At 35.0% G+C, this 72,089-nt stretch overlaps 4 protein-coding genes across 6 annotated transcripts; 1 reads left to right on the top strand and 3 right to left on the bottom strand.

The window, feature by feature from the left end:
• Nucleotides 1-7,711: 7,711 nt before the first annotated feature.
• LOC127172838 (guanylin) lies at nucleotides 7,712-13,253 on the bottom strand. Its single transcript, XM_051122278.1, is given in 4 exon segments — nucleotides 7,712-8,594; nucleotides 12,305-12,332; nucleotides 12,334-12,492; nucleotides 13,108-13,253. Coding segments are annotated over 4 exon segments (324 nt in total). The 5' UTR covers nucleotides 13,180-13,253; the 3' UTR covers nucleotides 7,712-8,529.
• Nucleotides 13,254-20,650: 7,397 nt separating this feature from the next.
• On the bottom strand, nucleotides 20,651-21,862 carry si:ch211-220m17.5 (guanylin family protein). Its single transcript, XM_051122279.1, has 3 exons — nucleotides 21,701-21,862; nucleotides 21,159-21,345; nucleotides 20,651-21,036 (listed from the first exon to the last, which is right to left on the bottom strand). Exons 1-3 carry the CDS (start codon nucleotides 21,770-21,772, stop codon nucleotides 20,978-20,980), a joined length of 318 nt encoding a protein of 105 aa, XP_050978236.1. The 5' UTR covers nucleotides 21,773-21,862; the 3' UTR covers nucleotides 20,651-20,977.
• Nucleotides 21,863-38,773: 16,911 nt separating this feature from the next.
• Nucleotides 38,774-46,027, top strand: nmur3 (neuromedin U receptor 3). Its single transcript, XM_051122275.1, has 3 exons — nucleotides 38,774-39,022; nucleotides 41,544-42,488; nucleotides 44,743-46,027. The coding sequence occupies exons 2-3, from the start codon at nucleotides 41,630-41,632 to the stop codon at nucleotides 45,051-45,053; spliced, it is 1,170 nt and encodes a 389-aa protein (XP_050978232.1). The 5' UTR covers nucleotides 38,774-39,022; nucleotides 41,544-41,629; the 3' UTR covers nucleotides 45,054-46,027.
• Nucleotides 46,028-48,924: 2,897 nt separating this feature from the next.
• Nucleotides 48,925-71,182, bottom strand: lactbl1b (lactamase, beta-like 1b). Of its 3 annotated transcripts, none has more exons than XM_051122265.1 (8): nucleotides 71,049-71,182; nucleotides 66,586-66,655; nucleotides 62,841-62,991; nucleotides 58,679-58,785; nucleotides 57,283-57,440; nucleotides 52,500-52,747; nucleotides 50,401-50,506; nucleotides 48,925-50,215 (listed from the first exon to the last, which is right to left on the bottom strand). In XM_051122265.1, the coding sequence occupies exons 2-8, from the start codon at nucleotides 66,646-66,648 to the stop codon at nucleotides 49,237-49,239; spliced, it is 1,812 nt and encodes a 603-aa protein (XP_050978222.1). In that variant the 5' UTR covers nucleotides 66,649-66,655; nucleotides 71,049-71,182; the 3' UTR covers nucleotides 48,925-49,236. The 3 variants fall into 3 exon arrangements, with proteins under 3 accessions (XP_050978222.1, XP_050978224.1, XP_050978225.1); XM_051122267.1 differs by having other exon boundaries at nucleotides 58,679-58,782; XM_051122268.1 differs by lacking the exons at nucleotides 66,586-66,655; nucleotides 71,049-71,182 and adding an exon at nucleotides 64,136-64,298.
• Between the last annotated feature and the right edge of the window lie 907 nt (nucleotides 71,183-72,089).

Raw genomic sequence — 72,089 nt, 5'->3', positions numbered from 1 at the left:
CCATTTGGGCGAAGAAGGACATAAGATTTGAAATATTATCTTCTTATTGAATTACATTTATCTACAGCACAGAATATTATTATGAAGACAGAAGGTTGCATTTTCTTGATAAGTGAAGCCCTGCGGGTGGGACAGATCAATGCCCTGTCTTTGTATGCTCGAATGTTGACATGATTAGCTGGAAAAGATTAGACATTGCTCATTTATGATAAAATGCTCATGTGGAAGGCCGGCACATATAACCAGACCTGTTTGTGGAGCCCAGGTTTGCATCATCTCTGTTAAAACATTCTTCCAACAAAGAATGACGCTTGACGTAAACTCTGTTTTTTATCTGTTGGCTGTTAATCATGTTAGAGAATGCATAACAAACAGCCTCTCTGATTCACATTGACTGTCTTTGTTTCAAATGCATTGCGTAATTCTGTTAACATCCAATTAACCTGGCTGGTGAACCTGAATGATGCCCATTGAATGACTGCCACACAGGATAATGTACCCAATTAAAGAAGACATTAGGCCAGACCTCATTATAGTATCTTTGTCCAAAGCAGCAGGTCACTCTACTTGGTACTGTTCAGTCATGGAAGCTTTATTTTATGAAATTTCAGTGCATGTTAATGCACTCGCATGAATTAATTCAACTCATAAGCTGTGCAGTTAACAATAGCACTGTTATTTAAAGAGACAGTGCACCTGAAATTAAAATTCTAATTCTGTATTAACTTTGAAAAACATGTCGGTTCTTAAAAGTACTGAATGCTCAACGGAACAATGAGAGCTTATAACAAACTAGATAAACCTCTAGCTACCAGAGACCAGCACGTATAGAACTGAAGGTGATGATTCAGAGCCGCTTTATACAACCTCCACCTCCATTTATCGTCAGACAGTAAATTCAGACCAAAAACAATTTTGATGAAATCCTTGAACACCTTGCTCATTCTTGAAATGCCTTTCATCAGATGCCACAGACAATCCAAGGACATTCTCTCTCAGTGGCTCTATAGCCCGGCTACGGCGTACGCCTTCAAACAGTCCCTCGGTAAATCAGACGATAATTAACAGTCTCTAATCCCCTCTCCACTGCCATACTCTTCCATCTGCCCATGAAATGGGATTATAAGTGAAACTCCGGAGAGCTACCCAACCACCGGCAGCTCGCTGCCAGAGACCCCGAGTGGAATTTGTTTACTTTGCACTGATTTCCGAAAGCCCAAGTCTAGATGACTGAAAGATAAATTTTAATGCTTAAAAAGGAAGCACTGTCCTTGCAAACAATGTTACATGTACACAATGTACATCCCAGGTTCCCGTTGGCCTTCCAACACCCAGTCAAACAAAACTTTGGTTTAGGCTAGGATAGCACAATGTGAGCAGCTCCTGTGTGTCGTCTAGCCATTTAGCGTCTGGCAAGAATGTTGTTCTCTCTCAAAATTCTCTCTATTTGTTTAGGTATGTAGACTGTTATATTTTAGAGGACAAACTCTGTAACTTTTTCAAATAGCTGTTTATATGCTGTCCTTTCCTCAGCAGGTACATTAATAGAGTCTCACCACTTGATTTTTTTTTTTTCAATTTGATATTTGCAAAGAATGTGCCTGGTGGAAAATAAGGGTCAATTCAGTTCAGCAAACAAAACACAACACAGACAAAACTCAAAACAACAGACTGTATACTGTGTATATATGGTATAAGTTAAACTATAGTGAACACAGACATTTTATTTAATAATAATAACATAATTAGGTTTTATTTCTTAGTTTAAAAAATTGGATTATCAAATAGATTTTAGAAATCAGAACATTTTCAGTCACAGCCAGTCTGAACAGTTTTCATTTTTGATATACCTCAATGTACTGCCAAAGGCGTTTTAAAGAAGTCCACTTTCAAAACAAAAATTCGCATATAATGTATTCAACCCCTTGTCATCCAAGATGTTCATGTCTGTCTTTCTTCAGTCATAAAGAAATTATGTTTTTTGAGGAAAATGCTTCAGCATTTTTCTTCATATAATGGACTGATATGGTGCCCCGATTTTGAACTTCCAAAATGCAGTTTAAATGCGGCTTCAAATGATACCAAATGTGGTTGTAAACAATCCCAGCCGGGAAAGAAGGGTTTTAATAAAAATAATACAATTTATATACTTTTTAATGTCAAACGCTCATCTGGTCTTACTCTTTCTGAACTCTGTGTATTCTAGCTCAAGACAGTTAGAGTATGTTGAAAAACTCAGACCGTATTTTCTCCCTCTCCCTAACCCTAACTTCAAAAATCATTTTTAAAATCATCCTGCATCGCTGCAGAAGTTCTGACCCAGTCTTTGCAAAGTGAACATGCAAAAAAGATTAAAAACCTTTAACAAAAAAGGTAAAACTGAGATTTTGAAGTTGAGGGAGAAAATACGGTCAGAGTTTTTCAATTATTACTGCATATAATTCATTAAAATGGAAGTTTAATTTCATTAAGTACAAGTTGATTTCAAAATGCACCTACATTTTTTTTTTTTTTGCATTTTGTCTTTTTCAGTTTAATAAAAGACTATTTTTCTGAATATATTTCATCATTGAGGATTTGTTTAAAAAAGTTTAAAAATCTTGTTTTGTTTTGTTCTCGTGAACCCAGTTTTGTGTCTCGTCTCATGGGATAAGTGTCTCGTCACACCCCTACAAAATTCTCTTGACCTTTTGACATATAAGAGGTCATTATACTATAAAAACATCCTGTGAATTTCAGAACTCAAAACTTTCTCCTTAGTCTTTTTTTTTATGTTTTTTTATTGCCAACAAATATATTATTTACAGGTGATAAATCAAATACAAAAGGTCAAGAAAGCATACATGACAGCCAACATGATTTGTGTGAGTGTGTGTGTGTGTAAGTGGGTGTCGAGGTTGGAAGTATATAAACAAAGGAACATGTAGAAAATTACAACAGGTAGAAAACAGTAATAATGATGATGACAATAATAATAATAATAATGATGATGATGATAACAATAGTATTAATAATAACAAAAATTGGAGGATGGAGGGTGTGGATGGTAATCATAATCGAAATAGTAGTAGCAATAATAATAATAATAACTCAGTTCACTATAAATAAGTGGGTAGTTGGAAAGAAAGGTTCTTCAGATGTTAAACGCTCATTATGGAACCATTTAGACAAAAAAGGTTCTTCTATGGCATCGTGAAGCACCTTTATTTTTAAGAGTGTAGATATACATGTATGTCAACTAATGTGTGACGCATTAAAAAAAAGCAAGACATGTAATCTTGGGCAATCCAGGGCAAAGCTGTCACCGGCTGAAGGTACAAGGTCCCCGGCCACACATCACACCCACCCACAGCCAATCCGAACCACACAGGACAGGGACTGAGATGGGGCCCAGAGGCAGGAAAAGAGAAGATAGAGGGGGGAAAAAGAAGAAAAACAAAACTAAATTAAATTAAATTTTAAAAAAAAATTAAATTCATAATAATTTAAATAGTCTTTTATAAATATAAAAGAATTAGGTTTGATATTAGATCAGTGTTGCTACCTCCTCTTAACCCTCTTCACCCCCAGTTTTGTTTAGATATTGATGAAGGTGTACCGTTGAGGGTGGCTTCAGACAGAGAGGGTCAGCGGATTTATGATTGTTGGAAGTTTAGTCTAAAAACAGCTTTTACTGAAGCCAGTCTGCCAAAACAAAAAGTAAAATGTGCTACTTTATTATGTAATGGCATGGCTAAACACCGTCTCCGCAGAAGAAGATCAGCGCCTTCTACATCACTGCCTGTTTGCCCCGCCCACTGAATCACGCACGTAGTGCAAATAACATGAGAGGTAAACGCAGGTCTACGCAGAAATCAAATGATAAAGACTGCTCCGAAAGGTTAAAAATTGTCTTTTTTTTTTTTTTTTTTTTTTTAAAATAACCGATTGTTTCGCTGGATAAGACCCTTCTTCTTCGGGTGGGATCATTTAGAGCCCTTTGAAGCTGCATTTAAGCTGCATTTTGGAAGTTCAAACTCGGGGGCACCATAGAAGTCCATTATATGGAGAGAAATCCTTAAATGTTTTTCTCAAAAAACATAATTTCTTTACTACTGAAGAAAGAAAGACATGTACATCATGGATAACAAGTAGGGATGGGACGATAAATGGCAACGCGAATCGAGAAATGATTCAGCATCGATTCGAGATTTTCCGAACATATCGCAATTCCTTCTCAAATCGATTCTGAGCGGTTGAACCTAAAATAATCATTTATACAATTTGAAAAGGTTGAGGCGAATATATATATATATATATATATATATATAAAATATAATAATATAATATAGTGACGTATAAGCGCAGACCATGGGCGTCGCTAGGCATTTTTAGGGGGGCTGTTTATCAATAGATTTTTATAATATCTAAATCTGTGCTGTTTTTGTCATAAAAGGAGCAAGCGATTCCCCATCTACTGTAGTTTTCGCTGTGTTCAACCCTCATCACACCACAGCTGACTTTATAAAACGATCATGTTTTCATTTTCATTTGAAAATTTAACGTCCAATATAATGCATATTCCAGTGCATGTGCAATAAGGTTTGCATACTTAAGGAAATAGGGTTGTACTAGAAATACAAACCATAATTTTGTGTGTGTGTGTGTGTACTTGTTCTTGCTACATTGTGGGGACCAAATGTCCCCACAAGGATAGTAAAACCTGAAATTTTTGACATTGTGGGGACCGGCATGTGGTCCCCACAATGTTAAAAAATGATTAAAAATAGTAAATGATTTTTATCTGAAAGTGTAATGATGCAAACATGTTTTCTGTGAGGGCTAGGTTTAGGGTTAGGGTTGGGTTAGGGGACAGACAATATTGTTTTGTCAGTATAAAAACTATAGAAGTCTATGGAAAGTCCCCACAATTCACAAAAACAAACATGTGTGTGTGTGTGTGTGTGTGTGTGTGTGTGTGTATATTATTATTAATACCCTCATTGGGGGCTGAGCCCTCCTAAAATGAAAATCCTAGAATCACCCCTGACTATCCCTTTAAAATCTAAGCTCAGAATCGATCCACAAATCGGTGTATTGTCCCATCCCTAATAAGGGTGTGAGTACATTATCTGTTAATCTTTGGTCTGGAAGTGAACTACTTCTTTAAGGCAAACCTCCAAGGTTCGCAAAAAAGTATTAACAGTGCGGTATATGCAGGGAAAGGGACCGCTATGCGAGTGGGATTTTGGACCAATGAAATTTCAGTGTGGGGTGATGAAAACAAAAAAAACAACACTGGCACCGTTTTCGAACACATAATGGCATCACCCATTTCATCTCAAAAATAACAATTCGGTTTTCCAACTCAGGCTCAGTGGGAAAAATACACTGAAGGGTTTGTGTGGGAGGGGATGAATGCATCAATCTACCAAACAGCAGTAAAATAACACCTCGCACAAGAAGTTCAATATAAAGGGCTTCGCAAATACAACGCGGCAAAGAGAGCAAGGCAAAAAAGCAGATGAAAATAAACGGGTAACACCAACAGAAATAACAGCATAAACACAGTCTCCATCTGTCAACACCCCCCGGGGTTTCAGTAATGCCCAGGACATTTTCCCTACTCAGCTGTCACCATCAGCATGCCCATGTCCAGTGTCACTATCAAAAATAACTAACGGGAGCTGTGTGTATGGAACGGGATGAGCAGGAGTATGTGATTTCTTGGAATTCTGTTGTCAGATTTCAGGGACTGAATGTTATCACAGCTAACTGCTGACTTCCTTATTTACCTTTGAAGTAAATTTGCTTGGCTTGTTTGTATGCACATGTTGTTTTGGTTTAGATTATTCCAAGATCACAGCAGGTCAAGCTTAAGCAATGGTTTAAAAGACTCTTTTCAGAATACGCCACACACTGAGATGAACAAAACGAGGTTGGGTTACGGTACATCATCTGAGCGAAAAGAAACTTCTTATCCAGAAGCCCCCAGATCTGTACATTTTTAAGAAGATAACATCTCTATACTGTAAAATTAAAAACATAAAATACCATTTCAGTAAAATGTAATGTTTAATTCAGTGTGTTAATTGCCATTTCTCTATTATTATTTGTGAAATTTACTAACAATTTCTGAGTGGAAATAATTTTAGGTAAATCCTACAGTACATCTTTTTCTTTTCTTTTCTTTTCTTTTCTTTTCTTTTCTTTTCTTTTCTTTTTTTTTCTTTTTTTTTTTTTTTTTTTTTTTCTGGGGTAGTGTAGTGAAGTCCAGAAATCCTTAAAAGAAGCCTCAGTTAATAAAGAAGGATTGCACAGACTCTCCTTTATGATCACCGAGGGAGAGAATCTGTTGAATATGAAAACCAAATCAAAAAATGTTACAATAAAAATACAAACTGGCCTGTCCATGCTCTCTATGCAAATACCACTTTGATATCCTTACATAACCGGCTCTAAAAACAACACTTTAGCTGTTAGTATTCTATGTGGGATTGCCTGATTCACACTCATTTTGTGCTTGTGAAGAAAAAAAGTCTTGATGCTTTTGAACAGGAAACGTGCTTGATCCAATGTGACTTGTAAACCTTACAGATTGATGGATGTCAGTACACTCATAGTCAACACATTTGGTCATACACCATTTTTAGACGCTTTGAAGAAACACATGCTTATTCTTCACAGGTGCAATGTGTTTCTGAGCATGTTTCTTATTAGTGCATTATGAATTGTGTGGTTCAGGCTGTTTATGCAAATATGTTTCAATAAACACTGAGATCATGAGATGTGAAAACAAATATAGAACATCTGTTCTTCTAGTACACACGGATTTAACTCTGTCAAGCTAAGTATTATGTGTTCATAACCTACAGCTTAAGATATTTAGTTGCTATACGCAAAAAGAAGTACTTGCCTGAAGGTAATGTACCTTAAATTCCCATAGTAACACCAAGGAACACCTGCTTCTAATATTGAACAGTGCTGGACATCAATGAAGGAGCAAAATATGATTTGAACTAGTGCTGTCCTCTAGTGTAAGAGAAAGGTAAATGCATTGGTATTATTACAAATATACAGTAAGATTGATCTTTTTTGGAATTTAATGTTCAATATTTTATTATTCAAATCTTTTATTAACAAGCTTTTAAAATGTTTACAAAGCAGATAAAATTATACAAACTTGGTTTTGAAAGATGATTGCCATTTTAAAATATGCTAACTTCAAATGGCCACACAAAACAACGATTCCAACTGTTCTAGAACACTTTTCAGAAATGTATACCTTTGCTTGGCTGTAGCTAGTGGGAATTATTCTAAATTTAATCATTTAATTTAATTTAATTTTCTTTAATTAATCAGCAAATACCAAATGTACAAATATGTAAACAACAATAACAAAGATATGTACAAATATGTATCATTCTTAGACCAAAAAATATTTTCTTATTTTTATTGTCCTGGACAATATATGATCAGGAACCCCAGAATGCTAGCTACAACCCAGATTTTACACTCTCAATACATAGAAATGTATAATTTTCTGAAGTATATGTAATGTACACTATCAGTCAAAAGATTTTTTAAAATGTTTTTTAAAGTATCTTCTGCTCACCAAACCTGCATATTTTTTTTTATCCAAAGTACAGCAAAAACAGTAAAATTTGCAAATATTTTTACTATTTAAAATAGCTGTTTTCATTTTGAATATATTGTAACATGTAATTTATTCCTGTGATTTCAAAGCTGAATTTTTAGCATCATTACTCCAGTCACGTGATCCTTCAGAAATCATTCTAATATTCTGATTTTAATAATTTTTAACATTTATTATTATTATTATTATTATATTGAAAACAGCTGAGTAGATTTTCAGATTTTCAGGTTCAGAAGAACAGCATTTATCTAAAAAAGTCTTTTGTTACATTGTAAATGTCTTTGTCAGCACTTTTGATCAATTTAAAGCATTCTTGCTAAATGAAAGTATTCATTTCTATAATATTTCTTGAACAGTACATCAGCATATTAGAATAATTTCTGAAGGATCATGTGACACTGAAGATTGGAGTAATGAAGCTGAAAATGTAGCTTTGATCACAGGAATAAATGACATTTATCAAATATATTCAAATAGACAACAGTTATTTTAAATCTTAAAAACATTACAAAATTGTACTGTTTTTCCTGTACTTTGGATCAAATAAATACAGGCTTGGTGAGCAGAAGAGACTTTTTTTAAAAAAAACATTAAAAATCTTACTGTTCAAAAACTTTTGACTGGTAGTGTAAGTTGTTTGTAGATTCACTAGGTGGCAGTATCTCCATCTGAAACCAAATTCGGTTTCTGTTTAAAACAATATCTGTACTACATGAGCCAAACAGTTTATGAAACACCCTTAAATACTTATTTTGCTTATTGCTGCGTAAAATGAGCAGTATATGTTTTACCCTGTTATATATTTTACCCAAAACTCGCTGTTCCATAGATAGATGCACGTACGATGGCACTGATGTAGAAATGAACTCTGGGATGCTGGGAGTGCGTCTGCTCTAACAGCCAGTGCAGGCCACGTAGGCACAGATCTCACAGGGGTCTATAGGGTTGATGGTTTCCACTGTTGACAGAGCATTAAAAATGTCAGTCTTATCCGTCTAATGACCCTGATTATGTTTGCAGATAGTAACGTGACTCATCCAGTCTGAAAACTTCTGGAGTGCTCTCACATTCAGCAAATAAACAGTCTAGTGTTTAAGATGGCAATAAAAGATATGGCCTATTACAAAGAGGGCCTATGTTTACAAAGAGACAATTCTGCATGCGACTTCAGGAGATCTCTGTCTGCCTCCCTAAAGTACACTTTTACTGCTTAGAGGTTGTTTCAAAGCTCATGATGCTTAATAGAGTTATATTTCATTCTGTTCCTTAGGAGACTTAAAAATTGACATAACGTGACAATTTGCTGTCATACAGGAGTATAGAGCTAGTGTAATAGCTAGTTATGTTTGAGTTCAAACAGTTTCAACAATGATAAGAAATGTTTCTTGAGCAGCAAATCAACATATTAGAATGATGAAAGATCCGTTCACACTGAAAATTGGAGTAAATGCTGTTACTAATGAAAATTCAGCATGTTTTAAATGTATATTTTTCCAACTAAATAACAGTAAGAATTTAAAAATCAGAGAGCGACGAGGAAGTGTTTGACACATGACTAGAGAAATATTATCAGCCATCAGTTTTTTTGTATCAGGCCCACTGCCAGGGCCGTAATGGCATGGCCGTAATGCAGCATCACAGTAAAGGTGATTACACCCCTCCGCTGCCTGCCACCAGTGGAGAAAGGAAATGAGTGCCTGGGAGACTGACAGGAAAATCAGGCTGCCCGTTAATGCAGCTTTATGACACAGTTGGGAAAAGAATGGAAGTGCAACCCTGTTCCTTTTAAAGATTTCTGCGTGTGCGTCATACATGCCGATGACAAATCATGTTAACTGTTGCACTGAACAGAGAAACACACTTCCATGCTTTTACTTCCACACATTCATGCTGGGCTTTTGAACTTGTGAAAGGCAAAAACAAGCATTCTAGTGTTTGGTTCAAAATTTAATTAATTAATATCTGAGAAAACAAAATTTGCTGATTAATGTAGACTGGTTACCACCTGCAGGTAGATTCTGTAACTGCAGCATTATGTGGGCAAAAACATGTTTTTGTTGTTATTTTTAGCCTGAAGTGCTTAAACCGTATTGTTGTTGTTGTTATTATTACATAAAACTGAGAACGTAAGGCCTAGAAACATGAAACTTGTCTCAATTTGGGGACACACTGATATTGGTTTTAACGCTTACAAGTCCTAAACCATTTGTCAAAGACTTGAGTGTATTATATAAATGGAAAAAAAATAAATTATTACAATTTAAAATAACCATTTTCTACTGTAATATATTTTAAAAATTTAATTTATTTCTGTGATGACAAAGCTGAATTTTCAGCATCATTACTCCAGTCTTCAAAGTCACATGATTCTTCAGGAGTCATTCTAATATGCTAATTTGGTCCTCAAGAAACATTTCTTATTTTTATCCATGTTAAAACAGTTGTGTCTAATTAATATGTATGTGGAAACTGAGATACATCTTTTTTTCAGGATTCTTTGATTAGGGGTCTATGAAATCCATTTTATTTTCCCCCAGATTCCATTTTTTCCCCCATTTTAATTTTTCTGTATTACGTTTTTTTTTTTCAAATTAAATTTTTTACTTTTAAAATAAAAAAAAAAAATGAATCACTAGCTTAAAAGTGATTTTATACAATGGGTCATTAAATAAGCTGATATTGTGTTATATTTTAAACACAATATTATGTGTTTTTCTCAATTTTGCAGAGAACACATTACCTTTAAAGCCACAGCAGAACTGTTGCGCATCTTCGAGCAACATAGCAGTGTTTAGTTTCTGAATGAATCCGCGTTTTGAATGAATCGTGAGAATCAATGATTCAAAGGTCCATTCATAAACAGAGCCGTTTACTGAATTCCTGAATGAATCAGCCGTTTGAACGAATCGAATGAGTGAATGACTCATAAAGACATTTACTGCCACCTGCTGGCAGATTTAGTTTTTTATTTAGAGTATCATTTCATAAAAAAAAACAAAAAAACAATAATAATAATATAAAAACATTAAAGGGACAGTTCACCCCCAAAAATATCATTCTGTCATCCTTTACTCGTTTTAAACCTTTCTTCTGTGGAACATAAAATAAGATATTTTAAAGACTGTTGGTAACAAAACTGTTTTAGTTACCAATGACTTTCATTGTATGAAAAAAAAAATACTGATATGTTTCTCAAATTATCTTCGTTTATGTTCCATAGTTTACATTAGGCTGTTGCAGTGTAATAAATTGTATGTTGAATCAAATAAAATATTTCTTTCTAAAGCTACAGTTTGTAATGTCTACTTGATACTTTGTCATTTAACACAGAAATAGCTTTAAATAAACTTTTGTAGGTATTTTCACTGTCTAATTTATTTTGCTTAAATTTGTAATTACATTAATTAATCGAAACATCATGTAATTAATTAGATGGAAAAAAAATAATAGACTAACAGCCCTTTCAGCCCACAGTATTTCTGAAAAAAAAAAAAAAAAAAAAAAAAAAAAAATATATATATATATATATATATATATATATATATATATATATATATATATATATATATATAAATATATATATGTGTGTGTGTGTGTGTGTATGTGTGTATGTATTCTTTTCAGAAATACTGTGCTGTGTATTAACATTGTTCTGGTGAATGTACATAAAATACAAACAATACAAATATTACATACAAATATATACTATTATTATACAAATAAATACAACTAATTTTATTATTATTAGTAGTAGTACTATTATTACATTAATATATTTCTGTCACAGTTTCTTCAAGGTAAACTGAACTTTTTTGACAGGTGCCTGTGTCAGTTTCTTTTTGTATATGATATGACAATAGTTTTCTCAAAAGAAACTGTAAAATGCTCTTGAAGTTACTTTCAGAACAGTTCTAGAGTTTATGTTTACGTGTTCGTGTACTTATAAATTGCGGCACCATGAGCGTCACGGTCACATATGCTTTAGTATGTGTGTAGTAAACGAAACCGCGCATCTTCGCTATTCATTCACACAGAGACACACAGAACATGCAGGATTCATATTTAAATAGTATTTTTGTGGCTTAATATTCTATTCTAGTGACTATCTAGTGACTATTATACTAGTCAGTAGTTCATTGCGCATTTTGATTGAAGTGCACTGGCCTACTTTTGATTAATTCATTCAAAATTTGTCATTTTGCGTTAAAAATTCCATTTTTATGACTGGCTTCTGCATTTTCCACATTGCGGAAATCAGTTGATGAATAGAAAGTTCAAAAGAGCAGTATTTATATATGAAGAGTTCAGATGCAAAACCAGCTAAAAGCTGTCTCGGTCAAAAATGAGATAATGAAACTGAGTGAATGCTCCTGACACATATTATATGTCCATCAAATACTTTTACTTCAAAGTCACTAAATTCCAGCCTCAGCCCAATCAGAAGTACCAGTACTTACATAGAAACCTACACAAAGTAGCCAGAAAGAAATGCTAATTTTAAAGAAATATGTCAGATGGATTTAGAGGCTTTTGCATCTGAACTCTTAAAATGTATTACTGTATTATTATAGTATTATATTATAGTAGTGTTTTAGTACTATATATTATAGTATTATAATAAAGTTTCAAGACACTTTATCATTTATCATGATTATACAGCACACCAACCCAGACGTTGAAAGACTTCGTCAGCATCATCTTTTTTGGCACAGCGCACTGAACTCTCCTGGCAGGTCAGGGTCGGCACACGGGGACTTTGCATTGCCGTAGGTCTGTTGCGGGTTTGTGCTCGTGTCAGTCTCCATAATCTTTTTCAGGGTCTTCACTGCCTCCAGGGAGAAACTGTACCCACTGTCCTATAAAACAGACATCCAATAAGAAGCCAAGATGTGAATTATTACTCCACACTGTAAAGGAATTGTTTTCCACATGGGTCTGCCATAAACCAGCTATAAAAAGAGAGGCTTTTTTTTACTACACAATTAAACTGACAGACATTTAGATGCAAACCTACTAAGATGATTACCTTGCAGATAGCCAGGGCCTCTTTCAAAAGGGAGGCACTGAGAGTGAAGAGCTACCATTAGCCACCATTTACATCGATTGACATTGAAAGTCTGAATATGAATTATACACTGAACCACATCTAGCTAAGAAAGAGTTGAAAAGAGATCAAAGAGATTGTCAAGTTCCATTGATATCCACAGAGAAATCTTCGAAATGTATTATACTGCGTATAATAACAATCTTGTCATAGACAGCTTAATTATCTAAGGTATGCTCAGATGAATCTAACCTGTCAAGAACATATCTGGGTCACATTTCTATCGCAAAACCAAAAGGCGCCTGTATTTATCAAATCCAGCGGTTCCACAATCAAGCTTGCAATACCTTTTCCCCAAACAAACTCCTAGTTCAATCCGGCCTCACAAAGTAAAAGCGTTTTTGAGAATGAACCAATTCTGACTCACCGTAACCTGCACACAATGTGATATTTGAAAGAAGCTTGCGGTCAGGAGGAGGACGATTATCGGCGCTCTCATTTTCAGTCTCGGATGGTGAGTCTCAGAAGAGTGGAAAGTGAATTGAGTGAATTCAGATGTACATCAGGTCAAGCTATATATGTGATTATTGTTAATAGGTTACTAAGTAACCTATTAAGACGTAGTGGTCGAATACAGCCTGTCGTTTAGATTTTGACCTCCTCTTCGATAACAAAAGGGGATGTACGTGTTTTCTTTAAATGAATCATATGAAGGCCTGTCATTGAGTGACAAACAGTAGACCAGTTAATCTCATAAATCCATCCGTTATGAGCACATACAGGACATAGATGTCAGCTGGCTGGCTTGCAAACTGGGATTTAGGAATTAGATTGTACACAACGCTGTCTCCCTATAAATTGCAGGGTTGTCTGGGTTTGATAGTAGTGCTTGTGCAAATTGATATCAGTTCGGTAGCAAGGCTGAACCAGTGACCTGATTTTTCCATCAAGAAACGAACACAGTGTTGGGAAGCAACTTTAACAATTGTAGCTTGTCAAAACATGCTTCTCGCAATTTAAAATAGTTAAACTACATTTAAGCTAGCAGTTAGGCAAATTTGGGGCTTTAATTGCAATCAAAGCAGTATTTATCTAGCACAAAAATGATCTCATTTAGGGTAACATTTAATTTGAACAGATAAATTTATAGTGGAGACTAATAAAACTGTGAAGTGAGAGTTTAGAAAAATATTATATAGTTTGTAATTGATATTAGGATTATTAATAAATATTGTAAAATTATTGAAACAATTATAAAAAATAATTAACTCGGCTTCCGCAGGAGAAAGAAAAAATTAACTTCTAAAAAATACTACTATTACAAGTACTACCGAACTACTAAAGGGTTTTTTACCATATTGAATATAACAAATGTCTCAAGAAAAGCAGTATTTATCATGTCTTCCACATGACACGCTGTCGTAAAGTGGTGGCGCTTAGGTTAAAATAAAAAATGTTGTTTCGAGACCCTGTGTTTTTTATTTTAATTCATGGCCATTCACACAGAACACGTTTTTGCTTTGAAAAACATGAGACAAAGGCAGCGTCGTAAAAATACGACACTTTTTTTAATAGTCAAAATGTTAAATTCACGTTGTGTTTTTACAATGCGCGAGACACTGAAGACGCAAAACACATGTAAAAGACGAACAAATGGACAAACACATCCGTCTAAGCCCCGGGGCGTTTACCTTCGTTGCGCTCCAAATGACGCACTATGCATTTATACACTATGTACTTTTGTACTATGTACTCAAGCGTGTATGAATTTTATAAGGTTATTTTGTCATTCATTATCGGAGTTTGATAGCCCGTACCCTTCGTAATTAAATCTGCAACAGTTGAGTACGTGAAGTGTCCAACATTCCACACTTTGTTTTTTCGGTTAATTGGACAAGTTCACTATTAGAATAAAGATTTCTTGATCATTTTCTTGCCTTCATATCCTCCATGTTCATGTCTTTCTTTCTACAGGTGCAAAGAAATTAAGTTTTTGAGGAAAACATTCCAGGATTTTTCTCCATAAAGTGGACAATGGGGATTAACGGGTTGAAGGTCCAAATTGCAGTTTCAAAGCAGCTTCAAAGGGCTCTACATGATTCCCAGCCAAGGAATAAGTGTCTTATCTAGTGAAACGTTCTGTCATTTTTCTAAAAAATTACAATTTATACTACTTTTTAACCACTCAATCCAACTTTGGGTCAAATATGGACTAACCCAACTGTTGGGTTAAATTTTTAACCCAAAGGTTGGGTTAGTCCATATTTGACCCAAAGTTGGGTTGAAATAACCCAGCATTTTTTAGAATGCACAAATGCTCATCTCACCTAGCTCTGTAATGCACGTCTACAGTTAGTTCTTTGTTTGTGAACTCCGGTTCAAAAATGTACGGTAGGGCGAAAAACTCTCATAATAATCTCATTTTCCCCTCCAACTGCAAAATTGTCTGTCATTGTTTTACCCTTTTTTGTAAAGAGCGCTTGAGTTTCTTTGCACGTTCGCTTTGTAATCACTGGGTCGGTACTTCCACCTACATCACATGTGACCTTTCCAATGTAATGCATAAGGTTGAGCTTGTGCAAGACGAGCATTTGTGGTTAAAAAGTTTATAAAATGTTATTGTTTTAAGGAAAATATAGACTGTTTTGCTAGACAAGACCCTTATTCCTCAGCTTGAGCCCTTTGATGCAACACTGAAACTGTAATTTGGACTTTCAAACTGTTGAAGTCCACTATGCAGAGAAAAATCATGAAAGGTTTTCCTCAAACAACGAAATTTCTTTGCGACTAAAGAAAGAAATACATTGAATTGAGATGCACCTATAGAAAAACAAATGGAAAAGTAGCACAGTGGACTGTAAAAACATGTTCTGTGTGAACAGGCTTCATTGCTGAATTCATCGGTTAGGCATTACCTAATATTCTTTGTCGTGCACAGCCATGCTGTATATCAGTCCTCTGCTCATTTCAATTACGCAGAGTCTATCTAGTTTATCTATCTAGTGTATCTAGTTTACTCCCCAAAACTGAACATGGTTTAACATAAACTGAGCTGTCAGTAACTGCCGCATGTCACAAACACAGACTTGTTTTTGAGACAAAAATTATTTATTTTAATCATAACATGTTTGTCATAAGTATGTTTGAGAAGTGAGTTTGTGTGATCTAATAATGCATTGCAACAATGCATGATACATTAGAGTAACCCTGATAAAATGAGCGGTGACACAACAGGATACTGTATTTGCATCAATCCATTCAGCTACTGCAACTGTGCAATAAAAACCACTAAATACAAAGAGATCAGAAAAATTGCATTCATATTGTCACTCATAAACGTAGCTTTGCAGACAATATGGCATTTGATGCGTGATGAACTCCAGACAGCCGTTGCTCCAGACACAATAGATTCTGACTCTATATTTCTACATCTAGCAGCCTCTTGACCTCTTTTTTGTTCGAATGCTCTTTTGGGAACCACTTGCACCTGTGATGGCCTTTGAATTCACAATGATGCAAACAAACCATCCAGCTATCACTGTCACCAAATGGAGTGTTGTTGACAAAGAGCCTAGAGCACATTTTCTCATATTTACGAGAATGTACGTAAACACATATAAAGATATTTATAATGTCATAAAACAGTTTCAAATAAATGCTGTCCTTTTAAACTTTTTATTCACAAAAACATTGAGTAACCGAATTTTTCAGTAACACTTTAGATTATGGAACACATAATCACAATTATCTACGACTTTGCTGCTTATTAGGTATTGGGTAGGATTTAAGGATGTAAAATATGGCCATGCAGAATAAGGCATTAATATGTGACCCTGGACCACAAAACCAGTCATAACTTTCATGGGTATATTTGTGGGTCAAAATTATCGATTTTCTTTTATGCCAAAAATCATAAGGGTATTAAGTAAAGATCATGTTCCACAAAGATATTGTGTAAATTTCCTACCGTAAATATATCAAAACTTAATTATTTATTAGTAATATGCATTGCTCAGAACTGGACAACTTTCAAGGCGATTTTCTCAACATTTTGATTCTTTTTCACCTACAGATTCCAGATTTTCAAATAGTTGTATACCAGCCAAATATTGTTCCCTACTAACAAACCATACATCAGTGGAAAGCTTATTTATTTAGCTTTCAGATGATCTATAAAAATTTGATTTAATCAACTTGACCCTCAGAAATCTCAAAAATTGACGCTTATGACTAGTTTTGTGGTCCAGGGTCACATGCTTTATAAGTACTACTAAACAGCCAATATGCTAGTAATATGCATGCTAATAAACTAGTTGTTTATTAGCGTGCATATTACTAGCATATTTTTCAGTATTGGGTAATATTGATAACTGGTCCTTAAAATAAAGTGTTACCCATTTTTTTAACATTTATAATAATAAGAAATATCTCTTGTGCACTAAATCAGCATAATACTATTGTAACGGGACTCGTGTGAAGCGTGATAGATCCAGGTGCAAGCTTTGTACAGATTGTAGTCAAGACAGGCAAGGTCAGTCTCCAACAAACAGTAATATCCAGGGCAAGGCAAAAGCGTAATCCAATAAACAGGCAGAATGTCAAAATACCAGAGAGCAGTCCAAAGTAACAAATAAACAAGGCAATGAAACAAGACAAAACTATGGCAATGAAACAAGGTATAACTACGGTTATAAAACAAAACAACAACCGTGGAAATAACGAAACAAGGTAATGAAACAGGTAAAACGCTTGGTAGAGTCCGCACAGACAAAACAATACTTCGCCAGGCCTGTTTGGCGTGGCCCTCCTTAAATGGCCACCAAACAGGAAGTAACCAAAGAAGCAGCAGAGGGAGCGGTAACAGTCAGTCCATGGGTTAGGGCTCCCTCTGCTGGCGTGACATTACAACTATGATTTCGGATCATGTAACACTGAAGAGGCTGCTAATGTATTCTAAAAAAATGCTGGGTTAAAACAACCCAATTTGGGATATTTACGTAACCCAACGCTGGGTCAAATATGGACAAACCCAGCGTTGAGCTATTTTAACCCATTTTTATTTTAATTATTTTAAATCTTTGACCCAACATGCTGGGTTGTTTTAATTAACTCAAATATTTAATTATCACTATTGCTGGCTTAAAATGAACCAAAAATAGGTTGGAAAATAAAAAGCAGAATTACTCGAGGCAACAGTAATAATCAAAACGTGAAAAATATTAAATTAAATAATGCAGAATAGTTTTTGAACTATTCATACATTTAAACTTGTTTAACAAGCATTTTAGAAATAAAAATATAACACTCTGAAAACTGCTGGGTTAAATACAACCTGGTGTTGGGTAAAATATGGACATTGGGTTGTTTTGAACCAGCTACTGGGTTACTACCCAGAAAGTTGGGTTAAACATTTAACCCAACCGCTGGGTCAAAACAACCCAATTGCTGGGTATGTTCATATTTTACCCAGCGCTAGGTTGTATTTAACCCAGCAGTTTTTAGAGTTAACATTTAAATTATTTTTGAATTATTTTAATTCAAGTGTATTAAACGGTTCTCTGTTATCCTTTTTAACCAAAATAGTGCCGATTCTTGTGCCGGTGTGTCGCTGAAATCTGATCCGGCATTGGGCTGCTATCTCCCTGAGAAACTGCGAACTTCAGACTGGCGCCTCGCGTTTCACTCGCAGCTGAAAGATAATGTGACTGACTTAATAACCTGTTAAAGGGGTCATCGGATGCTAAGTTCACTTTTACATGTTGTTTGAGCATTAATGTGTGTTGGCAGTGTATGTACAAATCTACCCTATAATGATAAAAATCCATGCAGTGGTTTTTAATTAATCTGTAAAAATAATATTCCCTTTTTCAAATCGAGCCATTCTCAGATGCCTGTCATTGTGGCGTCACACCAACAGAGGCCGCTCGCACGATAGTTGATTGACATGAGCATTTTACCTCAGATCAGTGTCTATGTTCGCGCGAATCATTCGTGATCCAGCTTCACTTACAGCAGAAGTGAGTATAAGGGTTTTTTATGAATCTTTGCGATCGCCTTTCCTAATAATGTGCTAGTTAGCAAGTTTATCGGCTAAATGCGGCTAAAATAAACAGGCTCGTCTCTCCACAGAGACAAGAGAGGGGCGGGGCGAGCAGAGCTCATTTGCATTTAAAGCAGCCTCGACCAGAATGGGATGATTTTTGCAGAGCTGATTTTGGCAAAGTAAAAAGGGTGTTGTTTTACAAAACCACTGAGAATTTTTAACCAAAGTACATTATAGACTTTTCATTAAGACCCTAAAGAATCATATCAGCTTGTGGAAAATGGGCATCCGATGACCCCTTTAATAAAGAAACAGTACAGAGTTTTGAGAACATATTTTAAAATCCAAATACATTTAGAAGCAGTATTACGCCAAATAAAATCATTTATGTTATGCATGCCAAGGCATTTCCATCATGCGAAACGACTGTTGCTGTCGCATTTAGCTGACTGACATCTTGTCTGTAAAGTAAAATCATTTACAGCACAATAAAGACTTTATAGATGGAATAAAACGTATACAAACCTTAATTTCACCAAAGAAGTCCACTAAATCGGCAGCGCTGAGGACTTGCTCTCTCCTGAGGAGAATGAAAAGCCCGCGCTCCGACTGTAACCCAACAGCTGGGTTAAAGTGCCCGCGCTGGGTTATTTTGTCAGAGGGAGGCGGAGGGGTGTATATTTTCAGCGGTCAGTGAGATTGACCCAGCCACTAACCCAACAGCTGGGTTACACAAAAAAATACCCAACACTGGAAAAATAACCCGATGGGCATAACCCATCAATTGGGATAAAAAAAAATAACCTAGCGTTTTTTAGAATGTGTAATAGCTGCTGAAAATTCAGGAATAAATGAATTTTAAAATATATTTAAAACTGTTAAAAATAGCTATTTGTAATATTGTAGTACTTCAGAGTTTTTACTGTAGTTTTGATAAAATAAATGCAGGCTTGCAGAGCATAAGAAATTTTTAAAAAACTTTTAAAAATCCTTCCAACCTCAAATGTATTAAATCAGGGCTCAAATAGTAAATTATATATTATATCTCTCCTAAATAGGCACCAAAAACAGTCAATACCACTGGTGGCTCCTTACAAGATAACTGCATGATGCTTCAGAGAGCAGTCATATGTTTTCTTCTTTTGAAGATTTCAATACCGTCACCCAAAAATAACTATTTATTTAGGGCTGGCTGGTCTTGGAGAAAAGTCTTGCCTAATGGCCAAAACCTTCAAAGCGAAAGAAATGGCGTACTCCCCATTCTGCTGTTCACCATTTCACTGAAGCTTTCAAAACAGGTAAATTATAGTTCCATCAGCAGCCTGCTTTTTTTTTCTAGAGCTTACGTGCGAACACAGAACAGTACTCAAAAAGAACATTGTACCTAATCAGTTTTTACTCAGAGCGCAGAGCAGCAAATCAAGGTGGCTGTTTTATGTACAAATGTTGTGTTCCAAAGGTTTGGATTTTCATCTGGACTACAGATGATTAGGAATGTATTATGCTGACGTGCCGCCTACGTGCAATCAGCAGAACTCACACAAAAACACACATTCACACCTGAAAGATTTCACGTCAAGAAGGTAATGAAAAATGGAATATTTAAATGAGCAGTGAAGTAGTTTCCTGAAGACATATATCCGTAAACAGTCTTCACACTTAATGTTCCTGTCACTCAACATTCAATAAATCTTTTATGAGCAAGAGCTCACCAAACCTTATCAAAAACTCGTGGCGTATCTTGCGTCCAAATTGATTGATCCTCTTTTCCTATCAGTCAAAAGGTATGGCATCAAATGGTTTACACTCACACTGAGCTCTTCTTACATCAAAAATCAACTAATTGCCTAGTTTTAGCTGGAAAATCGAATAACGTCAGTCTTAACAGTTTTTCTACAATAAAAACAATACATGCACAGAGAACAGATTCGATTTTCAATGCATTTTATTGAACACTGAGGCATTACCACACACAAAGGAGTATAAAACCCAGCAAAACTGAGAAATAGAAAAATAACAAAAGACACTTCTTTCTTAAATAAATGAAATATGTGCTGTAACAAAACAAAATATGGGAAAGGAAAGAGGGGAAGGAAGTAACAGTTCATTAACAGTGCTGCCATTTGGAGTTTTGCCATTCAGGCAACAAAGTTCATATGGTTAATTGTGAGAACTTATGGCAGTAAATGGAAATATGCAGATTTTATTATTAATTCGAGGTGAGAATGATCAAGCGAAGGAATGATGGGAGGAATTAGCAGCCGGTACAGGCCGCAAAAGCACATATTTCACAGACGTCGACAGGCACGGATGCTGAAACAGACAAAACGTTATCAGGTTAGATTAGAATTTATCAAGCAATAAAATGTCATTTATTGACAGCACATTGTGTACAATTATTGCATGTGAATTTATAAGTAAACCATGACTATTACCTAGTCTAGCGAAGGACATTGTTGCTCCTCTCTGCATGCACAGAGGCACAAACTCCTGTGGCAGGGTTGGATTGGAACATACAGAGAAGTAGCTCGTCTTGGCCAGCCGAAGGTTTTGTGTTTGTGGTTTGTCGATTAATTGCTGGAGAACTTTCACCGAGTCCAGTGAAAAGGAAAAATTGCCTTCCTGCAGAAAATAAACGGATGAGTTCAATTCTCAATGCCATGACCAAACAATGCGTCAGCTCTGACCACCAGAGTTAAATTTGATAACACGTGTATGAATGATCCTTTATAAATAGCTCAAACTACTCTTGCCTTTATTGAACACACCTTTGAGCCAACAATATGCACATTTCAGAATGAGGTCAGATTGATGCAATTCTGAGAAGATTACATCCATAAATCATTGAGTGTTAGGTTCATTTAAACTCTCTCTCTCTCAGGCAATTTGGCACGTTTTATGTTAAGTTAATTTAAACTACTAAGAAGTTTTTAATTACAGAGAAGCTGTAATGTTAGCAATAAAACCTTTGGCTTACCTGGACTTGCACAGCCTCACAGACCAAGCAAAGAGCCACAACGAGGAAAGCGACAGACAAAACAGTCTTCATGCTTGCTGATTCTTCTCAAGAACCGTGTAGTTGTAGTTTGTTTTTCAGTTGTTGTCACAACAATCTCTGCCTTAGTTCTCGTTTTGTCTCCTCTTATATAAGAACTGGTCCTTGGTCCAGCAACCTATCAGAACCTGTCATTGTTTCTTTGCTGTTAATGAATAAAGAGGATAAATTTTACGATGTCGTAAAACAGAATTCATAAATCCAACGTGACCTCATCTGTAAGTTGTGACATGCACTTTTATGGATCTTTTAGTTAGGTTTGCCTAGTGGCCTGTTCTCCATTCTCTAGTTAGGGTTAATTAATAACCACACAATGAGCACACAATAGTGCCTTTGTGTTGGGAGCAGGTTAAAACTAATGAGAATACCAATGCAAGCAAATATCAAAACAAAGCTTCACCTTACTTTTAGTTACTAGGTAATTTTTCCCCCGTCACACACTGTGACTAAATGTTTAGTCACTGTCTGTACTGCACTTTTTGCAAATATTGTACTAATGATCTAATATATCATGTTGTAAGTTTCTTGTATTCCTCTGTGGATGTTTCAAATATGAAAACAGACTTTCTCTGGGCCCTAAGTGAGTGATTATATACATATATATATATATATATATATCAGACATTTAGTCTAGGGCATTAGTTCTAGTGGATCATGACCCAAAAATATTGCGGAAAATGTTGGACAGCAAGTAAAAAATAAAAGTACATCCATCTTAAGCTGCTGTATTTTTGGGGCAAATGTGATAATTGTCAACATGGTTAGGACTTAATGCTCAAAGAAATACAGTATTTAGCTCAGTATTTGTTCTATGTGTTAGGTAAATAAATGACAATTATCTTTTTGTTTGCATTTAAAATTGTCACATTTTTCCATTGAGCTTGTATGATAAATATGACCCTGATCCACAAAACCAGTCATAAGTCACATGGGTATATTTGTAGCAATAGCCAACAATACATTATCTGGGTCAAAATGATCGATTTTTCTTTTACGCCAGAAAATCATTACGATATTAAGTAAAGATCATGTTCCATGAAGATATTTTGTCATTTTCCTACAATAAATATATCAAAACTAGTAATATGCATTGCTAAGAACGTCATTTGGACAACTTTAAAGGCGATTTTCTCAATATTTCGTTTTTTGCACCGTCAGATTCCATATTTTCAAATAGTTGTATCTCTGCCAAATATTGTCCTATCCTAACAAACCATACATCAATGGAAAGCTTATTTATTCATGATGTATAATTCTCAATTTCAAAAAATTGACCCTCATGACTGGTTTTGTGGTCCAGGGTCAAAATGACAATGTTTGCTTTTAAAAACATTTTCTACATTTTTGAAAAATACTTAAATATTAAGAAATTAATACTTTTATTCAGCAAAGATTGATTAAACTGATTTAGTCATAAGCAACAATTAAGATGTTAAAACGTTGTTACAAAACATGTCTATTTAAAGAAGGGGTGCCCCGATACCGATACTGATACCAGGTCCGAAACTGCACTTGTGTACTCACACTCCTACTCATTAAAATGCTCTGATACCAAAAGTCGATACCACTGGGCTGTGTCCAGATAAAGTGGGCTGTGTCTAATAAACAGACCTGTGTCCAGATAAAGAAACACAAACAACAGAGAGCAGAATGGAGTTATTAGAGAATAAGTACATGTCCACTAAGTACTTGAATGTATTTAATATAATGTTAAAGGGGTCATCGGATGCTAAGTTCACTTTTACGTGTTGTTTGAATGTTGTAAATGTATGTACAAATCTACCCTATAATGATAAAAATCCATGCATGAGTTTTTAAATAATTTTTAAAAGTAATATTGCCTTTTTCAAATCAAGCCATTCTCAGATGCCTGTTGTTATGGTGTCACACCCACAGAGGCTGCTCCCACAATAGTTGACTGACATGAGCGTTTTACCTCAGATCAGCTGTGACAGTCCGCCCTCTTTGTTTCGATGTTGGAGCAGGGATGTAAATTAGACAAGAATATCTCAGATTAAGCGATTGAGGTGTTGTGTTGCTGGATGTAATAATGAACATAGTGGTCATCATTTACTCCAGACGAAGTGGCAACCTCCCAGTTTCCCTGTAGAAGCCAACACGGAACTGACTAAAACTGCAATTCATCGACTGGCCGCTAGAGACTGGCTGCAAAAAGGATCCCATAGACTCCCCATGTTAAAATGCCCAACTTAACAGCAGAAAAAAATGTTTACAGCCTGATTCAAAAAGCGGTTTTGGTCTATATAGCTAATTGTGCCCTTCATGTCAACTGTGAGGGGGGTGAATTTTTTTTATAACTCATCTGTTTAATTTATATTAAGCCTTAAAGTTCTGCATAATTTAGGGCGTAGCCACTTGAGTGACAGGTTAATTGCCGCTGCTGTCACCACTGTCGCGCTAAGCGGGCGTGGTTTCAGCAACCAGCTCCACCCACGTCCCACCTATTTTTCGATTATCTGGGAGTGACGTGCAGTGACGCGTTTCCATGATGGTGACAGCTGACTCCCGCCCACTAAGAGCTTCAAAAATGCTTTTCAGAAACCTACGGATGACGTCAGGGACACTACGTCCATATTCTTTACAGTCTATGCTCCAGACATCTGAGCTAATCTGGCTAAATGCAGCTAAAGTAAATAGGCTCGTCTCTCCACAGAGAGAAGAGAGGGGCGGGGCAAGCTCATTAACATTTAAAGCAAACTCAACCAGAACAGGATGATTTTTGCAGAGCTGATTTTGGCAAGGTAAAAAGGGTGTTGTTTTACACAACCATTGAGAATTTTTAACCAAAGTATATTATAGACTTTTCATTAAGACCCTAAAGAATCATATCAACTTGTGGAAAATGGGCATCCGATGACCCCTTTAAACATTCAGTATTCACACCTGATGTACACGCGCTGATAAGGCGGCACATGTGCGCAAGCTTTTCGAGTGAATATCTCTTTCTCACAGACATCACTGGAAAGTTTGTAGTTTGGTCAGATGTGCCAAAAGCAAGTAAAACAGCGGGCACGTTATTACAGTTACTTGGCGGTAAGAAGAGAGAGAGCAAGTGCGCACATTTTGAAAACTTTTTGAATTTGAAGATCGGGTTCAATTTAAACATGTAACTATCTTCTGTAGCTTCTGAAGGGCAGTACTAAATGGAAAAATATGATATTTATGCAAAATAAGAAAAATGTACACATCTCCATTCTGTTCAAAAGTTTTCACCACCCAGCTCTTAATGCATTGTTTTTTTGTTCTGGAGCATCAGTGAGCGTTTGAACCTTCTGTAATAGTTGCATATGAGTCCCTCAGTTGTCATCAATGTGAAAAGATAGATCTCAAAATCATACAGTCATTGTTGGAAAGAGTTCAAATACACAAAAATGCTGGAAAACCCAAGGATTTGTGGGACCTGAAGGATTTTTCTGAAGAACAGCAGAGAACTGTTCAGGACAAACAAGGCACTCATGAACTATTACTAAAGAAAAAAACAGAGCTGTGAATGATTCAGATAACAACACAGTATTAAAAATCAAGGGGATGTAAACTTTTGAAGTACCAAAAATAAAAGTATCGGTATCAGACTCATTCTGGAAAAAGTGGTATCGGTACATCCCTAATTTGAAATAAATCCTGTTCTTTTGAAATCAAAGAATGTATCAATTTGCACAAAATTATCAACTGTGTTTTAAATTAGTATTTAGAAAGTGAGCATATTAGAATGATTTCTAAAGGATCATGTGACACTCTGATACGCAATATTTTACTGATGTTTTACTGTATTTTGATCAAATAAATGCAGCTCTGGTGAGCATAAGAGACTTCTTTCAAAAGCATTTTAAAAATCTGTAACACTTTACAATATTTATGTGACTAACATGAAAAAACAAATGAACAATACATTTATTACACTATTTATTAATCTTTGTTAATGCTAGTTAATAAAAATACAGCCATTCAATGTTCGTTCATATTAGCTCAGAGCATTAACTAATGTTAACAAACACAACTTGTGAGTTTAATAATGCATTACTAAAAATGTTGAAATGAACATTAACTAAGATTAATAAATGCTGTAGAAGTATTGTTCATTCTTACTTGATGTTAAATAATGCAGTTAACTAATGAACCTTATTGTAAAGTGTTACCAAAAAATCTTACTGACTCTAAACTGTAGTCTCATGCTAGCGTAATTTGTGCTGCTTTGGGCCACCACATGTTCAATATCAGGTTTGAGCCTTGCCGCAAATCCAGCTGAGAACCACCGATATTGTACAAAAAAGTGGATCTGGTTGTCGAACATTACTACGGTAGCATATTCATGTCTCATGTCCCCTGGATAGTGATAACTACAATGAAAACTAAAAAAAGATAACTTCATTGCTCCGTTATCACAAACAACTATTACGTAATCAAAATCAATATAAGGAAAGACCAAAAGAGCAGTTTAGACCATTATTAAAAAATATCATAATTAACATACTTGTTTTGTTTAGATATGTACAGGTATAAAGATACTTTGTTCAGCTAACTGTGCCAACAAAATGAACATGTCTGGTCCTGATAAACCCATTAATCATTAATCAGAAAGTTTTTTTCCATTAAAGTTTCCATTATCACAGTATTATCTGTTTAATCCTCTCAAATAATTTATGAACAACAACCTTCAGTCCAATTACATGAAATGTTCAGACAGACCTTTAAACTATCAATACCTGCAAAATCAGTTTTATACAATAGGTGTATGATTATAAAAATCACCAGGTTCATAGAAAAGTTCTTATTAGTTTGAGACTGCTGGCACCCACCCCAGATGATGTAATTTAATTTCAACATGGCCCCTGTTTATCGACCAAGCCTCTTCCTTCCTTTGTCAATATACGTGATTCTTTGCACCGCAGACTCTCATATACACGTGTGTTAAGCTTCTAACCCAACAAACGTATTTCATCCTTATCAGACACTTATGGACGTCAGGCATGAAGAAGCAGAACCCAGTGCTTGTGTTTGTACATAGGAGGCTTCCCATGCTTCAATTTGCTTATCAGCGCTCAAAGACAATGATCATTATGTATTGTGTTTACTTAATATTGTCAATATTCTCCTCCCTGTGAAGGCGCGTTCTGTTTTAAAGGCGCTTTATGATTTAATGGCCCTAATTACACTGTAACTGCTTTGACCTTTGCATCAGATGCTTCGAGAGCTGTGAGAAAGAAATCAGGACAGTGGAAAATGTAATGCCCAAAATACATTGAAGTCCCTTTGCATAAATATAAAAAAAAGTAGACAGAAAATTACAGACCAATAAAAAATGGTTTAGATGTTCAATATAAAATGATTGCAAATGATAAAATAAACGTATTATAAATGTTCTTAATTCATTGAGCATTTTTCTTTTTATCCATTTGATCAACAGAAAGGAGGGAAGTAAATGGGTTTGAGAAATGACAAGCCAGATCTGAACTTGAATCATTGGTCAGTGAAAGCCTGCTTTCAGTGCACCACATAATTTGTACCTAAATCAAATATAATAATTTATAAAGCACCACTTAGGAAGAGCACATCTTTCATTTTCTTATTTCCATGTACTCGTGCTCCAGCATATTACGTATTTCTGGATTTACAAGGGTCGGTTATTGCAATACTGAACGTTTTGACGCAGACTAATGTTAAACAAGCTGCAGATGGTCTGTATTTATATGAGATGACGCATGAAAAGAAAAGAGCATGTCAGAAGAGAGGATTTTTACAATGATTTTTCAGTGAAGTTCATTTTTGATCTTATTTTGTCAAACAAATACAATGCCTCTCAAGGAACAGAAGTCTAAATAAGGACCTGTCCCTATAAATATATATAGCTAAACCTGTCTGTTGTCATGATGACAGGACTTGAAGCCAATCATATCATGCAGATATTGTGCCAAATGTGCCAAAAGACCTTTGTTTGGGAGATGTGAATGACCGCTCACATGAACATCAGGTAAATCAACAGCCTGGGAACAAATTCCACCCCTTAAAACAACACAAACAAAGAACAGGATGGAATATCTTTATCAGGGTTGTACAAAAAATACAAACATTTATCTTAAGGTATATATAGCATAATATAATATACGTAAATGTATAGCCAAAACATTTCAATAGTATATTTAAAGTATTATGTATTAAGTATTAATAGTATGTTTTAAATTCCCCAGTGCAATTATGTATTAAGTATAAATGAACCCTTTAACTGTCACCCCCTATCTTGAACATAAATATGAAAATGCATCCAAAGTTACATTTTTATAATTGTCTGATTTTAAAATGGTTTTCAAAGGATGAATTTTCAGATTTTAAGTTTTCAGTTGACATATCATTTCTTAAGAAAAAGGAAACAAAGAAAATATTTTTGTGACAAAGGTCAGAACTCCTGTTATTGTGTAGATTTTTAAGCACTCTTGTCATAAATTAATCTATTACTTTTCCTACATAATTTGTAACACAAAAGAGTGGTGAAATATCTATTTAGGAGTCTTAGATCTTCCCAACAATATATAGAATGTCATGATTAGATTAGGATTTATTTGTAATATGGTGAATTAAATGTAGGCGTCCCACAGAGGGGACGGTGGCAGTTAAAGGGTTAAGCATTTTAAAGAAGAAGAGTTAACCAAGAACATTACCCCTGATTTTTGTCACAATAACTAAGGGGTCCAGTAGATAATGGGACGCTATAATTGAGCTTGTAAAAGAAGGAAAACACAAACATCAAAATAAAAAAAGAAAGAAATTACTTTTGAGTCACAGATATAAATGTACATTGTTTGGAATCTACATAAAAATCCATATCAGACCAAAAAATATTGTCCCAACTAGCCTATTTATCTGCATAAGCAATTTCATAGTAGAAATTGTTGTTGTTTTTGAGCTTTCAGCATGAATGTATTTTGTAGTCAGTTTTATTTCATTTTTTTCTGCCTTTATGCTATTTACCACCTAACTACTTGCTGTGTACTAATGTTAGGAGTACATTTTACTTGTTGTTGCTTTGTACTAATGTTAGGAGTACATGTTTGTTGACCATCACCTGAAAAAATCTTTAGCTGTTCTGACAAAAATTGGTTTTGATATTGATTTTTGATATTTGTTGAGAGAACTCAAAAATGTATCATGTTGCCTTTTTCTCAAAAGGTTCTTTTTTTCTACTGACTGATAATCAGATCAACACAGTCACAGAGGTTGTGAAATCTTTCACCTACGGTATCAGTGACACGGAGCTGTGACAACATGCACAGGATGGTGACTCACATCGTGATCCATTAATTGAGCTCTTGTCTTCTTGATCTTTGCACCTGAAAAGGAAACACGGAACTTCAATTAATGCATAAGCCTGATTGATAAGGAAGTCAATGCTGCCTGGAAAACGAAGTGGAACGTGTAAGGAAATGAAGGAAGATGTGTACAGTTTTATATTTACATTTCACTTTAGCTTTCGATTTGTTATGTAGTAATTGCACTGGGATTCATCACTGTAAAAAATAAAAACCACAATTTGTTGAGTCAGCTTAAAATAATTTGTTACCCTGCTGCTATAAAATTTTAAGTTCAGTCAACTAAAAAAAGTTTATTCAACTTGAAATGTTAAGTTGTACTAAGTAACAACTTGGTTTGTTAAACAACAGATGGGTAAGTAACCCAGCTGCCTTAAAATTTTAAGTTGATTCAATTCAAATATCTAAGTTGTTATTTCAAGTTGAATAAACTTTTTTTGGAGTTGACTGAACTTAAAATTTTAAGGCAGCCAGGTTACAAATTATTTTAAGTTGACTCAACAAATTGTTTTTTAAAGTGTAGTCTAAGTAAAAAAAAAAACATACCAAACTCTCATAGACCCAAAGTATTTTTAATGTAAGAATATGTTAGTGGATCATTCCATATTAACTCAGAGGTCCCTGGTGCAAGTTTTTGATTTTTGTCAATATTTTTTCTGAAGAGAGAGATAAACATGTATGTTGACGAAAGCCAAAATGTTAAATGTCATGAATGTATATTTACTGAGTAATCCACTATTTTTGTAGTGGGTCGTCAGATTCAGAGCCAAATTACAGGGGCGTAAAAATGACTCTAAAAAACATTGCAACAGCATTAGGTCATTTTTACAAAGAAATTGGTATGTCTATTAGTAAAATCTGTTGACTTCAGCAATCTTTGTTGCAGTATAAGCCAATGGTGACCACTGAAAAATGGGAAAAAGCACTTTTCAAGTTTTTTTTTTCAAAGTTGGCATGTTTGTATCTCAAAAAGTATTAAAGATATCTTAATACTCTTATAGATTTTGGGCCTTCACAAACTTGCCTTTTGGCATCTTTATTTTTAAGGCCTTATATGGTTTGGTTCCGGAGATATTGGGATCTAAATATGGCTCCAGGAGTAAATTGTACACATTACCAGTGGCCAAAAACCAACTGTGAGTTACTTTGTATTTAGCTGATACTTTTTTCCTTTTAATAAGGAAGGTCTGATGAACAAATAATGTTAAAACTAGAACTTCTAGCCAAACAATTACATAAAACATAAAACATACATGTCATACATATTAGTTTTCCAAAGTTTGCATGCTTGTAACTCAAGAAGTATTAAAGATATTTTAATATGATTTAAAATTCTGGTTCTTAAAGGGGTCATTGGATGCAAACTTCACTTTTTCCATGTGTATGTACAAATCTACCCTATAATGATAAAAATCCATGCAGTGGTTTTTAATTAATCTGTAAAAATAATATCCCCTTTTTCAAATCGAGCCGTTCTCAGATGCCTGTCAGTGTGCCATCACACCAACAGAGGCTGCTCCCACAATAGTTGATTGACATGAGCGTCTTACCTCAGACCAGCTGTCACAGTCCAGTAACTTTCCTTGTTTCGATGCCGAAGCAGGGATGCAAGTTAGACAAGAATATCTCCGATTGAGCGATTGAGGTGTTGTGTTGCTGGATGTAATAATGAACATAGTGGTCGTCATTTACTCCCGACATCTGAGCCGCTGAAGATGCAGTGGATTACATTTGTTTGTGAACGGAATGCGCCTCCCGATCTACATATATCATCTATGTTCGCGCAAATCATTTGTGATTCAACTTCACTTGCAGCTGAAGAGTGTATAAGTGTTTTTTTATGAATCTTTGCGATCGCCTTTCCTTATAGCGTGGTAGTTAGGAAGTTTAGCGGCTAAATGCAGCTAAAGTAAACAAGCTCGTCATTCCACAGAGAGAAGAGAGGGGCAGGGCGAGCAGAGCTCATTAACATTTAAAGCAACCTCGACTAGAACAGGATGATTTTTGCAGAGCTGATTTTGGCAAGGTAAAAAGGGTGTTGTTTTGCAAAACCATTGAGAATTTTTAATCAAAGTATATTAGAGACTTTTCATTAGGACCCTAAAGAATCATATCAACTTGTGGAAAATGGGCATCCGATGACCCCTTTAAGAAACGTTTCATTTGTAATCTTCATTTTTAAGGCCCTGTATTGTTCAATCCTTGAGATGTGGGGAGCCCTATGTGACTCAATGTCTAATATGTTGAATTTTACCCATTTTCAATGGTTGAAAACCAAATGTAGTCACTTTGCATTCAGCTGATCCTTTTTGTATGTAAAAAAACAATGTCTGAAGAACAAATAATATTGAAAGTAGAAATGCACCTTGGTTTTCTCTATCAAGACAGTTGCATAGAACACACTTGTCTTAGTGCCAAAAATGTCCTTTTTTCCAAATTCTGGTTCTTAATAAACTTTTATTTTGAAATCGTTTTTTAAAGCCCTGTATGGTTCAGTGCTAGAGATATGAGGAGCCCAATACGCCTCACTTTCCAAATGGTTGAATCCTACTCATTTTCAGTGGATGAAAACCAAATGTGAATTTATGTTTGCCTAATCTTGAATTTCGACTGCTAGTATGCAAATAATAACAGTAACCCAAGTTTTAGGAATATATAGTGGGACATGGCAGATTATGAATAACCAGGATTAATTGTTAACTAAAATAAGATCACCCATGATCCCATTTGCCCAGGTTTCGGTGTTAATTATTTCAAATGTGATTTGAAATGTTTCACAGTTTGATTCACTATCAGTGATTCCTCCAAATATGACCCCTTAGCATTTGATACTACTTGATCTAAAACTATGCTTTACATGTTATAACAATAAAAAAGAAAATAAAGTATAGTACTTATTCAGGTGAAGCATATCTTGGTTTATTGATGTAAGTACACTGTGTGGGGAAAACAACCACACTTCCCTGAGGCAAGAAATTTGTTTCAAACATAGATAAAGTGCTGCTGTCTAAACTCTCTATAGCTTCAGAAATTGTTAAATTGAACAAAATCCCTTCTTTCAAATATCCCTGAAACGGATTCAAATATAGAATCTTATGAATAGACCACTGAGAGCAAGGTAATGTGCCTCAACTTGACAATTTCAATGCATTTTTAGCACTCAGACATTTGTGTTCATGCAACTGTTATACAGTTCTACCTTTTGGACCACAAAACCAGTCTTAAGTCGCTGGGGTATATTTGTAGCAATAGCCATAAATACATTGTATGGGTCAAAATTATTGATTTTAATTTTATGCCAAAAATCATTAGGAAATTATGTAAAGATCATGTTCTATGAAGATATTTTTTTAAAATTCCTACTGCAAATATATGAAAACCTAGTAATATGCATTAGAAAGAGCTTCATTTGGACAACTTTAAAGGAGATTTTCTCAATATTTTGATTTTTGCACCCTCAGATTTCAGGTTTTCAAATAGTTGTATCTCGACCAAATATTGTTCTATCCTAACAAATCATACATCAATGGAAACCTTACTTATTCAGCTTTCAGATGATGTATAAAGCTCAATTTCGAAAAATGGACCCTTATGACTGGTTTTGTGGTCCACGGTCAGATTTATCCTTCAGACATTGCCCTTTTAAATGTAATAAATATCAGCTGTATACAAAGTGACCAACATTTAGTTTTCAAACACTGAAAATTAGTCAAATTCAACAAATTTGACACTGAATCACATTGGGCTTCCTATTTCTATGGGATTGAACCACATAGGGCCTTCAAAATAAAGATTAAAAAAGAAAAGTTTATTAGGAACCAGAATTTAAAATAATACTGAGATATTGCACGCATACAAACCTTGAAAAAAGAATATTTATGGCAGATCAATGCAATTGCTTTGATAGAGGGATACATTTCTAGTTTCAACATTATGAATGCAAAGAGACCCATATTTGGTTTTTGACCACTGAAAATGTGTACAGTTTATCGATGTACTCATGGAGCCATATTGAGATTGCGATATATTTGGAACGGAATCATATAGGGCCTTAAAAATGAAGAAGCCAAAAGGAAAGTTGGGTATGACCCCAAATCTAAAAAGGCATTAAAATATCTTTAATGCTTCTTGAGTTACAGGGATGCAAACTTTGGAGAAAAAAACTTGAAAAATGCTTTTTTCCCCCCATTTTTCAATGGACACCACTAGCATATACTGAAAAAAATGGCTGTCATCTACATACATGTTTATCTTTCTTCAGAAAAATTGACAAAATCAAAAATTTGAACCAAATTCTGAAATTTGGTTGATTTGCTTGGTTCGTTTCAATTGTTTAATGACCCACATGGTTTATCTTCAACTTTATATTTATGTGTAACTCCGATATGGCACGTAAACTTCTTGTCAGTTGTTAGGATCTTCATCTTTTTCCTGGTTCAGATACCTTGTGTATAATCATCCCTAAACAACATAAAACAATAAGCAATTTTCTACTACTTTATGGCTGAGGTAAAAATGTATTAACACAGTAATCTGAAAAGTGAAAGATAATATATCAGGTAAATCAATGTCACTGTGCAATTGCAATGTTTTCTTTTAGCTCAAAAAGGAACCACCCCTTTTATATGCTAATTACGCAGCTGTTTTCATAAATGAAGGCGTATTTTTTGTATTTTCAGGACTAATATTGCAGCCACGTCACTATGTAATTCAAAGCTGTAATTATGCCCATGTTGGCTGTGATTGCAAAGCTAATTAATTTTGTAGAGACGGGTCTAATAAACCTGTCCAAAATAGGTGTTTGGTTTTTTATTGGATAAATGCCAAGATTCTAAATATTTGAAATGCATCTATAAAATAATTTAGGAAACAGACTGATACTACTGTATAAACATAGACTGTCAGTCATGACTGATTGGTGTGAAATGTTTTTCTCTCACGGCATGTCCGTGGAAAAACACACAGTTTTACAAGCGCAGATGTACGTCATGACATTTAAAAGTAATCTAGATGAAGTTAGATACTAATGTTGCAGGATCTTTGAAGACTGTCTAGTTGATGAATTGCTAATTCTGTAAATGAGGGAAATCTTTTCTTATCTTTAACATCCTTACTGTGCTGTCAAACTGGAGTTGTAAAGGAAACACTCATCTGTGAGTGAGGTTACAGTAGATCACACATGAATCATATACACATCCCAAATTTTGATTAAGTGGGAACTTCCAAAACAGATGTGTCTTGCCATTACCTATTCATTTTAAATGTACCCTATGTTTTCCTTATTATCAAATATCACAAACCTTCACACACAATAACAAAACGGCTTGTTCATATGGCCCTCCTTTTGTTCTTTTATAAACCTGTATAATCTTTATCCGTGAGACATTAACTCTTACAGGCCAGAGGTTTACAATAGTTTAACATTTCTGTGAGAATGCATACATTATCTCTCACTATATTGAGTGCCTCATGAAGCAGAGACATTGATTTTGCATTATAAAGGGTTTGATTTGTCTTTGTCTTCCACTTATGGGAGTCCAAAAGTCTGAGACTATTAGTGAAAATGCTATTATGTATTTTTCAAATTTAATGCAATTTTTATTTCATTATAAATGATATAATCAGCATAGTTTGAGTGAAAGGTTAATTGAAAAAATAGACTAAATGAATATGAGTTTTGCTTTAAAAGAACAGTTCACTCAAAAATGTAAACTTGCTAAAAAAATCACTCACCCTAAAGCTATTCAAGATGTGGATGAGTTTGTTTCTTCATCAGAAACAGATTTGGAGAAATGAAGCATTACATCACTTGCTCACCAATGGATTCTCCACACTAAATGGGGCATCTTAGTAATGGATGTTTCTCAAAAACACACAGCTTTTCATTTCACAAGCTGTTATTTGATGGACGGATGTCGTGTGGATCACTTGTGGATTATTGTGATTTATTTATCAGCTGTTTGGACTGTCATACTGATGGCACCCATTCAATGCAGATGCTCCTTTGAAAAACAAATGATGTAATGCTAAATTTTTCCAAATCTGTTCCGATGAATAAACAAGCTTGTTTGCATCTTCAATAGCCTGAGGGTGAGTAAACTCTCAGCAAATTGTCATTTTTAGGTGAACAATTCCTTTAATGACTGCAGTAAACTTAATAAGCACCTGATGATTATAGTGCCCAAAGTGACCTTTAGAATTCTTTAATTTCAGATGTTTATATTGTTCAGTTCTTTAAATTTAAATACTTCACCGTGGTCTTAGAATTTTGGATCCTTCTCTAGTCCTGCTGATAGATTCATTAGAAGCGTAATGAACAGCGGATTCATTCTAACTGCCTCATTGAACATGTGCCTCAAAACAGGCCAAACCATAAATGATTTAACATGTTTGCAAACATGTTTTGGATTTGTGACCGATCTCTGCTATGGCAACAGTGCAAGAGTCAATATAAAAAAAAACACAGAACTTACCCATGGATGACTTTTGTTCCAACGACTGAAGCGTTTAACGCAGGCCATGGTAGACGTGCACTTAAAGGCCAGGCGTGACTAGGCAAGATTTTACGGGATATAAATAACAAGCGCATCCCGGTGTCACAGTTGGTTTGTAGTTGTCAGGTGATATACGTGCTGTGAATATCTTTGTGGGACAGAATGAAAACACTTGTGACTATTCATATGATACTATATTGTTAACATGGGCAATATAATTTACTCAAACTTTTTATATGCAAAGCAACAAGTCAAAACAATGTGTACGCTACAGAGATTCCACCATAGTGAATGAGTGTTGTTGTTGTGCTATGTAACTTTTGACCCTCTAGCGGTTAAAAATAAAACTGCATCTTGCGGAAGAACATTGTTTTGGTTGTGCTTCTGCTTTGCTTCTCTGCTTCTCTGATGTTTTTTGGCTTATGATAGCCTTAAGGTTATCTATAAGCTAGTGTGTTTCACAAATTTACATTTGCAAGATATAAGCATTCAAAACTTACAGTCTACAACTTCTGCCAATATGGATCAACAATTTTGATGACATCACCCTGCACTTCAGCTTCTCATCAAACATTCTGTCCAATCAAATGCTCTCTAGAATCCAAAGCGTCCCGCCCCCTGCATTATAAATAGACACTGAAGCTGCAGCAGAAATTGGTTATTTGTTCCCATTGATGCCCATTTTCCACAAGTTGATATGATTCTTTAGGGTCTATAATATACTGTGGTTAAAAATTCTCAATGGTAGTGTAAAACAGCACCCTTTTTACCTTGCCAAAATCAGCTCTGCAAAATTCATCCTATTCTGGTCGAGACTTCTTTAAATGCAGGTGAGCTCTGCTCGCCCCGCCCCTCTCTTCTCGCTGTGGAGAGACGAGCCTGTTTACTTTAGCCGCATTAAGCCGTTAAACTTGCTAACTAGTACATTAATAGGAAAGGTGATCACAAAGATTCATTAAAAAAACCTTATACTCACTTCTGCTGTAAGTGATGCTGGATCACGAATGATTTGTGCGAACATAGATGCATTTATGTGGATCGGGAGGCGCATTCCCTTCACAAACAAGTGTAATCCACTGCATCTTCATTTAAAAAAGGGGGCGGGACTGCTTGATATGTCCTGATATGCTTGATATGTCTTCCTGTTTCAGTTGAAATTACGTCAACACATAGAATAATGCTACGTGTTTCAAAGCACTTCGAGCTTTTGTTGTGACTTATTTGGAAACACTGTTTTTAAAAAAATTACATTATATGTCGTTAACAATAGATGTAAGGATTAATAGTATGACAAGGTTATACATAACATTACAGTGAACTTACACTGTTATTACTGTTCTTAAGTAAGAAAAAGCCTTCTACTGTCTACTGTGGTTTGTTGGACGAAATGGCAGATTCAGCATTATGATTGGTCAGATCGCCTGTCAGTTAAACCCTGCAAAGAGTCAATTCATCATTATAGGTAAGTGTGCCTGGTTAATGTAAAGACATGGTTTGGAAGTTCTCTCATTAATAACATTCTTCATCATATCTTGAAGAGAAAGCAATAAAAGCATTTTTAAAAGCTGGACTTGACACTTTGGTTTAAACTAATATATTATTGTAATATTTTTCTAGGCTGATTGTTTTGTATGTTGTAATTGACTTTTTTTTCTTAGTGAAAGCTTTAAGATATTATACAATTAAAATTAGACTTGTAATCAGATTGACTCATGATCATAAAGTCATTTTTGTAAAAAAATAAATATGTAAGTCTTAGACATAAGGATGTCAGCAAATCTGACAAAATAAATCAGTTTATCGCAGCACTGTCAGACCACTCATCCATGCAGTATGGATTCTGCTAAGGCATACGGCATTCTGAATAGTTCTCATTTATGATTTTGTTGTGCATTGTGTGTTATGTTTGGTTGTCCTAGAAACATTTACAATAGAGAATTGTGCCCCTCAAGAAGGTTATAACCAGGTATTGCCCTTGTGACATCAAATTCAATAACCTTTTTGAACAAGATTATCTGTTAGACGATAACTTTGTCTTAAAGATGCAAGTCATTTAAGTGAGTGTTATTAAATGTATCGGTGAAATGGCTGTAAATTCATATCGTTGTACCATGCTGTTCATGGGTTCCCCTTGAATCAATAAAGCGTTATCTTATCTAATCTTATCTTATGCAACCATATGCGCTATAAGGGTTGAATACAGCTTTGAATAGAGAAAAAAAAATCTAATGGTATTCAGTTTTCATTATAAAATTTGTATTTAGTGCTGATGATCCAATAAGGTTCCTCAGAGTGCCTCTGTAATCAAATAATTTAATCTATCAAAAAAATTCATCTTGACAGAAACATTTTGTGTGCATAGTAAAGCACTGATAAACACATTAACATGCATATGAACGTGAAATTCTATCTCCTTCTCTCAGCGCTCATTGCATTCACTCACATTGAGTAAAAATATTAATGTAAACTATGATTACAATTTAAAATAACCATTTAAATATGTTTTAAAATGTATTTTTTTACTCCATTCTTCAAGGTCACACGACTCTTTGGAAATCATTCTAATATGCTGATATGCTCAGTTATTATTGGTGCTTGTTTATTCATATGGTTTTTATGGAAACCACAATACATTTTTAAAGGTTCTTTGATGAATGTAAAGTCCAAAGGAACAGATTTTATTTTAAAGATAAATCTTTTGTAACAATATAAATGTCTTTAAAGTCACTTTTTATTGATGTAATGCATTCTTGCTGAATAAAGTCATTATTATTATTTAAAAATGTACTTATTCCAAACATGAATGATCCACGAAAATTTAAAGCAGCACAGCTGCTTTGATAATAATAAGAAATATACTGGCTGCAATAAACGCACTTTTTGTACTTAACATTAATTTAAACATTAATTTTAGATAATCATTTTGTTAACGACTTTAATTTGAAGAATACAAATATGGAATGTTATATTAACATAAGAAAACGTTACAGACGCTGCATTTGAAACACTGAATTGATTGGAGACGCGCAGAGGCGAGCGCGTACCTATCCAACATCAGTTTCCTCCCTCCATCCTGGTCCACTGAATCCACTTTAAAACGAGTGATGCATAAACAATCAAAGGCAAAATCTGTTTGATTTGCAGATGAAACCTCTGAGAAACGAACACTGAGAAGGATGAAAGACCGGCGGTCTCTCATCTCATTGGATGTTTGGGTGCGTCCTCACCGCAAAGATCCATCATCCGAGCAACTCAGTCAAGGCACAGACACTGTAATGGCTGTGAATGACACCTGTTATGTCTGCACGGTCTTACAGCTTTACAAACAGTGATTGTTTACCACGATTGTTTTAACATTTGCGTGACCAGGGATCAAGTTGAAAGAACAAGTCTGGATGCGGTGCGCTTGCCTTGAGGATATTGGAAAGGTGCGTGTCTTTATGTATTTCTTAACTTTACAACACTGAAGGATTAAATAATGTATTTGTTGAAGCAACATTTATATAAAGTACATTTTTAATATCAGATTCAGTCAGCTGTGTAGTACTGACGAAACACGCATTCATAAATAATCTATATGTAAATAAATAGGCTGAATATATATTTACAAATACGCTTTGATGTCTCATAAGCTGCTGCTATGAAATAATGCAGTCAATGTTTTAAAGATTTTTGCATGCATAAAAAACAAATCTTAGATTGCAATTTTTGGTCAAAGCAACAGTCATGTGATCTCAATATTGTAATCTTACAGTACCTAGTTTTAATTATATGTTGCTTCATTTGCGCGTCGAGATTAATTTAAGGATACAGTATGAGGACCGATGTTTTTTTTTTTTTTTTTAAGAAATTTAATCAGTACTGACATTTGAGACGTATCTCACATGAACGAATGAAATAGCTGTAAGAGTATATTCGTAGTCCCTGGGTATCCACATATTGCGCGTTTCCATGGGTTTACAGTTCAGCAAAAGTGGGACATCAGGTAAAGAGGGACAAACAAGTGCCATGATTTATACGGTTAGATACCAGGAAGATGGTCATTTATGGTCAGTAGCTAGTCTAAGCTGGTCTAGCAGATCTAGATTATGGATATGACCTGGTAGACCTTAACAAAACTGGTTACAACTAGAAAAGAATCTTGGACAGAGCTGAAACAGCTGTGTTTCACAAACCAGTTCAAGCAAGTTGAGATGAGATGGTATTAATCAGTAATGTTTTAGCAGGGGAAAGGGGGTAACATGCACACATATGGGGGTCATTCTACAGAAATGTCCACTTTTGGTATGTAAAGATGTCTTAAAATGTACTTCTTGTTCTAACATTTAAACTCCTTTTGACTTTATGAATACATATGAATACAATCTTTTTTGTGCCATTATTTAAAGACCACATCAAACCACATGTTGTCAATCATGGACTACTCACTAAATTAAGCAGTTTAATCCATTTGTATTCAACTAAAAACTGACGTTGTGACTTCAACTAAACGCTTCATATGAAAAAATCCTGAGATAAATGAGAAAATTTCTGACAACTGAAAAGAGACAGTGGACTTAACATGGGCCTTTTTCATAGATCTTTAGGAAGTAGAAAGAAGGAAGTCAAGTGATGTCATCAGTGTGATTTTTATTTTAAAATAAAAGATTTTTGTTAAACAATATAACACCAGTGACACAACTCCAGGGGACCACTACTTTTATTATATACTTTATAATATTTATTCATCATTTAGTTTGTTTTATGCCATTTATATAATATATTTAATAGTTATGAATACATTATTATTTGTATTGAAATGGTAAACAAAAAAAATGTTTTTGACCTCAAAATAAAGCACTTTCTACATGGCTGTGGGGACGAATTCTGGTGCTTGGAATTCTATATAATTAATCTAATAACAAATATTGCTACATTAATGGCTTAAGAAGGTGTAATTGTTCAAATAACATTTCTTTATGTTTCATTAGGGACAGAAAAATTGACATTTAGAATTTGTATGTCTATCTATCTATCTATCTATCTATCTATCTATCTATCTATCTATTTATATAGATAGATAGATATAGATGTAGATATAGATATAGGAGGTTACTTCTGGTATAAAACAAAGTGTCAGCTTTAAAATTTTGTCATTTTTTAAAATAAATTTGAATAATAAATACCGTTTTGTGGCTCTTAAATGTGTCGTGACAGATCACTGTATACCACTTCAGTTCAAGCAGCACATAAACCATACTTTTTTTTTTTCATATTTACTAATTAAAGCATGAAATTAACATGAATAAACATCAGACAGTATTTTATTTTAACCATGAAAAGATGTCAATACACACAGTTTCTCATGTTTAAATCCACTGAAGTTAATCTGCTTTCTTGTCTGATTTGTTTTTTGGACAAAATAGCGGATTCAGCATTCTAATTGGTCAGATCGCCTGTCAATCAAGTTCCCTGCAAAGGGTCAATTGTCAATTAAAAAAAAAAAAAAAAAAATCTATAGTTTATCCACCTTATTTTTGCTGTAAGAACAAAAATAGAGCCATTTGTAAATTTAATGTGTCTGATTTCCAGTCTCATCCACTTCCAGCTGTTTTTAACTGTACAAAACAGCTCTTTTTTGCTTGATTTTGCAAATTGGTGTGTCTTACCATATTACCTTAATTATGTATTATCTTAATTATGAACACAATGGTTTGTAGTTCAAAGTTTTACCCTTTACCGCACTTCTCGTTATTTCCCTACGGCAGTTATGAAAAATAAGGTGAATAGCCTCAATAGGTACAGTTATTTGTAAAGCAAAAAAATGATTAAAATCAGTTTTGAATTGAGAAAATAACAGTAATCAAGAAAAAAAGCACAGTATTCCTGTAAACATACTGCTTACCTTCACTGCATCAGCATTTATATCACCTATATTGCACTTAAAATGTGTAAATATGTTTGACACAGGTCTCCATCATGCCGAAGGTTCAGTCTGAGAGGTAGCAGTTTAAACACTTACTTCAAGACAGGCTTTTCACCCTTCGATTCCCATCATGGCTCTAACCTGCCTTTGTGAGTCTGTGAACGGATCAAACCAGGATTATGTGTTCTGCAACAGCACTACATTCAACTTCACCAGCAATGAAAGTGGACGCTGTCACCTTCAGACCATGGATGAAGTTCTGTTTAGGCTTCTGGGCCCTAGACGATCTCCTTTCTTCTTCCCCGTAACCTTTATGTACATCCTCATCTTCATCACAGGGGTCTTGGGAAACCTCCTCACTTGCACCGTAATCACTAAAGACAGGAAAATGCAGACACCTACTAATTTATACCTTTTTAGCTTGGCCATCTCAGACCTGCTGGTACTACTCTTTGGGATGCCGCTAGAAATCTACGAGCTTTGGCAGAACTACCCTTTCCCCTTCGGCGAAAGGATGTGCTGCTTCAAGATCATCTTATTTGAGACAGTTTGTTTTGCTTCTGTGCTTAACGTCACAGTGCTAAGCGTGGAACGCTACATAGCTGTCATCCACCCACTCAAAACCCGCTACGCTATAACCAACAAGCATGCTCAAAAGGTCATCACTAGCGTTTGGATTCTGTCCCTGATCTGCGCCATCCCGAACACCTCGCTTCACGGCCTGCAGTACCAGTACCTGCCAGAGAGGGTTCTGGAATCAGCTACCTGCAACCTGCTCAAGCCCAAATGGATATATAACTTGGTGATCCAGGTCACCACTGTGCTCTTTTACTTTGTCCCCATGATGATGATCAGCGTGCTGTATCTGATGATTGGTCTGACACTGGCCAGGGGACAGAAGCAGAGGAAGGACAAACTGGACAAGAACCACGACAGCTGGAAAATCCATCTGGACAGCAGACGGAGGAGGCAGGTCACCAAGATGCATTGTAAGTGATGGTCAGATATTTATAGTAAAGACTTAAAACACTGTACAATGCACAGTTATTTATATAGTATTATAGTTTTTATTGATATTTGGAATACAAATGTGTGTGTATTATATGCTGCAATTTTTATTACTTTATATATATATATATATATAATTTCAGTTTTAGTTTTTTATTTTACAGATAATATTTTTTGTGCTTCAAATTTTTCATTTACTATTTATATTTTATTTCAGTTTTATTTTAGCTAACCAAATTTTCTTTAGTAAATTTATTTTTAGTAACCCTTGTACATAAATATATATATATATATACATATATATATATATATATATATATATTTCTCTTCTGCTCACCAAGCCTGTATTTATTTGATTTCGAAGTACAGTAAAAACAGTTAAATTCTGAAATTTTTTACTATTTAAAAACTGTTTTCTATTTGAATTATTTTTTAAAATGTAATTTATTCCTGTGATCAAAGCTAAATTTTCAGTATCATTACACCAGTCTTCAGTGTCACATGATCCTTCAGAAATCATTCTTACATGCTGGTTTGCTGTTCAAGAAACATTAATTAATTAATTAATATTATTATTATTAATAATATTAAAAATAGTTTTTTTTCCAGGATTCTTTGATGAATTGAATGATCCAAAGATCAGCATTTATCTGAAATAAAAAACTTTTGTAACATTATACACTATAACATTCCAAAGGTTGGAGTCAGTATAATTTCTTTTTTCTTTTTTGGGGAAAGAAATGATAAAAATTAATACTTTTATTTGCAAGGAGGCTTTATTTTGATCAAAAGTGATGATAAAGACATTTATAATGTTATAAAAGATTCCTATTTCAGATAAATGTTGTTCTTCTGAACTTTCTATTAATCAAAGAAACCTTAAACATTCTACTCAGCTGTTTTCAACATAATAATAATTACATAATTAAAAATCACATGAATAAATTACATTTAAAAATATTAATTAATTATTATATTAATTTTATAATAATATAATATAATATAATATAATATAATATAATATTTTAAAACAACACTTCCTTATTTCCTTTTGGACATTATTATGAGGGAATCCAAATTAGTAGCATTTCTAATCCACTGGCATAGCAAATCTAAATCCGACTGTTAAAAGCACCACTTAGATGTCTGAAAACATCCATTTGGACAGATGAAATCTCTAGCCAAACAAGTGTTTTAAAACCAGCCAACCAACTAAATTAATTAATTAATTAAAAAATGCATTGCTCTCAGTGTTTCACATCTTCTGTGTGCCTTCCCTTAATGGCGATGATGCTATTTCCAGAGCGTCTTTCAGTTTTTAGCAGGTGTTATGATCATGTCTCTCTGCTCTGGTGAGACTCGCAAAGTGAAGTGAAGCAACATAATGAATGGGACCTAAAAGCAAAACACGTTCATCTGCGTATATAGCATGTGTCTATACAGTTACAAACTGTAATAGCACAAATTACTCACCATTTAGCTATTCAATTATAGACTTATACTATAGGCTCATCACACTGCTATTTTAGGGTTTATTTATATTAGTTTAAGTGTATGAGAGAAGCTTTAGCAGTGCGTTTTCACCCTGAAAAAGTCTCGCAATTTCAGAGCTTGCGTTTTGATTTGACTAAATTTTCTTTTTATAAAAGTGAAAAACTAATAAAATAAACTAAATAAAAGGTGTTTTTAATTCTCTGAATCATGCCTTGCATGACTCACCACTTTACACTCTTAAAAATAAAGGTGCTTTAAAAGGTTCTTCATAGCGATGCTATAGAAGAAACATTTTTGGTTCCACAAAGAACCATTCAGTCAAAAGTTCTTTAAAGAACCATCTCTTTCTTACCTTTTTAGGATATGAAGAACCTTCTTTCACCACAAAGAACCTTTGTGAAACAGAAAAGTTCTTCAGATGTTGAAGGTTTTTTATGGAACCATTTAGACAAAAAAGGTTCTTCTATGGCATCGTGAAGCACCTTTATTTTTAAGAGTGTAGTTTTAGTGTATATTACTATTAGAAGCTAATAAACAAATACAAGCACTTGTGTAAAATACGTGGCCTAAACAAGCATCTGATACAACTGACCAATCAAAATCAAACATTCTAGCGAGAGACTGAGATGCCAGTGGAGCTCTGGGCATCATGCCTGAAGATTATGTGGATCTATAGGCTCGCTTTCACAGTTGATTGTAACATTGATTTACTTGATTTCTTCTCTCTCTCCTTTCTTATAGTTGTGGTGGTATTAGTGTTTGCCATCTGCTGGGCTCCATTCCACATTGACCGACTCTTTTGGAGCTACATCACAAGTTGGACGGACCACATGTATAACATATTCGAATACGTGCACATAATCTCAGGCGTGCTCTTTTACCTCAGCTCTGCCGTCAACCCTGTCATCTACAACCTTCTCTCCAGTCGTTTCCGGGAGCGCTTCAAAGCGCTGGTGTGCAGCCGCCAGCCATCGAGATCTTCTCGTAATGACTCAGCGCCTTTCTACATCATCCCCAAAGACACCCCCACTGATCTCCAACGTCCAGGCTAAGAGCAGAAACATGGACGGCCCACTTCCTTTTGTCATTATCAGCAGCAGGTGGGAAGGGGAGAATGAATGCTTCCATGTGAGACAACATGCTCTGTGATCTCATATGGGAAGCCTTGGATAGCCTCTCGCTAAAGACAGAAAAAGACTAAAGGTGAAACGTGTCAATTACAGTACTGTGTAAATAATAGGCCATTCCTTACAAACCACATGTGAATGGACACATACTGGGATTGGACTAATATGGCCAATCAGGCTTTTTGAAGCTAAAGACCAGCTTAATAATAATGCTAACTAGTGTAGCCATGTTGTAAATAAATAAATAAATTAGAATGAAAATAAAACGCTGTACAATTTTGCAGAAGTGCCACTTGTTATCACGCCATTCACGGTCAACATTACAGTTCCTGTGAACATTAGTGAAAGAATAGGAGACAACAAGGTCATTGGGTAATAAATGACAAAATTGCTGCTATGTATCTGTTTAAAAATGAAGCGGGACATCTGTATTATACACATGAAATCTGTATCAAATGTTCTGTATAATTTGGGGTTACACTTTAGACATTCTACAACTACAGTGCCCTCCAATAATATTGGCACCCTGGTAAATGTAAGCGAATGCAGCTGTGAAAATAATTTTTTTATCTTTTTAATCTTTCATTTAAAAAAATTCACAAAATACTAACCTTTCATTTAAGTAAAACATTACAAGTGGGGAGAAACTCACATTATGAAATACATATTTTTTTCCAATGCATGTTGACCATAATTATTGGCACCCCTAGTTTTCAGACGCGACTGGAACTTCAAACGGGACTGGCTTCTCTGGTCAGATGAAACTAAAAATTCCCTGTCCTGAACCCTATAGAAAATGACTGGGGTGAACTGAAAGAAGTAGTTCAACTCTAAAACAAACATTTTAATTATGTACTCACCCCACTGTCATCCAAGATGTTAATGTCTTTTCTTTCTTCAGTCGAAAAGAAATTATGTTTTTTGAGGAAAACATTTTAGGAATGTCCAAAATGAATGTCCAAAATGCAGTTTCAGTGCAGCTTCAAAGGGCTCTAAACAATCCCAGCCGAGGAAGAAGGGTCTTATCTAGCGAAACCTTTCCTTTTTTTTAAAAAAATAAACAATTATATACTTCTTATCCTCAAATGATCGTCTTGTCTAGCTCTGGCATGCACATGCATACTCTGTGTAATCCAGATCAATACAGTTAGGGTATGTCAAAAAAACTCCCATCTCATTTTCTCCTTTAACTTCAAAATCGTATTACATCGCAGAAGCACCGACCCAGTGTTTACAAAGTGAATGTGCAAAGAAGGTCAAACAATCTGTACACAAAAAAAGGTAAAACAGCGATGTAAGACGATTTGGAAGTTGGAGGAGAAAATGAGATGGGAGTTTAACTGAATCGACCCGGATTATGCAGAGCATGCATGCGAATAGCAGAGCTAGACAAGACACACATTTGAGGTTAAAAAGTATGTAATTTTCTTTTTTATTTTAGAAAATTACCAATTGTTTCTTTCTCGGCTAGGATCATTTAGAGCTCTCTGAATCTGCATTTAAACTGCGTTTTGGAAGTTCATACTTGTGGGCACCATTGAAGTCCTGAAATGTTTTCCTCAAAAAACATAATTTCTTTACGACTGAAGAAAAAAGACATGAACAGCTTGGATGACAATGGGGTAGGTACATTATCTGTAAACATTTGTTCTGGAAGTGAACTACTCCTTGAAGAGAAGAAGCACCCACATGGAGCTGGGAATCTGAAGGATCTGGAGAGATTCTGCATGAAGGAACGGTCTCTGATCTCTTGTCAGGTGTTCTCCAATTTCAGGCATTATAGGAGAAAACTCAGAGCTGGGGAGTTCTTGGGAAAAGGACATTGCAATAAATGGCTGCCAGTAATTGTGGCCAACATGAACTAGAGAAAAACATTTATTTCATAATGCGAGTTTTCCCCCACTTTCCATTATTTTATGTCAATGATAGGTTAGAATTGAGTGAATTTTTAAAATGAAAGATCAAAAGGATAAACAATGCAGATTTATTTTCACAGCCAACTTTGCTCATATTTACCAAAGGTGCCAATATTAATGGAAGGCACTATACATGTCAACTATCATTCATTAATTTGCAACTACATGTCAATTTAATGTAATTAGAGTATTAGTAGACAGTTAGAGTTAGTAGAATAACATATTGTGATGGCATAACTACCCCTGTGTCTTTACTCAGAAGCTTTTTCATTCAAATTAGGATGTTTGCATTTAGATGATTTATGTAGATTGTATAGATACTATGCGCTGTGCTAAATAAGCTTCATCTTACTTTAAAAATCTATCTATCTATCTATCTATCTATCTATCTATCTATCTATCTAAATTGAAACTGTATTACTCTGTTCTACGGAATGTCATATTATGGACAATATTCATTTCAAACGAGCGCTGTCAGTCTTGTTGGAAATGAGTTGTTCTTTTTGTCAGTTGTGTCATGAGGACATGAAAAGAATGAAAGAAGCACATCGTTCCCTGAATCTATTTTCCTCCAGTACGGGAGACGAGAGGAAGTAGCATACTTGCGCCAGAAGGGAGTCAGTGAAAAAATACATTGTGAAAATAGAACAATACGAGCTGCATGGCACATTAATCTTTATGGACTATTATGGAAAAGTGTGTATTTTATGTTTCAATTAACTGCAGGGGCTTGTCAGGTACAAGAATGCTGTGTGCAGGGATTTTGGTTTAAATGTTGCAATTATAAAGTTTTATTGTTGGTTTAGAAATGTTTGTGCCAAAAGTGCTTGACTAGAATTCAACATTATGAGAATTAGATTATTTCTTGTAACTGTGGATTGCAACTACTAAATACATTGGAGAACTGTGGCTTTATTTTCAAATATTGGTCATTATTTGCTTCTTTCCCATGTCAGTGACCTTGCCTGTTGACAGTTTAATCTAGCAGTGTCATCCAGCTGTGACATAAATGTGAGACATATGAGTTGCTGTCTGTGGGAGATTTTGATATTGGTAATTTATAGAACATGAGAGAGAGAGAAGAAAAAACATTAAAGGGATAGTTCACCCAAAAATTAAAATATTCTCGTTCCAAACCTGTAAGACCTTCATTCATCTTCTGAACACAAATTACGATATTTTTTAATGAAATCCCAGAGCTTTCTGACCCTGCAGCAATGCAACTAACACGTTCAAGGCCCAGAAAGGTAGTAAGAACATCGTTAAAATAGTCCATGTGACATAAGTGGTTGAACCTTAATTTTATGAAGCTTTTATGACTTTATTCAACAATTTCTTCTCTTCTGTGTCAGTCTTCAATGCCCGTTTACAAGAGTACCTCAACATACTCTCATGAACGCACATAGAAGATGGACATGGAAATAAATTGATGAATAAAGTCGTTATTTTTAACGATGTCCTTACTACTTTTCTGGGCCTTGAACATGGTAGTTGCGTTGCTGTCTATTGAGGGTCAGAAAGCGCTTGAATTTCATTAAAATGATCTTAATTTGTGTTCTGAAGAGTATTTAATGACATAATTTTCATTTTTGGTGAAATAATCAGTTTTGAATTATGATTTTACCTGTTTAAAATTTACAATCAAAACTCAAATCTTTTTCAGAAAAATCATGCAGTTTCATTAAACGTTTGGTGATAACATATTTAAGACATTAATATTCCTACATAGAACGGGACCTAAAAAAGGCATATTTTGCATAAAAGACAATTAGAGCACTTGAAACTGGGTTTATTTCTTCATATTCAGTTGCAGTAGCATAGAAAATGAAAACGTGACAGTGATTTAGAGAGACCAATAAACTCAACGAGGTCTCCATATTCCAAAAGTATTATATTGCTTGAAAAACCACAGATCCAGAAAGTAGCGTTAATAATTTATGTATGATGCTTACTGTACAAAATGATTTTTATATACAATGGCAAGTGGATATGAAAATATAAGGACCTCTATATATACAAGGATATGAACGTATGTGCAAAAACAGGATATGCTGAAATTTTTTCACAGGGTAAACAAGCTATTACAAGAAAAACAATGACAGTGTTAGCCATCCTCTGTGATCAATTCATTCAATCGCTCATGTATAAACACCTAGTGTCTCTGAGCAGTTATTCCAGTAACCATTTCATCCTCAGTTAGAGAACGTAGGTCTGCGGGATATTCTAATCACATTATATGTATTGAGCCCTGGAGCATCGAATCCAGGAGACACACCTTTCTTGTCAAATACATAAAAGTTGAACAGCTGTCCGTCTTGGGCTTCGAGGGACACGGACGCAGTGTTGACACGGAGCACGCAAGGATATTCTTTCTCGAAGACGACTCTAAAGACTCGGTCCACTAGGTAATTTAATTTTATGGTCCGGTACCGCTCGGGGATTAGATCCTCTATTTGAGGTCCAAACTGCTGCATGATCAAGACACCATCTGGCCCCGCTTTAATCTCGTAAAACGTAATGTTGCTGTAAGTGTAAAAGCCCACGTAGGGTGCAGGATTGGGGGGAGGAATAAGCATCCGCTTGGCCTCCCTGAAGGCCCTCTCCATTGCGGGAATGATATACGAGTAGGCTTTTGACACCATATCCTGGTTCTGGGGCCGTGTACCTGCCATTAGCACCACCAATCCTAGCTTAAGCCGAGGCACCAGAGAGAATGTAGCGGAGTAGCCATCGAGATCACCATCTTTGCGTAGCACCTCATATCCCATCTGTTCATTCACCTCCCACGGCGTTCCGGTGCGGTTGGCGAAGTAGTCTTTGTTGCAGCGGAACAGAGGGGTTAGCATAATTTTTAAAGTGTCGGGCTCCAATAGCTTGCGGTGATAGGCTCCCAGTAACATCATAGATAATTTAGCCATATCAGCAGCTGTTGAATACATCTGGCCCGAGGGGCGGTACCAACCCAAGTCATAAAGAGGCGCCGCTTGGCCGCTGGTGTACACACCTACAGCCATTTGACCTTGAATACCAGGGTTGATGTCAAACCCAGTGTCCTCCATTCCCAACCTGCCCAGAATGTTATCCGTGATCCATCGCTGGTAATTGATACCCACAACTCTCTCAGATAGGACATGGGCGAGCAAAGAGAACGCCAAATTGCTATAGTGACATCTAACAGAGAAAATCGAAGAGAACAGTAAGTTATGTCCTCTTTCTACCTCCAAGGAGTGTTATTAGGAGACAACAGAAAAGTTATTATCATCATTGTCATGGTCCATAACCTTTTTACAAAGAAGGAATTCAGATGACACAAAATGAGTTCATAAATTAGGTGAATTAATGTGGCAGAAACTTACTTGGTCCCTGGATCAGCGACGAGCACATCATCTTGCAGGAGGTTGATTGCAGCCTTGGTCTTTCCTTTCCACAGCAAGTTAGTTCCACGAAGTCTTCGGGGTAGACCTGCAAAAAATACAATGTTGTGAATAATGCATAATTGTGACACTTTAATAAGCAATTTGCTTCAATTTTATGAACATTTGGAGCTTAGGGATTTTTTTTTTAAACATGAACAAAACTTTCAGAACTCAAACTTTTCTTCACAGGAAGAGTATGTATTGAAACTAAAAAGCAATTTCTACATTTGAAACTTGGCCTGCCAAGTTATGGTGAGGAAATATGGATAATGTATAATAAATGTAGCGGCGACTCTGCAAAGAGGCTGTTATTGAAGGATTTAGGACAGTCCAATATTGGACTCAAAAAGCAACAGCTTGTGAGCAAGTGGACATTTATGCTCTAGTTTTTAAAGGGTTAGTTCACCCAAAAATGAAAAATCAGTAATTTTGTAATTACTCACGCTCATGTCGTTTATCCTTGGAACACAAATTAATATATTTTTGATGAAATCCGAGAGCCTTCTGACTAGGGGTGGAACGGTTCTCGGTTAAAAATTGAACCGTACGGTTCAATTTTTTGCCAGTTTAAACATTTAAGAGCCAGAAGACGCGAGCTTGCGCGTAGTGAGAAGATTTGTGTGTGCGCTCATCCAAAGCGCGCAAACCCGCTACAGTGAAAGGTGCAATGCTATTTGAAATTTCATTACTTTATTCAGTTTCTGCACCTAAAAACCACTATTTCTGACCCTGCATAGGCAGCATTGCAACTTCCATGTTCAAGGCCCAATGAGGGTGAGTATTTGTTGACCGAATTTTCCTTTTTGGGTGAACTATCCCTTTAAGGCACATTATCAAAAGGCACTTTCGCATCGCACACATCTAAGAACTCAGCATTAGGAACTAGCCAGCATGGCAGTTCCTACAGAACCAATTTCCCCCTTGGGCTGTTTTCCTTCCGGCAGCAGGAACTCTGAAGCGACCGACAGCGGCGTCTTTAGTCGCAGCATTTACAAATGTCAACAACCGGTGAATGGACACAGTGATCTAAGCTGTTTTTGTTGTGTGTCATGGATTTGGTGATAACAGAGATAAAACACAATTTACGTGATTAAAAAAGTATGAAAATCTGACTTGATCTCTTTGTAACAACTTGCAGTGTTACATATCATGGTCGTGAGCTGGTTTAAGGAACTAGCTGCTTAGGACCATCTTAGGACCAGCTTAAACCAGCTCAAACCAGCAGCCATGCTTCAAAACATACCAAACCAGCATATGCTGTTTTTTTCAACAGGGTGGTAGTTCCTTGAACTGTTTTAGGCCCTACTCTGAAGTAGGAGATAATTTAGTTCCTAAAACTAAATAAATTTCTAGTTTCTGCGGTGCGAACATACCGATCGGGCTGTCACTAACGATTATTTTTGTAATCGAGTAATCTGTCGAATATTCTGACGATTAATCGAGTACTCGGATAATTATAATTAATTTTTTTGTGGTAATAAAAATAGACCTAAGTGAACAATAGCCTTTAAAATGACACCAATCAAGTCTATGAAGAAAAATCCTGAAATGCTTCCCTCAAAAACCATAATTTCTTTACGACTAAAGAAAGAAAGACATGAACATCTTGGATGACAAGGGGGTGAGTACATTATATGTCAATCTTTGTTTTGGAAGTGGACTTCTCCTTTAAAGAGAAGTGTTTAATTTATATTTCTACCAGCTTGTCATTTTAATCAGCTGGCATACCGGCCACAAACAGTAATCACACACAATTACGTGAGGCGTACTTCATCGGTCACTACAGGTACATTACTTTCATTACTGTTAAATTGCAGTAGACGAGTTTCTTGTTTTTAACGCTGAGCTCTTGAGTTTGTTCCACTAAATTGTTCACCACTAGCATCTGAGGTCAAACAGCTGGACCACCGCTGAGTTCAAAGAAACATTAATTTTGACCTGCTGCTATGGTTATTACATGCTGTGAACAAACATAGTGTTCGGTGATTGTGCAATCATGGAACTGCTTCTTGACAAAAGACTGGATGCTGAAAACTTACCAGAAAGCTGGCTGGCCATTCTTCTTAATGTCACAGAGGACGATCGGATTTGAACCTCACCGCTGTCAAGGAAGATCAGCCCATCAGTGACGTATTTCAGCTCAGAGTCTCTGCTTTTGCCCAGTGGGTTTTTAATGGTGAAGTTGTCCACATACTTCTCCAGTGGGTCATCCAGAGAGCCCACCTTGCCATCTTCCCACAGTCGATACAGCATCAGGGTGGGAAAGATCTTGGATACACTGGCAATCCTACAGAAGGGGTAACCATGGAGCAGATTCAGAACTTTTTTATATTCAAACGTGCTCAAAGTAAGATTTTATTATTTATGAAAATAATCAGGCTGTGGAAAAACCACAACAGCTTTTGCATTCTGCACTCTAAGTCCTGGAAAGAAATTGAATTATTAATCATGAAAATGCAATGGAATTGCTAGACATTGTGAGAAGTATAATGCTACTTTACATTTCGAAGAATGTCATCATAAAATCTGTATTAACTGTATTTCCAGCCATCAATCAAGTAAAGCAACGATAAACATGTTCTGACTCACTGGAGGTTTTATTTTTGTGTATTTCAATATGAAAAATGTCATTATTCGTATTAAGTCCTATTAAGCTTCACACATTCATGAAAAGGCATTTAACAACTCCTGACTTGTTTAGTCGTTTGCATTACGCCACGATGATTGACTTGCCAACCGAGTGTGTGCGTCAGAACTTGACAGTGAGACTGGCCTTGAGTAGTTTATGAGCTCAATATCAGCCTTTTGAACTACAAAAATGACATCTCTTAACAGCAAGCCCTCACAAATCCTATATACTTCTCATCCATGTAAACATAACACTTCAAAACACTGTGCAACTCAAAGATGGATTATATTTGTGAACACCCTTGACTTTGAAAACGTCATAAAACCATTCCATAATCCATTACAATAGCTTGACTCTTGAAAACAATAGCTCGGTTGTGTACAAGATGATCTTTAAAGCTACAACCAGAGAAAAGCAGCTCAGTAGCATTAACAGGACTTAGAAAAGATTACTTCGCAAGAAGCGGAGAAAGTGGCTATAAATTCTCAAGATCTGATATAGCCAGCAGCTTCATCATCTGTATTCAAGACCATACCATGCAGCTGCCAGCCCTCAGGACCTTTAGAAATAATCTTTGGCCTTAAACACAGCATAGCGCTACAGTCCATGGAGAGGTTTTATAAACTAAAAGGGAAATGTGTGTGATGTGAAACCAAATTATGGAATATTTGTACAAAGCTTTAGCCTTTGAACATTTAAAGTGTGCAAATGTGACCTTGGCCATGTTAGGCTATAGTTCAGATAGAAATAAGATCTTCCCTCTAATTTCCAGGTCTATAGACACTTAAAGGAGAACTCCACTTTTAGAACAACAATTCACAAATAATTTACTCACCCCTTTGTCATCCAAGTCGTCTTCAGTTGTGAAGAAATTATGTTTTTTGAGGAAAGCATTTCAGGATTTTTCTCCATATAATGGACTTTATTGGTGCCCCTAATTTTGAACTTCCAAAATGTAGTTTAAATGCAGCTTCAACGGGCTCTAAACAATCCCAGCCGAGGAAGAAGGGTCTAGCGAAACGATCTGTCATTTTTTTCAGAAAATAAAATTTTTTATACTTTTTAAGCACAAAAGCTTGTGTAGCACAGGCTCTGGGATGCGCGTTCATGACGCTTCGTACTATTGAATCAGGTCAAAAGGTCACGCGGAACGTAGGTGGAACTACAGACCCAGTGTTTACAAAACAAAAGCGCAAAGACTAAGAAAGTGCAAGTAAGTTTGTAAACATTGTTTATAAACAAAAAGGTACAACGATGTCCTTCTTTCAAGTTGTAGGAGAAAATAAGATGGAGTTTTTCGCCATACTCAGTACACAGACGTTGAACTTACACATGATTCGTAGTAGTGATGGAAAGTTCGGATCATTTTACCAACTCAGACCTTTGAGTCTCGTTCAGCAAAATGAACAAATCTTTTTTCGAGTCATTTCGTTCATTTTAGCAAAATATAATTAAAATGTTACGTGTTACTTCTCTAACACATCCACTGCTTACACAAACGTTGATCACACTACAAACAAGACAAAACTATAATGCTATAAGAAACAGAAAAGATTCATTCATTCATTGTTTACCTGGGTCTTTAGTCTATGATTAGCTCACCTCACCTCTTATCTGAGAAGTTTTCGGGTTTGAGTCATTCGTTCAATCACGTGACAGCCCCATAAGATGAACGAACGACTCGAAAAACCCGAAGACTTGAAACAGGTGAACTAATTCCAGTACAGAACCTAATAGGATGTTGTGCATGCCCGACTGAACGAATCACTCCCTGAGACGACTTGCTCTTCCCGAGTCACATTAAAGATTCGTTCAAAATGAAAGAATCGTTCAAGAACCACCCATTGCTAATTCGCAGCATCATGGACGTGCATCCTGGAGCCTGTGCTACACAAGCTTTTGTGCTTAAAAAAGTATACACATTTTTATTTTTTGAAAAAAAAAATGACCCTAGATAAGACCCTTCTTCCTTGGCTGGGATTGTTTAGAGCCATTTGAAGCTGCATTTAAACTACATTTTGGAAGTTCAAAATCAGGGCACCAATGAAGTCCATTATATAGAGAAAAATCCTGCAATGCTTTCCTCAAAAAGCATAATTTCTTTACAACTGAAGACAGAAAGACATGAACATCTTGGATGACAAGGGGGTGAGTAAATTATTTGAAAATTGTTGTTCTGGAAGTGGACTTCTCCTTTAAAGGATATTTAAAAAAAAAATGCTTTCAGCAGTAATTCAAGGGTCTGAAATATTCACATCAACAAAAAGATGCAAAAATGTACATTCCTTGCTTCAAAATAGTGCTGGTATTCATGTCCATTTGGTTCAGATTTTTGAAAGTGGACATGTACCTAAATATGTACAGTATAAAACGTCCATAGCTTTCAATAGAGCAAACAAGCTTGCTTTTGTCCACTTTAAAATTGCAACAACATTAAACTGTGGTGCTTGAAATGACAGCTCCACTCTATAATGTAAAATGAGCAAATTAGAAGTGGATTTGGACTGATTAAATCAGGCTAGGCATATAATTGGGCTCTAACTGTGGAGCTTTGCACATCTTCAGTGAAAAAGAGCAGCGTAGCTCTTAGGCGATGATGCTTGAATGATTGCTGCTATATGGGTCCGAATCAAGGACCCTCGAGAAGGGGGAAAAAACAGACATGCAGATACTTAATTGACAATTAGGATAACATGCTCTCTTCATGCCAGACTTTATTGTATGAGGGTGATTTGTGTGCTATGCAGAAGCAAGTTTATCTCCTATTAACCAGTGTAAGCAAGTATTTGGAATGTAACTCAATGCAAACAAAGAGGATGCTAGCTGCAAACTGAATTAGATACAGACCTGAGAAGGTCTGGCAAAAACATATTTATTTATTTAAAACTACAAAAACTACAACTTGATTTTCACTCAGCGCAACAATCTCTTCTAGTGAATGTAATGTTCAAAAAAATACAAAATATATAGTACAGTGTTGGGAGTAATTAGTTACATATATTGGCATTACTTAATTTAATTACAAAATGAATACAACTTTAATCTGTTAGAGTTACTGAGGAAAAATGTGTAATTAAATTAGTTACTGAAAATGTTAACGATTACAAAGGGGGTAACAGTTGAATACTTCTTGTACTTACTATTTCTTGGTATGATTTTAAATCTTAAAGTAAAAAGAGGTGCAAAATTCTAATTTTGTGGTGGCTGTGCTTTAAAATGAAATTATTATAATCTTAATTCAAGAGATGAAGGATTTAGAAAATTGGTTTAATTGCTTCTGTTGTCTTCATTTGTAAGTCGCTTTGGATAAAAGTGTCTACTAAATGACTAAATGTAAATTTAGAAACGTAATCAAATGTAATCAGTAATTGAAACAGTTACACTACTTATTACATTTTAAATATGGTGTAATGTGTAACCTGTTACATTTCCAAAATAACCTCTCAAACACTGGTAATACATACATACACTACCAGTCAAACGTTTTTGAACAGTAAGATTTTTAATGTTCTTTTTTAAAGAAGTCTCTTCTGCTCACCAAGCCTGCATTTATTTGATCCAAAATACAGCAAAAGCAGTAACATTGTGAAATATTTTTACTATTTAAAATAACTGCTTTCTATTTGAATATATTTTAAAACGTAATTTATTCCTGTGATCAAAACTAAATTTTCAGCATCATTACTCCAGTCTTTAGTCACACGATCCTATAAAAATCATTCTAAAATGCTGATTTGCTGTTCAAGAAACATTTATTATTATTATCAATATTTAAAACAGTTGAGTAAATTTTTTCAGGATTCTTTGATGAATAGAAAAATTCTATTATGTTTTCAACATAATAATAAATAATCAGAATAACAGAATAATAAAATTATTTCTGAAGGATCATGTCACTGAAGTGACGATGCTAAAAATTCAGCTTTAAAATCACAGGAATAAATGTCATTTTAAAATATATTTAAATACAAAACAGTTATTTTAAATAAAAATATTTCATAATTGTACTGTTTTTGCTGTACTTTGGATCAAATAAACGCAGACTTAGTGAGCAGAAGAGACTTCTTTAAAAAACATTAAAAATCATACTGTTCAAAAACTTTTGACTGGTAGCGTATGGATTTATCCATTAACATAATACATAAATATATATTTTATAAAATACATTGCAAAATGCCATATATATGGCTTACCTGTAAATGGTGTATTCATTTGGTGGTGCAGAATTAGGATCACTGCCATTTCTCTTGCCGAAGTTTCCTGTCCACAGTACTGAGTCATTGTAAGTAACAATAGCTGACAATGAAGGCAGGCTGATGGGGTTGATGCTATTGCGCAACAGTGCATCAACCTAGACAAATAACAACACATTATTACATTTTTAATATGACAGCAGTAATTCCAATGAACATGAAATGTGATTTGTATAATGTGCTCCATGTTAAAATAAACCTCCGTTCAACAACTGTTTTTGTAAGAAGTCTCTTATGCTCATCAAGGCTGCATTTATTTGACTAAAATATACTAAAAAAAGCATTAAATTTGAATATTATTTCCGTGATGCAAAGATGGATTTCCAGTAGCCATCACTACAGTTTTCAGTGTCACATGATCCTTCAGAAATCATTTTAATATGCTGATTTGGTGCTCAAGAAACATCTTATTATCAATGTTTAAAAATCTTTTGCAACATTATAAATGCCTTTACTGTCACTTTTGATCAATTTAATGCATCCTTGCTGAATAAAAAAAAAAAACCCATTTTAGTCTTAAAAAATATTAAAAATTATACTAATTCCAAACTTTTTAATGGTAGTATATATTTCCATTACAAACAAGTATAAGTAAGCCAGACATGTGTCCATTTCCCTGAAATATGACAGTGGCAATCAAAACATTGCTCTGTTTAGCATGCCGACTGGCAGAATTAGCTTAACCAATGGCATGTGTTTGGGGTGGAACATTCTGTTGGACTGACCAATGGCTGAAGAGCGAAGTGTTCAGAAAACCTGTCTGAAAACACTATTTTTGCGATCCCGTTTGACGATGCTAATGGCACAGAAATTACGCATTTCAACATAACAATGAAGTCCTTAATGATTGAGAGCATAATTTTTTACATTTTCTATGAGCCAACATTCTTAATAATGCCAAATGAATTTTATTTTTTTCATCATGTTTTTGTCTAAATATTGTGTTAAACTACTCAAGGATCATGGTGTGGTTCTCTCATATTCATAACACATTTTTAAGGTGCTGTCACAAATGCCTCCAGCAGTAGTAAATTCTTTTTACCGCCGCTTTCAAGAGCAATGAAGGCGTTTTATGCTTTTAATGGCCACAGGTACAGGTGGAGGAACTGCATTTATAAGTTGTGCACTTTCCGCCAAGGGTTTGCTCTAATGGTGTCTAAGTGCGAGGGGACATTCTAAAATTATGATCTAGATATAACTGAGTTGAGTTTTTGAATAAGGTGAAAGCAAATGAACAGATAAAAGTGTTGTAATCCTACAAAGAGCAAAATCATTAAATAAAAATACTGGTTAAATATGATTTTGGGCAGCGTAGAGTTTAGTTCTCAGTGCTTACCTTCTCAAGTGCCTCCTTCAAAGATGGGATGGGGTGTTCAAGAGGTGTGGGCTCTGGGAAGCGAGGGCACATTCTCATAGATTTGGATCTTTCCCCAGTATTTTCTTCTTAACAATAGGCACACAGTCATACGGATACAAAAAAGAGAAAACAATGGGTGCAAAAGAAATTTTGCACAAACATTGAAATTTAGTGAACAGAGCACATTTAGTTTCCACTTAAAGGGGTCATCGGATGCAAACTTCACTTTTATATGTTGTTTGAACATTAATGTGTGTTGGCAGTGTATGTACAAATCTACCCTATAATGATAAAAATCCATGCAGTGGTTTTCAATTAATCTCTAAAAATAATATACCCTTTTTCAAATCGAGCCATTTTCAGATGCCTGCCGGTGTGTTACAGTCTATGGGCTAAAGTAAACAATCTTGCAGAGCAGCAGAAAGAAGAGAGGGGCGGGGCTAGCAGAGCTCATTAACATTTAAAGCAGCCAGGATGATTTTTGCAGAGCTGATTTTGACAAGGTAAAAAGGGTGTTGTTTTACACAACCATTGAGAATTTTTAACCAAAGTATAATATAGACTTTTCATTAAGACCCTAAATAATCATATCAACTTGTGAAAAATGGGCATCCGATGACCCCTTTAAACAAAATTACAACAGAAAATAACTGTGAATGAAAACCGTGATGGATTCATTTTAAATACACATACAAATAATAAGCCCCACTTTAATTTCCATAACAGAACAAACATTATAGAGACAAATGTTTGACCATGCATTGATACATTTTGTCACTGTTTCAATAGTTTAAAAAGATTTTTATAGAAGACTGTATCATGCATAATGTAAATAAACTCAACTGACCATTTCTAAGATGTGGAAAAAATGAGATTTGAGAACAAAATTGAAGCTATCGTGTGGGTTGAAGAAATTTATAAAGGGAGTGAACTTACTAGAGTTGGATTCACTGAGAACTACACACACACACACCAAATGACTAAAGGAATTATGCAAATCAGGTGATGGACACAAAATTGGTGCTCAGTGCAAATAGCATGCTGCAATTATCCATCTCAGTTCTGAGTGTCAGTTTGTTGAGAATGAGGCACACTGGCATACCTAATGAGATCTGGCTTATTATAGACGTGTTTGCAGCTAAAAGAATGACAATGACCAGTGTTATTTTAGAATTATTTGTATAGTATTACAGTTTTCATTAATATTTTGAATTAGCTTTTAATTTTATATTTTCAAATTCACTTTATTTTTAGTTATTTTGTTTTGTGCTTTTGTCTTTTCTCTTTTTTAATATTAATATTAATATTTAAGATTAATTTATCGTATTTTATTTCAGTTTTCACTTTAGTTTACCAATTGTCACCCTGGACCACAAAACCAGTCATAAGGGTACATTTTTTGAAAATGAGATCTGAATAAATAAGCTTTCCATTGATGTGTGGTTTAAGATATATATTTGTTCGAGATACAACTATTTCAAAATCTGGAATCTGAGGGTGCAAAAAATCTGAATATTGAGAAAATCATCCTTAAAGTTATCCAAATGAAGTTCTTAGCAATGCAAATTACTAATCAAACATTAAGCTGTGATATATTTACGGTAGGTCATTTACAAGATATCTTCATGGAACATGATCTTTACTTAATCCTAATGATTTTTGGCATAAAAATTGATCATTTTGACCCATACAGTGTATTTTTGGCTATTGCTACAAATATACCCGTGCTACTTAAGACTGGTTTTGTGGTCCAATATCACAATTAGTATTTTTAATGCTTAAACTTTTACATTTTAGCTTCTAATTTTAATTACATTTTTTTTTAAAGGTGACATATCATGAAAATCTGACTTTCTTCATGTTTAAGTCCTGTAATCAGGTCCCCAGTGTACCTCCCAACCCAGAAAAAGTGAAAAAGAACACAGAACACTATTTAGAGTCCCAGCTTCAGAGGAGACAAGAAAGCAGTGGATTTATTGATTTTTTTTTTTCTGTATATTATGCTGCTGCCACACAGATCTAATATAAACGTGATTTCTTTCCCAGCTGTTTACCTTCTCACACACAACCGACTGTTTTCGTACCTCCAGCGTGTTTTTAACATAGACTTGTGTGTATTTGACAGTTTAAGCGCAATAAGACATGAAGGAGAACTTAGTTTAGTACTCACATATGTGCACTCATCAGAAGTTTAAACTAATATTTTAGTTTAAAATGCATGATTTCAGCACGTTACACATGATCATCAAAACCAAACAGATGTTTTTGTTTTAGTATCTGAGGCAGGAGCTATAAAGGCACAGCTCTATTCTGGAAAAAGGGGCGGGGAGCAGCAGCTTGTTTGCATTTAAAGAGACATGCACAAAAACAGTGTGTTTCTGCTATCGCTCAAAACAAGCTTTTTCAAAATTATATAATAAATGATCTATGGGGTATTTTGAGGTGAAACTTCACAGACACATTCTGGGACACCAGAGACTTAAATCTTGCAAAAAGAGGCATAATAGACCTTTAACCTAATATTAACCAGTTTTATTTTAATTAAAGGAGAAGTCCACTTCCAGAACAACAGTTCACACATAATTTACTCACCCCCTTGTCATCCAAGATGTTCATGTCTTTCTGTCTTCAGTCGTAAAGAAATTATGGTTTTTGAGGAAAGCATTGCAGGATTTTTCTCTATTTAATGGACTTCATTGGTGCCCCGATTTTGAACTTCCAAAATGTAGTTTAAATAAAGCTTCAAAGGGCTCTAAATGATCCCAGCTGAGGAAGAAGGGTCTTATCTAGCGAAATGATCGGCCATTTTTTTCAGAAAATAAATAGCCGGAGTACACAGAGGATGAACTTAGACGTGATTTGTAGTAGTGATGGGAAGTTCGTATCATTTTACCGACTCTGACCTTTGAGTCTCGTTCAGCAAAATGAACAAATCTTCTTCGAGTCATTTTGGTCATTTTAGCAAAATATAATTAAAATGTTGTTACTTCCCTAACACATCTACTGCTTACACAAACATTGATTACACTACAAACAAGACAAAACTATAATGCTATAAGAAACAGAAAAGACTAATTCATTGTTTACCTGGGTCTTTAGTCTATGATTAGCTCACCTCACCTCTTATCTGACAAATTTTCGGGTTTGAGTCGTTCGTTCATCACGTGACAGCCCCATAAGATGAACGAATGACTCGAAGAACCCGAAGCTTTGAAACAGGTGAACTAATTCCAGTACAGAACCTACTAGGATGTTGCGCATACGCGATTAAACAAATCACTCCCCGAGATGACTCGTTTTTCCCGAGTCACATTAAAGATTCGTTCAAAAAAGAATGACCCATCATCACTAATTCGTAGCATCATGAACACACATTCCAGAACCTGTGCTACATGAGATTTTGTGCTTAAAAAGTATACAAATAGTTATTTTTCGAAAAAAATCTTCCTCGACTGGGATCATTTAAACTACATTTTGGAAGTTCAAAATCGGGGCACCAATCAAGTCCATTATATGAAGAAAAATCCTGAAATGCTTTCCTCAAAAACCATAATTTCTTTATGACTGAAGACAGAAAGACATGAACATCTTGGATGACATGGGGTGAGTAAATTATTTGTAAATTGTTGTTCTGGAAGTGGAGTTCTCCTTTAACAAAATGTTTTAGTAGTGTTATAACAACGATACACACCAAACCAGTGTTTTTCTGGGACACATAATGCCTAGTTAAACTTGATTTTGGTTTAGTGAATTCACCTTATTACATAATGGCCTGTGGTCTACGGATTAAGCAGCACAAAACTGGTTTACATATGTAGCTCCACTGCACATTCACTTAGAAAATAATACAGTCTTCCGTCTTTAGCATTCTAAGTCAATCCCCAATCAGAGACAGCAGATAATAGGATCTATTAATATCACCTGGTGTAACGTCTCAGACATGCACGTCTGACACCAAAACGGACAGATTTTTGTTATAGTTATAAATATGGAGTAGGAAGCATTTCTAAAACTGAAAGAGATTTGCATATTTCCATCTTCTTTACACTCAGTGTGACTTAAGGCTTTCGCAAGGAAGGAGTCTTGTTGTCTGAGCAGGGTAAAGGTTAGTTAACACATGACCTGTGGACAACTCACTTACCTAGCACTAACTTGGGCAGCTGGTATTGCCAAATGAAGCAAGAAGTCATGATGATGGACAGCAGCAAGAAAAACACCAGGCCCAGTTGGGTCCATTTCACCTTCATCTTGCTGGTTTTGGTTAACCCGTCTATGGCAAGTGCTGGCGTCGGCTATTAAAAACATAAACAACATGGATAAAAATATAAATGATTTAAAGGAGAAGTTCACCTTCAGAATGAAATTTTAATGATAGTTTACTCACCCCCATGTCTTCCAAGATGTTCATGTCTTTTTTTCTTCAGCTGAAAAGAAATTAAGGTTTTTGAGGAAAACATTCCAGGATTTTTCTCCATATAGTGGACTTCAATGGGGATCAACGGGTTGAAGGTCCAAATTGCAGATTCAATGCAGCTTCAAAGGGCTCTACATGATCCCAGCCGAGGAATAAGGGTCTTATGTAGTGAAACGATCGGTCATTTTCTAAGAAAAACACAAATTTATATATATTTTTATCCACAAATGCTCATCTTGCACTAGTTTAAACTCATGCGTTATGTAATCACACATGCGTGACGTATAGGTGGAAGTGTTTACAAAGCAAATGTGCAAAGAAAGACAAACAGTGTTTACAAAAAAAGATAAAATAATGTCGGACGATTTTAAAGTTGGAGAAGAAAATGGAGTTTTTCACCTACCCTACTTTTTTTAACTGAAGTACACAGATAAAGAAGTAGATGAGCACTTGTGGTAAAAAAGTACATAAATGTCAATTGTTTTAAGAAAAAGACCAATCGTTTCGCGTGTAAAGCCCTTTGAAGCTGCATTGAAGCTGCAGTTTGGACCTTCAACCCACTGGCTACCATTGAAGTCCACTATTTGGAGAAAATTTCTGGAACGTTTTCCTCAAAAAATGTAATTTCCTTGTGACTGAAGAAAGAAAGACATGAACATCTTAGATGACATGGGGTGAGTAAATTATCAGAAAACGTCCACCCTGAAAATGAACTTCTCCTTTAAGGGTAAGAAAACGAATAATAATTTTCAACAGCCATTACACCGTCTTCAGTGTCACATGATCCTTCAGAAATCATTCTAAAATGCTGATTTGCATTCCAATGCAGTCAATCAAAATTCCACACTGAAAAACACAAATAAATGAGAAACTGAAGCACATCTCTTCATGCTGTGAGCCATTCAAAATATTATAATTAATGACTGCAAGAAAAACCCAAAGAAAACTGATAGTTAGCAAGGAGAACAAATTATGATGTAAAACCTTCAAGCAGCTGTCATATATAATATAGGAACACTCACCAGATGCAAAGCTCCATTTGTAATATCATGCCTATATGTGGCTCTAATTCAACTAGCTTTCCCAATCCAAATTGTGCAGATTCCACATGGAATTCTTCCTCTTTTAAACCCCATTCCATCATAGTCACACTCAAGGTTCCACTGGGCAGACACAGATCTAACTCTTGTCATGGCCACACTGATTGTGGCATAATCCTGGCAGCCAGATTCCCTTTGACAATTCAATTTCCTCTCCCACCACAGCGCCTGACCTGACATCATAATCCCAAGATTTACCCCTCTAAACCTCATCAGACCAGGGCGGTTCTTTATCTTAATCCCTGCAAATCGATTCACTTTTAGCGTGTGCACCGTTCCCCGCTCCAAACTACCAGACTTCCCGCATAGGCAAATCAAACTTCAAATCTTATGAGAATTTCTGTCGCAAGATGACAAGGCACGGCAGACTTCATCTTGGAAGAGCATTTAATCACATAAAGTGAATGTAGACATTGGACATGCCTGAGGGGAAAAGGTTACACAAGGTACACAAGGATATATGTACTGTTTTTTGAATTTGGGTCACATTGTGTCTGCGTTTAACACTAATCAAGTTACTCATTTGGCAGATATTCTCTAACACAAATCTTTTCAGGCCATTTGCAGGTGCTAAATCTACACTAATGCACTACACTCATCCAAGGACCCTGACATGTGACTCTTCCATCAGCCTGTGATTGGACCAACTGACTTGGAGGTATATTGGGATTAACAGGAGCAGCAGGGCTTGACAGCAGGCTAAAAGAAACCACCATCACTTATAAATACCCAACTGTGAGATTAGTGGAGTGTGAATATAGCACTGATATGCCCTTCAAAGTGTAAAAATAAAATAAAATAAAATCCAAAGTTACAATAAACAAATAAATAAATAATATAAAAAATATAATAATAAAAACTACATATGGCCTATAAGAAATATCAGAAAAAAAAACAGAAAATTTCAGAAATATATATATTTTTACTATTTTAAATAACTGTTTTCTATTTAAATATTTTTTAAATGTAATTTATTCCTCTGATCAAAGCTACATTTTCAGCATCATTACTCCAGTCTTCAGCGTCACATGATTCTTCAAAAATCATTCTGATATGCTGATTGCTGTTTAAGAAACATTTATTATCATTATTATTATTATTATTATTATTATTATCAATATTAAAAACAGTTGAGTACATTTTCAGGATTCTTTAATTAATAGAAAGATCCAAAGATCAGCATTTATCCGAAAAATAAAGCTTTTCTAACATTATACACTATACACTATATATTTAAAAGCTTGCCGTCAGTATATATTTTTTAGAAATTATATAAATTAATACTTTTATTTAGCAGAGATGCTTTCATTTGCTCAAAAGTAAGATAATAAAGATAATAAAAGACATTTATAATGTTGCAAAAGATTTATATTCCAGATAAATGCTGTTCTTCTGAACTTTCTATTCATTAAAGAAACCTGAAAAAATTCTACTCAGCTGTTTTCAACATAATAATAATAATAAATGTTTTTTTGAGCAGCAAATCACAATATTAGAATGATTTCTGAAGGATCATGTGACTGAAGTAATGATTCCTTTAAAATCAAAAGAATAAATTACAAATAGAAAACAGTCATTTTAAATAGTAAAATTATTTCAAAATTTAGATGCTTTTGCTGTACTTTGGATCAAATTAATGCAGGCTTGGTGAGCAGAAGATACTTCTTTAAAAAAAAATATAAAAAATCTTACTGTTCAAAAACTTTTGACTGGTAGTGTATAAATGATAAAATAAAGTGTTTTCATGTTTTCATTTTTAATAAAAATACATAAATAAATACATAGTTACATCCAAGAAAATACTACATTTGTCTTAGAAAAAATAAAATAAAAATAATTTGTTTTAAAACACTATTTTCTTAGTAAAATCGGGGAAAAAAAAACTAATCAAAATGAAAAAATGCAATAAAGTAAAAAGAGGATAGTCCCATTCGGTTTACTATGTGTAAACCACTCAGTGTCAGATAATCCAAGATAAAGCTAAAAAAATATATAAATTCTGGCACTTTCATGGAATACTGTAAAGCATGAAAACACTTATTCTGAGGAATAATGATAGAGGCTGAATCACAGCTAGAGAGTTTGAGTGAATCAACAGAGATTGCTAATGGGATGTCAACGGTGAAACACACTGTGAGCCTCACACGCACACTCACATGAAAATATAAGCACAGATGGTCATGAACTAAACAATGATGCATCACCACAGATTAGTACATTGCTTTTGACTCAACAAGAGAAACCATCATCTAATTGTTTAGTCTTTGCTGTTTACATTAGAGAAGGATTTGTGTTTATATTTGGCCATGCACAATTTCTCTGCGAAGTACAATGTGTTTTGCTTGTGAAGCTGAAATCTACAGGGAGATTACCTGGGGCTGGACTCCATCCACAGATGACTCCCTTAGGACCACCTTGCTTCCTGTCTCTCCCATGTTTACCCTAGCAAAGAGGAAAATACAAGTCAATTTACTGGTTCTGTCAAAGTACATGAGGCATAGATCTTATTTTAGCTCAGGGTGGGAAAACAAACAGAATGTTTGTGAAAAGCCATTTTTGTCCTATATATTTATTTAAAAATACAGTTTATTCAATAGAATATCTTTCATACAATGACTTTAATTAACTTTGAAAATAAAAATGTTGTTGCATGGGGTTGCACAAAGTAAAAAATGTTAAGTAAACCATTCATTTTTAAAATCTTTTGCCAGGCAAATCAAAGTCACATGGTTCAGGCGTCAAAACAATTAGCCACCTGTGAATAAATTCTTCTCTGCAGGCTCTTGTACTGTTTTCTACTCTGTTATCTCAACATAAGAAAAACATGCAGCATATTGTCTCATTTGTATGTGACACACACCTTTTTAAACCCAGGCAGTCAAACATGAATTTTAACCCTCAAGGATACGGCACATCACTCTTTCGGGCTGTCTACCCAGTCTCGGGTAACCATAGCACATATCTGATGAGCCTTCACATCCTGTGAGTTATATGTGAATGTCAGCTATTAAAACTCAGAAAATGTGTCACACGCAAGGTCCTGAGGGCTCAACATGCCCACCAAAGACCTGGTCTTTTCTCACATTCATATAAATGCAGGGTGAAAACTGAACAAAATCTGTTGTGTAGATGAGTCATTGTCCTGAGAGGGTACCGTTTGGTCTAGCAAACAAAAAAGTGCATTTTTCAGTAAAGCACCGCTGTTTACAAACTGAATCATGCTGAAAAGATGCATTTAAGTATTACTTAACATTTAACGATAAAGGTTCTATTTTTAAAAAGAACACCGGATGTGCTTCACCAGTACATTTACAAGTGAAATGTCCTTTTCCAACTGAAACCCAGTGCTAGTGGCATTAGAATTATATGATTTCACGAATGAATATTGCATATTAAATGAACTCGTGTTATTTTAGTCCCTAAGAGTCCTAATTATCTGGCTGTATAGCTCACAAAATGCTTCGTCACTGATGCATGGAAAATTCTGTCAGTTTTAAAGAGGATGAATTCATTATGACACAAGGCTGGACAACGGCCTTTAATACTAATATGATCACAACAGGAGAGGTCTAAATTTAGGATCATTATACAAACTTGTTTTAAAAAACAGACAAGCCTGGAAGTGTTTGATGACATGCTAATAAATAAAGTGTCTTCCTAATGGATGCTGGCCATATGTAAGTCTGCACTGGGCAATGGGAATGCATTTGCATCCTTAGTTTGAATATGCAATTGTTTAAAAGTATTAAACGTTACATTAATGACTATATGTTTGGAATATACACACTGACATATGTTTCTACCTACTAAAATACACACTAATAAATACATATCACTGCAGATTCCAACAGAAATAAACACTAGAGGTGGTAAAACAGTGAGCACAGTTATGAATACATCTCCATATGTTTCGCTTTTTGGACATAACAAGCTCAGACAGCATGGAATTGGACTTGGGATGTGGAATCCTTGGGTACGAATCCTGTGAAAAACATGACTCACGATGAAAGAGCTGAAAGATGAGAGACAAAAAAAAGCTAAAATGGCATGCTTGTGAGTTATAGCACCACTCAACAAACATTTCAAGTCAGAATAGTGATGAAACGCACAAAATCAATGTCGCATAAAACGTACCATATGTTCTGGGGAAGAAAAACAAACATTCTTGTACTCAGTGTACATTTCACATTGAAATGTCACAAAACGTACATGGCGGTACGTATTTTGCATCTTGCGAAAAAATTCTCACAGGTACAATTTTGTCATGAGATCAGGCTGCCCATATTACTATTACTATTTCTGCTGGGCTATTACTTAAAATAATAAGCAATAAACAACAGAGCATACTCCATAATTTTGCGTTCCACAATCCAGTGCAGTTGACCTTTCTTAGGAAACCAGTGTGGTGATTAATGAAGTAAAATTAACCTGTTTTAACTTTTCCCTTGATGCATTTCATCAAACAAAGAAATGAAAAAAAAAAACATTTTACCAAAAAAGTCCAACAGAACTTCAACAGCCGCTTCACCGTTGGTAATTGTATCACTCCGCTTCGGTACTTCTTACAGTGAGTGTAAAGGCGGATGCCCAAATCCACTGTAATTTTATAAATAATACTGTTTTTGTGTCACAGAATGTAGTTTTAAGGTTTTCAGGCTAGAATGTACTTGTTTATCGTTTAAATATGCAGTTTGTTAATAGAGATAATGTCTATCTGAAAATTTGTATCAATGTTTTCGGACATGTGAGCTCAAGGCCTTTAGCGACTGTTCAACGCTCATGAATCCACCCAAAAGCAGTCTCACCTCGGCCAGAACCTCTGGAATTTACCGCTGTCTCTATAGCGGTTAAACATGATATAATTTGTTTGGGTAAATCTAATGGGTAGTCTTTGGTTTTATTAAACTAATATTTGTTTCAGAACAAATAGTTAGCAAAATCTCATCATGTTTATGTAAATTCAATGCTGTATATCAGAGCGCTGTCTTTGTACGTTTGACTGAATTGCCTAGCAACTTTTATGATGGCTGTTGTTGTTGTTTATTAAAAATTGTTATTAAATAAATAATATTTTATATGAAAAACAGTAGTATTTAAAAGTGTTAGCGGTGTTTGTGTTCTTGATGGTGATTTTAGTTACAGAGACTAGTTTTAAGAGTCAGCAGTAAAGACTTTTAGACTGAAAAATAAACAGATTAAAGGATATTAACATTATGACAAAGATAATGCTTTCCTCAGCGGATCTTCAAACTATTGTTTCATCATGACTGCGAAGAATGAATGCTGTATTAGATGCAGGTAATCACGATCGATCAGTCCATCTCTCTCTCATAATACTCTACTCCACATGATACAATGAGCTTTTAATACAGTAACCACAATAAGCTTTCAATGAAGCAACTCAGTGTTACTCCATTACTAGTTCTAAAGTGAAGTTTAAGAATTAGTAATGGAGGCTTGGGCTCAGCTGTTAAACTGTCAAATGTAGATTTGAATCTTTGGCTTTTAAAGACACTCTGTTGTTGTTTCTTATGTATTTACACACTCGTGCCATCGAACTGTTGTATAAATGCAATATCACACTCGTAGACGTGCTGTGATTCGGCCATAGGCCTACGTCCGAGTGCCTACGTCTATTGCTCATATATTTATAGATAGATAGATAAGTAGTAATTAATGTTTATATTTTTCATTTTAGTTAAAGTTTTACTAATTTTGTTGTGTTTTTGTCATTTTATCAGTAACTTTTTTTTAAATACATATTTATATAGTTTTTATTTCAGTTTTATTTTAGTACATCGTTAAACTGAATGAAATGAGAAATGTTAAATCTCTTTCTAATTAGCACTTACTAATATAAAATATCATATTTTGTGCAGTAAATAGTAGCGTTCATTCCATTTAAAACTCTTCATCTGAACATTTTTTTTACTATTCCCTTTGTTGCTAGGCTATTTCAAATGATGTATTTGTTATGCAACTCTCTTTGCAGAACAGAGTTTCAGTGATGATGTGATTTGCGTTTACTGTTCTTTATTTCCATACAGATAAAGCAGATGATTCAAACCTCACTGTGACTGATAATTTGAGCACCAGTTAAAGTCAGTGCATTTGAAATACGCATACAAACTCGCCTCTTTACATCATTTGTTTCATAAACAGCTATCATTTTGGTGCTGTCCCCACAGGCTGGCTCACAATATTGTATGAACACAGTCATAGAGCAACCAGATTAATATATACAGCAGTGGCTCATATAAAAAGCCATCTGCAAGCTTCTCAGTCCAGACAAACTCCCTCATGGCCCACAAACAGAATTCTGGGTTTTGCATACATACACCATGTGATGTTTTTATGATCCAAAAAAACATGTAGCCTGCTTTATGAAAAAGATAAAGTTATGCAAAACAGTGAGTGAAAATACACCATTTTTCAATGACAAGTGCAATACTTCAATGCAAAATTCAAAGGTTCAATACATGAACCAGGGGTATTAGTAAGATTATGTGATTTGCCGTTTTCTACTGGCGTCAATAATGCTGGTCCATTTTTCTGTCAGTATGACATTTTGTCCTGTCGTTTGCCGTTTTAAATGGAAAAATAAGTAAAACACATGCAAAAATAGCTTAAAACACTTAAAACATTCACTATAAAAACCACACATTATTGTGTAAATGAAAGCATTTCAGTCACACTCATTTTCCATCATGTTTTCCACTTTGAAAAAGGAACTGCTATTGAAGATGCCAGTAATGTACACAGCTTTAGCATAATCCTCACAATTTTCTGCTTAAACCAAATTGCAATAAACACATCTATTTTAAGATGAACTTACCCTTACTTGAGGTTTAGGAACACTTTTCTTCTCTGACGATGGAGTATTCAAACTCCACGCTCTCTTGTGTTCCGCTAGCTTACTGTGAAGTCACGACAGATGTTGGTATCATGGCCATGGATAAATCCAGCTTGCATCAGACCCAAGATTCTGGATTATCTGCCATCTGCAACATCTGCCAACAGTAGAGAATGGGCAGCGTGCAATGATTGAGCTATAGTTTTAGACAGCAGACAATGTTACTATATGGCCTCGCATGGAATGCTGCCTTAGTAGTGTTTGGACACTATAGGCCACAATTAAAAGTGTGTTAAATGCATTGCATTAGATGATAAAATATCAAATCAAGATACAAGGTATTTGTATTTAGAGCAATTACACTATATTACAAGATTAAAGGTTTACAGGAGCTGATTCATTTTGATTTTCATTAAAAAGAATTCAGTTGATTGTTAGACAGATTCATTAGTTGTTGGAAGACTGCACTGTAAAAAATAAAAAACACAATTTGTTGAGTCAGCTTAAAATAATTTGTTACCCTGCTGCCTTAAAATTTTAAGTTCAGTCAACTAAAATAAGTTTAGTCAACTTGAAATGTTAAGTTGTACTAAGTACTTAGATATTTGTGTTTGCTAAACTTAACAGATGGGTAAGTAACCCAGCTGCCTTAAAATTTTAAGTTGATTCAACTCAAATATCTAAGTTGTCACTTAGTATAATTTAACATTTCAAGTTGAATAAACTTTTTTTGAGTTGACTGAATTTAAAATTTTAAGGCAGCCAGGTTACAAATTATTTTAAGTTGACTCAACAAATTGTTTTTTTACAGTGTGGATGTATTTATGACGAAGTACAATAGAATATTTTCACGATACGTCTTCGAATAGCCATAGAATGTAAACAATGCCACCAAACGGAACGAAACTTACATATTTTGGGCTGTACTAATCGGTCGCACCAGGATAAACATCTGAAGTGCTATAGACTGCCAAAAGTTATAACAAATCAAGGAGAAGAGTGGAAAAAACTGAGGAACAAAAG

This window comes from Labeo rohita, chromosome 11, assembly GCF_022985175.1.
Source record: "Labeo rohita strain BAU-BD-2019 chromosome 11, IGBB_LRoh.1.0, whole genome shotgun sequence".
Taxonomy (NCBI): domain Eukaryota; kingdom Metazoa; phylum Chordata; class Actinopteri; order Cypriniformes; family Cyprinidae; genus Labeo; species Labeo rohita.
Note: the sequence above shows the minus strand (reverse complement) of the source record. Positions and strands in the feature narration are given on the sequence as shown.

What these genes read in the sequence shown, in the direction of transcription:
- lactbl1b (XM_051122265.1), bottom strand. Translation starts at nt 66,648, where the DNA reads ATGGGAGAGACAGGAAGCAAGGTGGTCCTAAGGGAGTCATCTGTGGAT. An exon ending in GCTGCCCAAGTTAGTGCTAG is followed by an intron (nt 58,786 to 62,840) that starts GTAAGTGAGTTG and finishes CCTATTGTTAAG; the next exon opens with AAGAAAATACTGGGGAAAGA. An exon ending in AATGGCCAGCCAGCTTTCTG is followed by an intron (nt 50,507 to 52,499) that starts GTAAGTTTTCAG and finishes TATTTTTTGCAG; the next exon opens with GTCTACCCCGAAGACTTCGT.
- nmur3 (XM_051122275.1), top strand. Translation starts at nt 41,630, where the DNA reads ATGGCTCTAACCTGCCTTTGTGAGTCTGTGAACGGATCAAACCAGGAT. An exon ending in GCAGGTCACCAAGATGCATT is followed by an intron (nt 42,489 to 44,742) that starts GTAAGTGATGGT and finishes CCTTTCTTATAG; the next exon opens with TTGTGGTGGTATTAGTGTTT.
- si:ch211-220m17.5 (XM_051122279.1), bottom strand. Translation starts at nt 21,772, where the DNA reads ATGAAGACTGTTTTGTCTGTCGCTTTCCTCGTTGTGGCTCTTTGCTTG. An exon ending in GTGAGGCTGTGCAAGTCCAG is followed by an intron (nt 21,346 to 21,700) that starts GTAAGCCAAAGG and finishes TATTTTCTGCAG; the next exon opens with GAAGGCAATTTTTCCTTTTC. An exon ending in AATGTCCTTCGCTAGACTAG is followed by an intron (nt 21,037 to 21,158) that starts GTAATAGTCATG and finishes TGTCTGTTTCAG; the next exon opens with CATCCGTGCCTGTCGACGTC.